General features: G+C 31.9%; 5 protein-coding genes, 2 long non-coding RNA genes and 1 pseudogene across 7 annotated transcripts in view; 3 read left to right on the top strand and 5 right to left on the bottom strand.

The window, feature by feature from the left end:
* LOC107890850 (protein MOTHER of FT and TFL1) overlaps positions 1-871 on the top strand; it is a 2,262-nt gene extending 1,391 nt beyond the window's left edge. The window contains exon 4 of the mRNA XM_016815427.2: positions 415-871. Coding sequence (XP_016670916.1) covers positions 415-635 — 221 coding nt within the window. The 3' untranslated portion in view covers positions 636-871. The remainder of the gene's footprint in view (positions 1-414) is intronic.
* A 5,510-nt stretch (positions 872-6,381) lies between these two features.
* Positions 6,382-7,743, bottom strand: LOC107890849 (transcription factor MYB8). The gene is made up of 3 exons (XM_016815426.2): positions 7,321-7,743; positions 7,095-7,224; positions 6,382-6,914 (listed from the first exon to the last, which is right to left on the bottom strand). The coding sequence occupies exons 1-3, from the start codon at positions 7,628-7,630 to the stop codon at positions 6,620-6,622; spliced, it is 735 nt and encodes a 244-aa protein (XP_016670915.1). The 5' UTR covers positions 7,631-7,743; the 3' UTR covers positions 6,382-6,619.
* A 9,743-nt stretch (positions 7,744-17,486) lies between these two features.
* Positions 17,487-21,897, bottom strand: LOC107892481 (alpha-dioxygenase 2-like; annotated as a pseudogene).
* Positions 21,898-37,238: 15,341 nt separating this feature from the next.
* LOC107890848 (guanine nucleotide-binding protein subunit beta-like protein) lies at positions 37,239-39,560 on the bottom strand. The gene is made up of 2 exons (XM_016815425.2): positions 38,556-39,560; positions 37,239-37,626 (listed from the first exon to the last, which is right to left on the bottom strand). The coding sequence occupies exons 1-2, from the start codon at positions 39,435-39,437 to the stop codon at positions 37,525-37,527; spliced, it is 984 nt and encodes a 327-aa protein (XP_016670914.1). The 5' UTR covers positions 39,438-39,560; the 3' UTR covers positions 37,239-37,524.
* A 1,195-nt stretch (positions 39,561-40,755) lies between these two features.
* On the top strand, positions 40,756-45,008 carry LOC107890846 (E3 ubiquitin-protein ligase ORTHRUS 2). The gene is made up of 9 exons (XM_016815423.2): positions 40,756-41,302; positions 41,415-41,947; positions 42,556-42,681; positions 42,852-42,951; positions 43,034-43,095; positions 43,181-43,283; positions 43,586-43,730; positions 44,040-44,254; positions 44,501-45,008. Exons 1-9 carry the CDS (start codon positions 40,868-40,870, stop codon positions 44,756-44,758), a joined length of 1,977 nt encoding a protein of 658 aa, XP_016670912.1. The 5' UTR covers positions 40,756-40,867; the 3' UTR covers positions 44,759-45,008.
* Positions 45,009-45,012: 4 nt separating this feature from the next.
* Positions 45,013-46,216, bottom strand: LOC107890847 (probable steroid-binding protein 3). Its single transcript, XM_016815424.2, has 2 exons — positions 45,577-46,216; positions 45,013-45,449 (listed from the first exon to the last, which is right to left on the bottom strand). The coding sequence occupies exons 1-2, from the start codon at positions 45,849-45,851 to the stop codon at positions 45,164-45,166; spliced, it is 561 nt and encodes a 186-aa protein (XP_016670913.1). The 5' UTR covers positions 45,852-46,216; the 3' UTR covers positions 45,013-45,163.
* Positions 46,217-48,450: 2,234 nt separating this feature from the next.
* LOC107890845 (uncharacterized) lies at positions 48,451-50,136 on the bottom strand. Its single transcript, XR_005918245.1, has 2 exons — positions 49,956-50,136; positions 48,451-48,980 (listed from the first exon to the last, which is right to left on the bottom strand). It is a non-coding gene; the product is annotated as an uncharacterized lncRNA (long non-coding RNA).
* Positions 50,137-52,502: 2,366 nt separating this feature from the next.
* On the top strand, positions 52,503-53,666 carry LOC107890844 (uncharacterized). Its single transcript, XR_001682068.2, has 2 exons — positions 52,503-52,791; positions 53,446-53,666. It is a non-coding gene; the product is annotated as an uncharacterized lncRNA (long non-coding RNA).
* Positions 53,667-60,948: the final 7,282 nt, after the last annotated feature.

The raw sequence follows: 60,948 nt of genomic DNA on the forward strand, positions 1-60,948 counted from the left end.
TATTTTCCTATTTGTATTTGGGATTGCAATTGCATGCATCACATATCTGACACATGGTTAGTTGTTTCAACAACAAGTAGCAGCCCATCCATGCTTTGGATTCTCTTGTATATATGCCACATGCCATGTAACTACACTGTCCTCGTGGCTTCCATCGGGACACAATATTGACCCACCTTATATAATATACTCTTAGTTGAGATGGGATATATAAGATATTTATAGTCTTAATAACTCTTATCAATAAAATAGGAAGATTTAATACGGACATGCTGTAAATTGAACATATAGTTTGCCCAACTCTAATTTGCATCATGTGTCAGGCTTGTGATGTTTAATCCTAAATTATAATGATATAAGGTAGGGGGTTTAAGCACATTAGTTTAATATGAGTGGGGGATTATTCAATTTCAGGGAAGGAAATCCTGGCATACATGGGTCCACGGCCTCCAGTAGGCATACATCGCTACATACTGGTGCTGTTCCAACAAAAGGGCCCGTTGGGTGCGGTGCAGCAACCGGCGACAAGAGCTAACTTCAGCACTCGATTTTTCGCTGACCACCTCAACTTGGGACTGCCTGTGGCTACTGTCTATTTCAACGCCCAAAAAGAGCCCGTCAGCCGAAGGCGTTGAATCTCCCACACACACTTCTCTCTCTCTCTCTATATATATAAAATATATAAATATAAAACTGGTTCGACTCTTTAGCTTTATAAAGTAGCTTTGGCCAAGTGTAGTCCTAGTACGTAGTACGTTTGAGAAGTGTATGTCTCTTCGTTGGGTTTATATTTGATGCTAAGTTATCGAACTTTTATGCCGATTAACTGAGCTTCCTTATTCTAATTTGAGTTAATCAAGTCCTTAAATTATACTCTCTTTTTTATTTGTCAACGTTTAATCTATAATATATAATATATTTGGTGCATTTGTTTTACAAGATGATGAAGATGATAGGATAATTAACATTCTTTAATCATGTTTCTGTCGCACGTAAAAAGGGATAGATATCTTTTTAGGATTTATATTTAATACTCTCACCATTTATTCATTATACATTTATCAACAGATTCCCGGATTAGATGATGGTACAAAAATTCATGTAATTAGATCACCGACTAAATGATGACACAAAAGTTTTTAAAAATAAGTAATAGTGATTTTATTTTACTTTTAATAACAACAAAATTATATTAATTTATTAATAATAGATTATAGATAAAAAAAGATAAAAGTATCAAGAAAATTTTTGCATTTAGAGACAGATTGTATTTCGGCGGCTCATTTATCTATATATATTTCGAAATGTGTAAATTAATTTTTCCATCCTGTTAAATGATTATATGGAGCATTAATTTAAATGGTTAAATAAAAAATTCCTAAAAATTCAAAATATATATATGTAAAAGAATTTAAAAAATTTACAAAAGTCATTCTTTTACAAACTTTCAAGTCCAAATTAAACCCAAAAATGGTCATTCTTTTACAAGATTCTTTTCCCTAATTTAAAAAATCCAAAAAAATAATTCACATACTTGATTGAAGCCAAAAATAAATAAATAAATAAAAATTTGATTGAAACAAAAAAAAATCACTAAAAATTATGATTCATCGCTTTCAAATTTCTCATGTTTATGTTTTTATTAATGTTTAATTTAACCTTCATTGCGCATACTTCCAATTAAAAGGTAGATGAAAAAATATTTATTAATGTTTACTTTCTTTTACTTTAGTGAATACTCATTTTTGCATATAATTTATTTTCGTATCTTCTAATGGCGTGTAATCAGTATTATAAAATTTCGATTATTTATTTTTGCATCCCCTTAATTAATATAAACTTTCACATTTGAAGATCTTATTGTTAAATACCCTAAAAAGCTTCAATCTTTTTAAGTGTTTGAATGTTACAAAAAAAAAATTAATTTATTATTTCTTATTTGGATCTGTTATGATCTTATTCGAATCTGTTATCAAATCCGTAAAAGATATTACATTACCAAAGAAAAAGGAAAATCGAGCTCATACCTAACAATAAGAAATGACATGGGCTTGGTGATGGCTACATGTGTACAACAAGATTGGAATATGGGTAATTCCTTTACGACAGAAGCACTAGCTTGTAATCGGGCGCTTCATTTGACCACTAACTTGGGGTTTCCAAAGCATAAAATTAAAAGGAGATTTCTTAAGCATGCAATCAAGAAACTCAAAACTAGTACATTTGACAGATTAACAAGCGAGCCTCTGGTGGAAGATGGTAAAGCTCTACTTCGAAGGTTTCACCATTACTGACTCTCTCATGTCTTTAGATAAAGTAATATGGTGGCTCGCAAACTAGCGAAAGAGGGATCGATGCAGGACTATGGCCAACATTGATGGAAAAAGGAACTCAAATAGTTGCATCCATAGTTCTCAGCAAGTAAGTAACCCCGGAACCCAAGGAAAAGAGTGAAGTTGATAATGCATGGATGGATTAAATTTATTAAATTAATACGGGAACAAAATTTTCTAGACGTGATTAAAGTGATAATAATGAGTTTTAGACTTTAGTTAGCTTTTAAATTTTGTTGAGTTCAATTTTAAGACTTAAATTTGATTATATATAAGTCCAATAATGCATTTATTAAGTTTCTATTTTAGAGATTTATTTATTTCAAATTTTTAAATATTTCAGACTAATTTAGCTTTAAGGAAGGTTAGTTCTATACATATGGTATTTGTTCTCTATAGCTACCATATATGTTTTTGCTCGACTTTTTTTTAATAAAATACTCCAAGGGATATTTTCATACAAACTAATTTCTTTTTCTTTTTTTTTCTTGATAGAACTTTTGTTCTAAATTCTTTAAGATTGTAGAGGAGATTCATCATAATTCTAACTTGCGTAATTCAAGTCAATTGGGTGGGTTGATTAAAGACTAATATATAGTTCTTTCTTTGTTTGTGTAAGTTCAATAAAGTAGGCTAGGTTATCTATCCAACTATTTGTCATCAACTAGTGGCGAAGTCAGGGGTTGGTAAAGACCTCGTCCCCCCTAAAATGGAAAATTTTTTATTTAGGCCCTTTTATAATTTATAAAATTTTAAATTAGTAATAGTAAATTGCACTTTGGCCCCTCAAAAATGATAAAAATCGATCCAATCCTTAAAGATATATAGACTATTGAAATGGCAAAAATAAATTTTTACTATCGTAAAAATATACAATTTAATTCTGACTCCCTCATAAAAAAAATTCCTGACTTTGCCCCTGTCATCAACACTATTTATCTTCTTTCTTCTTTTCATCAATCATTCAATCATCTTTTGTTTCTTTTCATTGGTTCTTTAATTATTTATTTTCTATTGATTTATTATCTGATTTTTGTTGGAAATTTTCATATTTGAATCCAATAACTTTGGTTTATAAGCTACTCTTGCAAAAAGCTACTTAGGTTGTAATAAAAAGTTATAAACTTCGAGTTGATTGTTCTGGCTCTTAAAGTTTAATCCCGAGCTTCTGCATCATTTGGTGTTAGAGTCTAGGTTTGGTTGTTCAATCTCATCCTTGACTCGACATCAGCTCTCACTTAAACCAAAAATCATCAAGATTTTCTTTTTATCTTATTTATTTAATTTTTCGAATTTTGTTTTAATTTTTTTCAAATCTTTTAAATTTTATTATAATTATTTAGTAACTGGATTGAGCAAAATAAAAAATAAAAAATAATTTAAGTATGTTACTCACCTCTTCCTAAATTATCATTTCATTGTTCGAATTTGTCAAAAGTGATCGAAAAATTTGCATGAGAAGTCGACAACTCCCTCTCTTTCATTCTCCATGAAAAGATAAAACTCATTGTTTCTTTTGCTTTTGAATCAAAATGGTTGAGAGAATTTTGCTTGCATGGATTTCCATCTTTGTTTTTGTTTGCATGAGAGATTTGGGTGTTAAAAATTGAAAGATTCTTAAAACAATTGTTTTGGGTGTGGGTTTTGATTCGAAAAAAGAAAAAAAGAAAAGGAGAGTAGTTTTGAAAACCATTTTTTGGGTTAGACTCTAGATTTCAAAAGAGAAGAAAAAGATGAAACCTTCAAGAAAAACTAAAAAGATTTGTCTAAAAACTATTTTCCAAATTCCAATTACCAAAATTTCGAAATTTTGAGTTTTTTTTGTGAGAAATTTGAATTTGTCGGACCGGATTTCTAATAAGTGAATAACATGAAATTTTGTACACGTTATATATAATGTTATTGCATTAAAAATTTTGATCTTTGGTTAGAAATTATGTATCCTTTAAAAATATTGATATAGCGTCAGAAATTTTGGTATAAGCTATTGATCCTCACACATATCCTTGATAAATTTTGGTATAAATATGTAATAGAAAATAGAGTTAAAAAATTTTGATATTAACTTATTGTAACCAGTTGATTTTGGCAATTTCTTTTTAACGTAGAGAACCTCCACGTCCAATAAGGTTAGATATAAGCCCAATATGGTGGTTGACACTGATGTTTGTCGGTGGTTCAAATTGTTCAAGTTGTTGGGCTCTAGTTGGTTTGACTATGAAGTCACGTGCAGCAACTACTCCCAATCAACAAATTACTGAATTTAAGTGACAGTATTATTTCATCCATAAATTGCATGAACCGGCTTTTGAACGTTCGTTTGTGACTTCATGCACCCATGCTCAAAACGTAGTAACCTTATCCTCTTTATATATCTGAATATCCACTGGTTAGCACTCTCAATGACAAGACAAAATATATACATTTGGAAGTTTCTAAATTTGTATCCTCTAACTCATGAATGGATATATATCAAGGCTTTTCACATCAACATAAATGGTCTGTTACGAGTCAATTAAATATTAATTTAATTAAAAATAATTAAAATAATATAGTAAGATTTGAACTTAAAATACCATGATTTTTAAACTTTTAATGTTATCATTTCAATCAAAAGTTAAAATTACCGTCCAATTTGTAATGTTATACTTGAAGTTCGATTTTGTACAATTTTATACATAAAATTTTGATTTAATTCAATTCCACAAACCACCAACACTATTGTTGATATACTAGTGTTCTACATTTACATACCGCATACAGAAATAATTATATTTATCCAAAATAAAAATAAATAGATGTATTTATTTAAATGTACACATTTGAACCATGATCAAAGTTTCATATGTATAATTACATATTGGATCAAAATTTGTGTATAATTTTGATATTTATCCATTTTATATAAGCTTTTAATAAATATACTTTTTACATAATTTTTTCACTTACATTGTGAATGTAACGACTATTTTTTTAAGCAATCAACTAAGACTCTAATTTAAAAACAATAACTTTTTTTTACTAAAAGAAATTATAATTTCTAAAAAAATAAATTGATAATATGAATAACAACATAAAAACTATTTCAACATAGTAGTTCAACAAGATATACTCTTATATGGTAAGATTCAAAATTATATATAAATTTTCATCTAATATTATAATAATTTTAGTTTAATTTAATATACATTAAATTTGAATTTTGATTCAATTATATACGTGTGAAACCATAATTTTAATTTAATTATACACATTTAAAAAATTAAATTTGATTGTTTTCATTTTTGCTAAATAATATTTTACCAGTGGTTGTATATTCTTGTTATGGAATAAAAATTTAAGCAAACAGTTGAAAAATAATACTCGACCAAAAAAATTAATACAAAATTGTACCATTTATATAAATCACTTCGTCATTGTATTTTCTAAAACTACTCATAATCACAAATGAGAGGATAATGCACTTGAAAACACTTGAACCTACGTCCTCTTACATTAACAATAACCTCATGCCAATCAGACTAAAACTCAATCAATTAAATATTCAAATTTTTAATTTTTAATTTCAACTTGAACAACTTTATTAAAAAAAAAACTAAAGTGTTAAGCGTACATTTATTTAATTTAAATTATTAATTTGTCAAAATATTAAAACTACATTTATTCTATTAGTTTTTCTGATACAACTCTGTTTTGAGTTTGACCTATAATTAGCTAATTTATAAACTGTGTCTTGCTTTTGGTGAGAAACCAAATATTTTTTCTGGATAAAAAATTAGAAAAATTAAAATCGGAAGGATAGGAATATGAAAATTATATATATTATATTATATTTATATTAAAAAAAATTCATTTCTTATTTTGATAAAGCTAAAAGAATATTTCAATGAAGTTTTAGTGTGTTTGATTAAGGCGGAGGCTTGTTCTGATTTTTAAATACTAATTTAAGTTTGTAATTGTGATGTGTGGATCTTTTTAATTATTTGTACATATGTTTGTTTAAGTTATATTTATAATGGTAAAAATTAAAAAAAAAACCTGAAAAATATCAGGGAAAGAAATGAAAAGTATATTATTTATAGGACACAATTTTAGAGATATAGTCTAAATTCGTGGCTAGACTTGCAGTGTATCCCACTTAAGTAGACTCCAGCAAGGATTTTTGAACTCTAACTCACAAACATATTCTAAACGGCTTATAAGCATAGTAGGTGTTATTGTGATAAAAAAATGAAATTAATTAAACAGTAAAATAGTGATGGAAATATCACATTATAGACTTAAAATTAATTAAGTGCCAAGTTTTGATGGGAAAGGGGAGGGGCGATGGTAAGATCCAGATTGAGGTCGGGTAAACAAGTACTGCTGATAGTCTCCGAAGCAGTTGCTGGATTAAAGGGTTGGCATGCAGAACTGGAGTCGTTGGATGCATTGGATTTGGTTAATGTAGGAGATAGAAGCGAACGACGATTGTTTGGGTCAATTCCCATCATCAAAAGTTTCTTTCTTAAGTGAATATTCCAGTGATTCTTCACTTCGTTGTCGGTCCTACCTGGCAATCTTCCTGCTATTAGTGACCACCTAAACATTTCACGGTGTCCATTATTAGTAAGCCATTTTGCAGTCTAATTAATCAAAATAATGTAGTTTGTTAACTGTGTATGAATTTATCAAATACAAATCCTTACAAAGAATTAACCTAAGGTTTCGAACAAGAAGAGAAAGCAATATACATGTAATATAAAATTAAAAAAAACCTACCTATTTCCAAGGAGAGCATGGAGTTTGATAATAAGGTCCTCTTCATCTTCACCAAAATTGCCTCGTTTAAGGTCAGGCCGCAGGTAGTTTACCCATCTCAGTCGACAACTTTTTCCACAACGAAGCAGCCCTGCTCAGTCCAAAAAAGATAATTTTTTTCATTATCTGCCTTAATAAAAATCCTCAAGACATATATATGAGAGGAAATGGTGTTAGAGAAATAGACCGGCAGCCTGAGGAAGAGAGCGCCAGCAACCTTCACCATGTTTTAGAATGTAATCCGTGAGCTTCTGGTCTTCTAATTTAGACCAAGCTCCTTTGTTTGTGTCTTTCTTTTCACAACAAGGCTTCCTCATTTGCAAACCCAAAGGCAATGAATTGAGGCATGCAAAAGCCACAGACCAGAGTAGATGTAGCGAAGGAGAAATAAACAAAGAGACAAGTAGTATATCTATATAAACAAGGGTTTGTGTTTGTCCCCAGCTGCCATGGCTTGACTTACGGCTACCAGCCGTTGGATTTGTCACGCTTTGCATGCCGTTGGATGCACGATTCCACGTTGATTTCAAGGAAAATAAGTTAAATCCATGATGGTCAAATGCTCAAGTAGCCTCTATTGTTTAACCCCATTCCTAGGGCTAGTTTAGCCCTACTAGCTATTAAAAAGTTTGGTTTACTATTTAGCATTGTTGTGGAAAGATGCTTTCCATAGAAGTTTTGGGTAAGGGTTGGTAAGTTTACATACACGTATAGCAAAAAATTTTAAAAATAGATATTCATATAATAATATTAAAATATTATTTGTGAAATAATATATATATAAAGTATTTGTTGAAGAATCGAACCCACAAGATTAAATGTCACTTAGCAATAATTGATTGAAATTATCTCTAATCTCATTATATATATAGAAGCAGAAAAAATTTTGTTTTTTATGTTATTAAATTTACATTTTAAAATAAAATAGTTGAAGTAAAATAAAAGTTGTAATAGTTATATATTTAAAAATAATTATAATTTAATAGAAGTTGTGATAATTATTACACATTTAAAAATAAACCAAAATGAGAGGACTGTTGTAATCTTATTTTTTAAATGCAAAAAGTCCTTTTGTTAGTTTTGTTTAATTGGTCGTAATCTTATTTTTTTCACCAAAAATAATATCATAACTTAATTGATATTTATTAGCTAAAAAATTGTTGTGTTAATTTTAAAATAGATTTATTACTTGAATAAAACTTTAAGCATAAAATATAGGGAAAAAATTGTGATAATTATAATTTAAATTACAACTATTAGTTAAAAGAATTGATAGTAAAAAAAAAAGTTTGTTAATTTTATTAACATAAAATACAGTTATTACTTGAATAGACTTCTAAGAATTTTAATTATCACTTAATTAAAATTTTAGAATTAATTATGTTAAACAATTATTGTTTTGAATATTATTACTTTACATTAATTATATAAAGAAAACTATATTGTATGTTAATATGTTAAAAATATTTTAATTATAATTTGAAGATTTTCTATTATAATATTTGAATTGATAAGTTAATATATTTTAATTATATTTCACGATATAAATATGGAATTTTTTTACGTTGATTACTGTAATTAAAAATATAATATTTAAAATTTTGATTAAATATCAAACGTGTAAAATTACATTTATTTTAATAGGGTTATTATAATTTAATAGAAGTTGTGATAATTACACATTTAAAAATAGTTAGAATTTAAATTACATTTATTAGTTAAAAAATTTGTGTTAACTTTAAAATAGAGTTATTACTTGAATAGAACTTTAAGCATAAAATATAAAATAAAAAAAGTTGTGATAATAATAATAATATTAATAGAAGTAGTATTAATTAATATGATAATGGTCATATCTTTTAAAAGTTCTACTTAAAAAATAAGATAATATTATATTATTAATTAATAAAATTATAAATCTATAAAAGCATCAAATATAATTGGATAAATTTAAAATAATAAAAATCTAATTTTTTAATTTATTAAGTAAATATAATTTTTATATGTAAGGTTTTATTTTAAATATTATAATATTAATAATGTTAAATTCATTTTTTATAATTAATAAAACAAATGTGTGAGTTTAACATTATATGAATACAAAGATAAAATCAATATATTAGTAATCTAATCAATATTGTATAAATTTATTTATTTATAAATAATATTTTCATTGTCAATCTAATAGTTAATATCATTTAATTAGCCTTTAGATTCATATTGAATCATGCTTATATTATTTTAGATTAATTATCACTTAATTAGTGTTATAATTACTAGTATTTGATTTTAATAATATTTACATACTTTTATCATATATTAGACCAATTCACATTTAATTAGAAAATATTTTTTTTAAATTTTAAAAACATATTATTTAATAAAATTTAAAAATAAACACGTAAAATCACGTGCAACGCGCTTGGCATGAAAACTAGTATATATAAAAGCACGAGTTTAGAAAAATTTTTGAACTAATGAGTATACCTTTTATTTTTCATCATATTACTAAATTCACATTTAATAATAATAATGTTTAATTTAGAATTGTTAGTTAAAGTTGAAATAAAATAGAAGTTGTGATAATTATTCATTTTAAAATAATTGTAAGTTAATAGAAATTATGATAATTACTGCAACACCTCTAACATCTAACCGTCGCCGAAATCGGGTTACAAGGCATTACTAGATAACTCGGATAATATACAATAATTCTTAAATAAATAACAAACATATGTAATCAATAAATTCATATAAATTCTTACTAATTGACTTCATTTTTTTCTTTTTTCTATTTTTTAGAAAAATTTAAACATAACCCCTTTATAACTATTGAACCTTCCCTGCAAATTTCAAATTTCAACCAATGCATTTATATACTCAATTAGACCAAAATACCCTTTTTATCAAAGTGCACCCAAAATGAACATAACACATAATGTTTCCATTCTAAACTAAACATTTCCAACTCAAGCCATATCACATAGCTTGATCAAACCCAAAAATTCATACCAAAAACTAACTATACATGCCATATTTACATTAATTGCATGAGGTCCAAAAGTACCAAAAATCGTTTTGATAGTGTGATAGCCAATCTCCGACCTTGTCCAAAATCGAGCTAGCTTCCGAATCTATAGAACATAAGAAAATGAATGAAGTAAGCACTAAGCTTAGTAAGCTGTATAATATAAAATTAAAATTTTCCAATTTAATATCTAAGCATTAAAACAATTAAAATCAATTCATTTGTCCACAAAGTCTATTCACATCACCATCCAACAGTTAGTCATATAGCCAAATATATCATGTCGTCCCTATAATTCATATATTCATAAAACAACAATCCATGTAAATCATGTATTTCATATAACTTTTAAATCATGTAAATCATATAACATTTATATCAATTTTTTTCCTATTCGTATAACCTGCAATGCATCGGTAATAACAGAAATTTATCCGTAACTTATACATATCAACGGTAATTCATCCATATAATTACGTAGCTTATTCATATAATCAATAACAGTAATTATGCCCGTTGAACCTATTAGAACATCGAGGGATACACGGGGGATACACTATAAGTGTATTTATCAGAAATTCGTCAATTCATTGTCATTTTCGCTCTTTCGAGCCATGATCGGTAAGCTCATTCCGAGCTGAATAAATGGTAAGCTCTATTGAGCTGAAACGGTAAGCTCCGTGAGCTGAAACGGTAAGCTCATACGAGCTGTGGTGAGTCCGCAAAAAAATGCAAGAGCTCGACCAAACGGTAACCCTAGTGACAAGTCACTCGTATCCGACAATTTTCTAAAGTTCAAACGGGCTCAGTATTATCCAATTTCATCAATTAAGCAATGAAAAAAAAATCAATAACTCAATTTCTCAATTCATATGTGTATATATATCTAATATTATTGAGTACATGCATTTAAATACTCAAAATTTCATATTCAATGCCTATTATCATGCTAAATCTATATAACGTATATAGTATTTGTAACATTTCATTTGCATTCATGTAAACAGTAATATAATAGTATACCGGTAATTTAAAATTCAAGTATATCATTCATTCAACTTACATACATTCATTTTTGGACAATTACAAATATTTAATAATTCAATTCTAGCTACACGAACTTACCTCGTATTTGCTCGAATACTTTCGTCTTCCCATCTAACTTTTGTTTCCCCCGATCAAGTTTCGGTATTTGTTTATCTTGATCCTAATTGAGAATCTAAGCTTGGCCGAATGTAAAAGTCATAACTTTGGCTTTCTAACCTCAAAATCGTGCAGAAAGAAAAATGACTGCACTTTCTGTTTTGTTTTTTTTACTTTAATTCACTATTAATAACCATTTTACCAAATTAATCTTAATGAAATAAAAGCATAATTCACATATTTTAAGGTCATTTATGACCAGCACCACTATCATTGGTCCAATAACATAATAAGGACCTCTCATTCAACTTATCAGCAAATAAATACTCTTAACTTATAGCATGCTACTTTTACATTTTATGCCATTAAGTCCTTTTTATCAAATTAAGTATTTAAACGGTAAAATTTCTTAATGAAATTTTTATACTATAATTCCATCATGCTGTAAAACTTATTAAAATAATATAATAATATTTTTACTCGGTTAAGTGGTCCCGAAACCACTGTTCCGATCAGACTCAAAAACGGATTATTACAATTACACATTTTAAAATAATTAGAATTATTTAATTTAAAATATATATATTTTATACATCATCAATTTTAAAAATAATTTATATTAATTACTTAAAATTTATTTAAAATTTATTTAAAATTTATAGTTCATGTATAATTATATTATATTATTAAAATATCATACAACTAAACTATTTTTTTATTTTCTACTATATGTCTAAAAATAACGTTTTAACTTTCAACCACAATTTTTTGCAGCAATAGAGAACAATAAAAATTAACAAATACATTTTTTTTTAATAACACTTTTCAACCATACTTTTCTAAACGCATTTTTAAAAAGTATTTTCTAACCTCAACAACAATAGAGAACTAACCCTTTGTATCCATATTTAATTAAACTTATTATTTTAAATTGATCATCACTTAATTAGTGATATATTTATATACAAATTATACTAACTATAAAAAGATGAATTAGTACTATTTTCATTCAAATTATTATTTATAGAATAATTGGAAATAATATGCTTTTAGTATTATTTAGTAGGTTTTATTTTCGTCACCAATATTATTTATTTATCGCTTTTAAGGATATAAGAGAAAAAGATGAATTTTATATATTTTTTAAATAGAGAAAATCGAAGCATTTTTTTTTATGTATTTTCACGTACTTCACTTTTTAAAAATGCAATTAATTGCATTATAAAGCAAACAAAAATTTATGTTCATCGAAGATGATGATGAAGATAATACCATTGAAGAAGAAGATTAAGATTGCGAACATAAAAATCTTTTTGTAATATTACAAGTATTTATTTTTAATTTGAATTTTATTTTGTTGTTAATGTAATTTCATTTTAATTTTTTTATGAAGTTGGATTTTTTTAATTTATATTTTAAGTATGAAAAAAAATTTATTATTATAATTTAATTACATTCAACAGCTCAAACAAGAAAATTATTTTACATTAATTACAGTAATTAAATTATAACATTCAAAAAATTAAAAATTAAATACATAAAATCACATGCATTACATGTTACATTAAGAATTTTTTTTTTGGTGAATTACAATAATAAGACAAAACTTGACCATCAAACTATCACAACCTTATTACATTAAGCATTAAGAAAAATGAAAAGCAGTAATATATAATCAAGTAAAAATTAGGGACGAAATTATAGACATATGATCAATGCAACCGATGATTAAGGGCCTAAAGAACTACAGCTAAACTAAATGGAAAGTAGATGTGACTAACGAGATGGTCGACATACTAATATGACTTTAAATAACATGCAATAGTGTTATTCTTGTATTCCAGAGTACTTCCTCGATACACTTCAAGTATAACGATTACCTCTAACTTTTAATTAGCTCTCGCAAAACTTGAGTAGCATATACCTCTCATTTTTCAATGCTGATGTGCTAATTCAATTGTTCTAATAAAGTTAGCTTTCGCAAATCTTTTCTAAATAAGTTATTATTTAGGATCCTTAATCTTAATTCAACCAAATCAATTAAAACTTTATTATATCATTAGTTATGGGCTTTTTCTATAAAAATATCTAAAAATTTTGATTATTTACGAAAATGATCTACTCTTAAAATCATGTACGTAAATGACCCGTTTTGAACAATGAATTCCGGTGCTGCCGTTGCCATTGGTGGCACCACCCATCATTATCACCCAATGATTACCATTGGTGGCACCGGTATAAGTATATGTATACCCACCCGTTTAGAATACCCATATTTACTAAAAAAAATTTTTTAGTAGGTGCCGCCAATGTCAACAGCACCACAAAAAACATTATTATTTTTCTAACATCGGTGTTGTTGTTGCCATTAGTGCCACAAAAAACACTATTGCCGCCATTGTCATTGGCAGCACCTATTAAAATTTATTTTTTAGGGTATACGTGACTTATACTGATGCCGCCAATGCCAACGGCAACATCCAAAGGCGGCATCCAAAGAAATCATTTTTTAATTCTGCGGGCCAATCATTGGCTGATTGTGATGGGTGGTGCCGTCAATGGTAAATATAGCATTGTGGTTTACTGTTTAAAACAAGTCATGTACATGATTTTTAATATAGGTCATTTTCATAAATAATTAAAAAATTTGGATATTTTTATAAAAAGTCTTGGTTATGTGACATGCATCCTTTTCATATGTATTAAAAAAAGTTGTCATATTTTTAAAAAAGTATATAATTTTACTAGTATGATTGTGAATGCAGGTAGATAGGTTTCTATTTCCGAGATCATTGATTTCCGAAACAAGTTTCTTGGCCTGATCGAAAACAATGGGCATGGAATATTTTAGGAACGGAAGGAAATTAAGTTGACTGTTAGCTTATGCGCTACGGGGATTCTTGTTTTGACTTATTTCCTTACACATATACATACGTCTATATGTGATGGTTTTAAAGAGAAGTGGCTGTGCCTTTTGTTGATACCTTAAAGTTCCACTGACATATTTGCATATGTTTTCTACATCTTTAATAAAAGTGAGAAGATCGAGATGCATGCTTTACCTGCCAATGGATTCCCCGGTAGCTGTGTTGGTGTATGCAACAATGACCGGTCAGTAGTGGCTCACCATTCTTGCAAGCCGCTCGTACGTACGCATTCTATATATGCTTGCCCACGTACATTAATTAAACTAGTATAAAAGAACTGCCATGATCTTCTTTTTAGGTTAAATGCGAACTAGGAATCAAATCTATCTTCCATGTTTCACCTGTTCTTTAGATTTTCTATAATATATATATGTATTATATTTGTTCTTTAAATATTTTAGCATTAAAACAATGCAATACACGAGCTGAACTATCAAGCAGTTGACCGTACATGACAGCTTGCTTTCCTTTATTTTGTTGCCCGAAACCCATCCATGAAAAGCAAAAAAAAAAAAAAAACTTTAATGCATCTATTAATTCTCTTGATTGAGTTATTAAAAAAAATCAAATCAATACTACAATAACAAAAAATCAGGGATATTTTAAACAAAACCTTTCTAAGATGCATTAATAACTCAATCAAGAGATACATAATGGTATTTTATGTAGGAGTGTTCAATTAGTTGGATTGATCAATTTGGTGTAAAAAAAATTAAAATTCGACTTAATTAAAATTTTTTTTTAAATCCAAATCAAAGAAGAAAAAAAAAAGGAGGAAACCGCGACCAACATTTTTTTTTTGTCTATTTGGTTGGTTATTATTATTTTTATACATAAATCAACTTTATCTTGTTTTTTTCTTGCAAACTGTATAAAGTAATTATACAGCACCTACAAACAACACATCTAATATTTATTTCTTATTTTAGGAATTTATAGGTTTGGCTTTAATTTGATTTTTTTAATTTTTAAATGTTTTAATTGATATTTAATTTTATTAATATTATCTTTATACAATATATAATTTGAGTTGGGTTTATTTTTTATTTAGTTTGGTCTTGAATAAAGTTTAATTTTGGCTTAATTTGGATTTGGTTGATAATAATATATTGGATTTAGATTTAAATATATATTATATTAAATAGGTATTTAAAGTCGGTTAGTTCAATATAAATATTATGAAATAATTTAAAACAAAAATCAAATAAATTATATTAAAGGGGAAACTACAAAAATAGTCACTTTTGTTTGTGTCAGATTACATTTTAGTCACTTATGTTTGAAATGTTACGTTTTAGTCACTTACATTATCATTTTGTTATGAAGTGGTCACTCTACTGTTAAGCTCCGTTATCTCCCTAATAGCGGTCTTAGGTTGCAGTCCAAATACATTTTAAATGTCAACTTGGATGTCTTATGTGGCAGACCAAATTAAATTTATTTAACTAAAAACTTATTTTCATCCCAGAACTGAACATCCAAGTTGATATTTAAAACCCATTTGGACTGCCATGTAGGACTGCCGCTACGGAGGTAACGGAATTTAATGGTAGAGTGACCACTTCGTAAGAAAATGATAACGTAAGTGACTAAAACGTAATATTTCAAATATAAGTGACTAAAATATAATCTGAGGCAAACAAAATTAACTACTTTTGTAGTTTACCCTTTAATGTAATTTATTTTATTTTCAAAATTAACGAAATCGTTCAAACCGAACTAAAAATTTTCAATTGGTTGGATTCGGCGGATTTCCACCGTTTTCTGCACAACCTTGATTTTATGGATGTTCAAAATGGTGGACCAGTTGACTGCTAGACGGATAGTTGGGTGAGTGGATATGGCCTGATTGAGAACAGCCAGCAAGAGGAATAACCCTAATGATAATAGTAAAACTCAATTTGATTTTAAAAAATAAATTAAATTTCGAGTTAATTGAATTGAATTGTTCAAGTTATTCGAGTCAAATCAAATAAGTAATTTGAGTTTAAGACGAATTGAATTCTATAATGCGAATAATAAATTGGTATAAATACTCCTTTAATAACTGTCAATTTCGAAAATGAGTTAATTAGTCTCTCTCAACAAAATTACAAAAAATATTCAAAATAATTTTTAAAATTCCAAATATTTATAAAAAAATTTAAAATTTATATTTTTCAAACAATTTATAAAATTTTAAGAAAAATCTAAAGAATATATAAAGAAATTTAAAATTTTTAAAATTTTCTAAAATAATAATTTTGATATCTAAATAAGTTAATTAATGATTCAAGTATCATACTAAAATATTTTTTTTAATTATTTTTCTTTGAAAAAGTTCTCAAATATACATGGTTTCAAGTTTATCTGCTTTAACATGGCATTAATTATACTGTAACAAAATTTTAATTTAATATGTTTAATTTTTAATTTAATTCAATCAATTTTACTTGATTAGATTCGACTCGACTCAATTTGAAAAAAAATTCAAATCGAGTTATGATGATAAAATAGGATTAAATCAACTCGATTAACTCGAAATGTTTTCATTCGATTTGATATGATTAAATGCTGACCCCTAATCATTCCCCAATAACTTCCACGGTTAGAGTTGAAGGCTCTTAGGATTGAGACAGGTTTAACCATAGGATCCTTTGACTCTATGGCAATTAGAATTGCAGCAACGACGCCTGTCGAGGAATGTTACACAATAACTCTTCCAAATAAGAGTAGAGAATCAATTTGTTGATGCTAAATTATCACAATTCTAATAGTTAAAATAGAGTGATGAGGATTAAAGTTTAAACCAAGCCACTCTTTTAAGACAATGCACCCCCTCTCAATAATAATAACCAGTGAAAAGAAGTTTTATTGTATGTAATTCCCAAGATACTACAATGTCACCCATTATGATTCCCGTCAAAATTTTCATGTTTCCTTTGCCAAATCTTCTCTAATCCACCACGCTTGCCAATTCACTAGCTTTTCGCAACTCTGTGAAACTTCTCCTTTCCTCCCCCTTTCTCTCCCAACCCAACCTCATTCCAAATCATCCAATCAACCATTTTCGTCTTTGAAATCCTTTCTCTACTCAAACTTTTCACATGAAATTAGCTAATGACACCAAAGTCATTAGAGGTTTTAAAGTGTGTTTAAAAAAAAAAACTGGACAAGTAAATTTACCGGTTATGCTTATTCAAATGTGCTGTTGAGAATTGTGCGTGATTCTCAGAGAGAATGACGAACTATTAGGCAACTATAAAATATACCAGCTGGATCAACTATATATAATAGTTGTATAAGTGGTGATGTTACTAGTTGATGTAAGGGAAGTTTACAACAAGGATATGTATTATTTGCTGACATTATTATACGTGGATATATGGGACATTTCTACAAATTATGTCCACACATATATGGATAGATATGTAATCAAGTGGCTGGTCTGAGATATAGGGGGATGTAGTTTGTTTTGTCAGGTGGGGCACTCCAGACCGAGAATGCACTTGAACACCTCATCCATTTTGCTGTCATATCAGGGAAATGTCGATCTATCACATCCTTCAAGGGCTCTGTCTTGTTAACCCGTTCAAGCCCTTTCTCTGTGTAGGTTTTGGGGTTGAAGTTCGTGGTGAAAAATCGATCAGCTTCCAGCCTCCTGAACATCGGTCTAGTTAGCATTCAAACATCCCCAAAATGGAAAAAAGAAAAGAGTGATTTGAGTTGATTTAACCTTGATGCAATGAGTAGGAAGATGAAGAAGGCAGTCTCACTGATGGCGAACCGCTTGATCTTTTTCTCCGCTTGCAGGCCAACAAGCAGGTCCAGCTTCTCCACATCTTCGCCGTAAACCTCAATGAGAGCTTCGATGACTTCACAATCATCTGTTAAATCTTCCCATTTGCTAATCGGAATCATCAGCAAGTTCCTTCGGAACTCATTGTATCGAGCAACTCCCCTTTCCCTGTCTCTGTAAACTAGACAACCAAAAACAACGCGGAATCATAAAACATCATTGCAACTTTGTAAACATGTCATGTCACTAAGAATTAATAAAAGGAATTACTTTCAAGAGCAGCCATATCAACTGGATCTGGAACTTCTTCCCCATTGATGTCATGAGGAATAAGGTTCCTCATCCATGATGGATAGTTCCATAAAGTGACTGCACCACTTGCCTGATGACCCATTGATACCAACATCTGTTCCATGCCAATTTTTGACATTCTTCTTTCGCCTTCTTTTCCAGTCATTTCTGTCTTAGGCACCCTAATATTCATGCAATCATATGAATTAATTAAGTCTGTAGAGTTGTAGAAACATATGGAGCAAAGAAGGGAAAAGGGAAACATTACTCTTGTGATACAGGAGGGCATTCATAGTTTGGATTAGCAGAGTTGGTGATGTCCCTAAGGATTACTTTGTCAGGTAGAAGTGAATGCATTTTGTAAACACTAGAAAACTCTTCTGTGAGTGAGTATGGAACTCCATGATCATTAGGCTTCCTAAGACCAACCAATCCACTTAGTACTGATCCACAAATATGCCCAAACAAATCCTTAAATCTCTTCCCAAGTAAACCATACCTGCATAAAACATATATATATTGTCAAATAATAGCAAATTAGAAATTCAACAGTATCATAGTCTTTGTCTTGAAACAAACAGATTTTTAAATTTTTAGCATTTCTTAGCAACTTAAGGACTTAAAAAGTAAATATTACCAGTTGACCCTCATCCCAGCAAGAAGGGTGTCGGTCTTGGGGAGCTCTACTGTCCAATCGATTGTGTGGATTTTAGCAATAACAGCTGAGGTCACCAGTCTGGCATATCGATAGAGCTTCTCATCATCAAGATCAGGGTAATGTTCCTTAACAAGACAAACCAAACAGATCATTAATTCTCAGCATCTATCTTTTAAGAGGTGATATCTAGTAAGTTTGATGCTTAATTCTCAGCATTTGTATTCCCTTTATTATCTCCAAATTGTCATCATTTTTGTAATCAAAAGAAAATTAGCGTAGGTAGATAAAATCTGTTATGTAAAAAAGTGAAAGCAAATAAAGTATACTAATGTGGTGAAAAAATTATATTAAGAAGATAATAAAAATTAAGGTACAAGTAATAAGGCTTACTTTGAGCATATCACAGACAGCATTGTGCTCTCGGACGAATAAGGCTTGTAGGAGGGAAAAGCCAGCCCAGCAGTTCCTTACATCACCTGAAATAGGAATCCATTTCTCATCATGTTCAAGCAGCCCATCTCCTCCTATTCTTAGCTTTCCTTCTTTGAATGCTCTTACTCTTCTCATCCCTTCCTCATTGTTCCCATATATTAGACTTCCATCCCTATTCATGTTTTAGAAAAGTAAAACAATAGCTATTGCTGTCAAAAGAAGCTACTGCAATCGATCACTTACCACCAAGGAGTCCTTGTATTGAGAAAGCCAAACTTCATATCAGGTTCCCTGTGGAGATCCTCTTGGTCTTAAAGAACTTGAATGACTTCAAAGGACAAGCGCTTGCAATTTCGTGTGGAGCCCTGAGTTCTACCTGCCATTACCGGCACATATTTCAGATCCTTCGGTTGGTTTTATCATATATTGGAGCTTGGCTAGTTGAGTAGAGAGTAAGGTTTAAAGGCAGGATGAATTGATTAACCTGTTGAGTGTCCTCCAAATGATCGATCCAATCATGGATCATGAATTGAATCCAAGAGGTGGCTATCATGTTGAATTGTTCCCATGTATCTATGAATTTTTTCCTTGCCAATAGCTTTGTGGCTACAACTGATGGGTGAGGATCCATCAACTGCATATGTCAACCTTATTAGTTAATTTCCAAAGAGATGCATCATTAAAACCAAAAACACAGTGGAATTTTATGTTATGATCACATTATTCGTTTATTTACTTATTTTAATTATTAATACCACAATGGGTGAAAGTAGAAACTTGTGTAAAAAATATTTATTGAATCAACCATAGGTGAACGGGGAAAAGCTTTGTATACTAATCTTCGTTAGGTTTGGGTACAATCTTTGGTCACTTAATTTACTTTAAGTAGTTGTTTTTAATTTTTATTTTCAAATGTTAATTTTTAGTTGTTTTATTTAAATATTTTACATGAAAATATTAAAAAAAACAAAAAATCATTATAATCATATTTATTATAGAATAATATTTGATGCGTTGTTGGTACATGTGCATAAGTCTCATGCACTGTTAGTGCATAATAATATGACACATCATTATAAAATTAAACAAAAAATTATAGAAGACTTATAAATAAAAACTAATAATTTTATTTAAACATAATTAAAAATAATCATAATTATTATAAATAAATATTAATAACTCTCGAATTTAAGATCTTGAGTTTAGAGTTTAAAATCTCGAGTCTAGGGTCTTGACCTTAGGGCCTAGGGTTTCAAGTTTAAATTTCAAGGTTTTAACATTTATAATTAATTATGTCAAAATAAAGTTATTTATATTATTTATGAGCCCTTCATTATCATTTTTTTATTTAGTGATGACGTGTCGTTATTATTAATAGTTTAAATATTTTTCATTTATTATTTTTTAAAAAAATTATTTTAAAATATTTTTTAAATTGAATTAATGTGAAATTAATATACGAATCAGTGACACTAACTTAATTATAAAAAAATATATTATTAAGTGCAATAAATAAGCAAGTGTCTCAATTCGAATATAAAAATCATAAGCAATTAAAAAATTAATGTTGATGAAATAATATCAACATAACCGGTTCTAAGGCACGTGTGGGTGTGCAAATATGACTTTTGAAACATATAAAAATTTTAAAAGTTATTTTCAAGAAAAAAAAATAAAAGTTGAATATATTATACCTTGTTCTCTCAAAAGAAATTATGCATAATAATTTATTCACCTTTTCAATTTTATAAAAGAAAAAAATTATTTTAACATTTCATTTCATTTTTAATTTTTTAGTTCTTAAATTTGTGTTGTTTATCAAAGCACCTAACGTCTATTAACTAATTAATTTGCTAATATAATATATGCGGATGTCACGTAAGCAATTAATGAAAAATATTAAACATGAGAAAACATTTCAATTGTTTATAATTTTTTTATCTTAATCATAGGTATTCTCATCCGTTTTACAAACTGAGATTAATCATATTCGAGCTGAAGGCAATATTAAGATAAAGTCAACCTAACAATGACAACTCTAATACTCAAACTTAGTTCAAAACTTCAAATGCGTAGAAATCAAGTCTACTTCCACTCTTTCTATTTGTTGGTATTTTTTGAAAGCTATTTTTAATGTAACAAATACAATCAAAATTTACATGACAACACTTCTCCTTAAAGTATATATTAAAAATAAATAATACATGCGTCACTTTATAGAGTTTATAAAGTTTTTAGAATGAGAGTAATAAATAATTATTTGTACATTAGATAACATAAAAGTACGTACCCCATAGTTTGAAGAAGAGGGAGGCATGTTGCGGCCGAAAAAGGTTCCCCGGCTGCCAATTACATGGTTACTAGGATGGTTGCACTTTCCATCGGCAGTCCTATAACAGAATACTTTCGTATCATATGTCCGACCAGTGGCACTACCGCTCTTGCTTCCTGATCCCACCTCCATTAGGTGTGGTGCCAGTGCCTTCAATTCCCATGTAACACAGCCCTATTAACACTGGTAGCCTATGCCACGCACCAAACTTGTCCACAAAGTGTATCACCTAAGGTTTCACAGTCTTCACCAAATTAGTAATTCATTAGAAAAAAAAATGATTATAGTAAATTATTAGACAAAGAAAAGGGGAGGGGGTTTAATTTGCTCCACTAACATAGAACAAAAAAGTATCAAATAGAGTCATCTTGGCAACAAGATGTTGAAGCTGAGGATGAACATAGGATGAAGTGATTGTTGTTCCAATAGGGTCTGAAGCGTGTAAATTATTGTACTAAAAAATCACACAAAGTTCAATTCCCAGGGAAGAGAGGTGGATCACATGGATCTCTTAAATACCAAGTCTTTCCTTAGTCAGAATATCCCTTCTATAGTAATTTAATAGCACAATTAAATACTACTATTATACCCTCAAATATTGAAAGAAAAATAGGACAAAAAGAATATAAGAGTTTTAACGAGGTTCGGTAAATTATACCTACGTCCTCGGGCACTAACACCAGATGATAACTTTACTATCTCCAAAATATTACAAACAAATAGAATTCCTTAAGAATTCTCAAATGGGAGAAGAGAGAAAACTAAGAGAGAAAGATTGGTTGGGATGAATTGAAATGAGAAATGAGAAGGCCTATTTATAGTTGAGGTTCAAGGACCAAACAATAAATAGCCCATTATCTCAAGAACAAAAAAAAAATTATCCCTTGCCACTTTTCCAAAGTTGGTGGTTGTCATTATTGATTGTCTCCCATTAATGTTAATGGCAACCATTATTAATTGTCTTCCATTAATGTTAACAATCTCCACCTTGAAGATTTGATTAGGATAATCACATCTTCACACACTTCTTTCAACTCCCCAAATTCGATAAAGCTATCTTTTGTAGTGCCTACAAATGCGCTCTCGAGCGCCATACACCTGAAGGTGCTCAAATTCTCAGGATGTTAATCAAGTTCAAACAATGATTAAACTTGATTGTTGTTACCACATTGGTCATCATATCTGCGGGATTATCTGCTGTCGGAATCTTCTGAAGTAGAATTTTTCCTTTTTCAAAGACTTCCCGCACAAAGTGATATCTTACGTCGATATGCTTGGTTCTTGAATGATAGACTTGATTTTCGCTAAATGAATAGCGCTCTGACTGTCACAATATAAACTTATGTGACTTTGAACAACTCCTAAGTCTTTCAACAATCCATTAAGCCAAATAGCCTCCTTAACAGCTTCTGTAACTGCCATATATTCTGCCTCTATAGTAGACACAGCTACTGTAGACTGTAAGGTAGACTTCCAACTCACTGGGGCTTTCGCAAGAGTAAACAAATACCCCGTAGTTGAACGACGTTTATCTAAATCACCAGCAAAGTCGGAATCAACATATCCAACTACAAACTGACCAAGTGCTTCATCCTGTTCAAAAATTAAACCAACATCTACGGTTTTTCGAAGATACCGTAGAATCTATTTCACAGCTTGCCAATGTCCTTTTCCAGGATCATGCATATACCTGCTCACAACTCCAACAGCTTGTGAAATGTCAGGCCTCGTACACACCATCGCATACATCAAACTCCCAACTGCATTAGCATATGGGACTTTCGCCATATATTCTCTTTCATCTTCAGTCTTCGGAGATAATTGAGCACTAAGTTTCAAATGAGAAGCAAGTGGGGTACTTACATGTTTTGTGTTTTCATTTACACCAAAACATTGTAATACATTTTTCAGATATTGCTTCTGATTTAAACAGAGCTTGCCTCTCGGTCTATCTCTACTTATCTCCATGCCGAGAATCTTCTTGGCCTCACCTAGATCTTTCATCTCGAACTCTTGATTCAACTGAGCCTTCAGCTTATCTATCTCATTTTGGCTCTTCGAAGCGATTAACATATCATCAACATACAAGAGTAGATAAATGAAAGATCCGTCATGCAGCTTCTGCAAATATACACAATTGTCATATTTGCTTCTTGTGTACTTCTGCCTTCTCATAAAGCTATCAAATCGCTTGTACCACTGCCTCGGGGATTGCATCAATCCATATAGCGATTTGTTCAGCTTACAAACCCAATTTCTACCACCAGCATCTGTGTATCCTTCGGGCTGAGTCATATAGATCTCCTCTTTTAACTCACCATGCAAGAAAGCCGTCTTAACATCAAGTTGAGCTAGCTCCAAATTCAACTGTGCTACCAAGGCCAACAAAATTCTAATAGAGGAATGCTTCACAACAGGGGAAAATACATCATTGTAGTCAATTTCCTCCTTCTGAGCGTAGCCTTTAGCTACCAATCTTGCCTTGTAGCGAATATCCTTCTTGCTAGGAGATCCATCTTTCTTTGCGAATACCCACTTGCATCCGATTGCCCTTTTACCTTTCGGTAATTGCGCCAACTCCCAAGTATTGTTCTTCCGGAGAGACTGCATTTCTTCATCCATGGCGCTTTTCCATTTATCACTTTCTAAGCTTTGCATTGCTTCTTGATAAGTGATAGGAATATCATCAACAACGGGAAGGGCGTAGGCCACCATATCAGTAAATCGAGCAGGTTTACGAATTTCTCTCCGTGGCCTTGCAACTGCAACTGGTTCTGGTGTACTTAGTGGTTCTTGGGTCAGAACCTCTTCAACTTCTAATTCCTCCATTGTGGCTGGAGAATTAGACTTATTAACTGGGCAAATCCCCATCTGCTCAAACTCCACCTGTTTTGGAGTACACTCCACCTGCTGTGGAGTATTGCTCGTCTGAATATCTTTATCTGCTACATTTTTCAATGTGGCAGATTCATCAAAGGTAACATCTCTGCTACAGATCATTTTCTTTGTGCTTAAGCACCAAAGACGAAATCCCTTCACTCCAGAAGTGATTCCCATAAAGAGAGCTTTCTTTGCCCTCAGATCTAACTTTGACTCCTTCACATGGTAATATGCAGTGGATCCAAACACATGTAAGGAATCATAATCTGTATCCGGTTTTCCAAACCATACCTCCATAGGAGTTTTTCTTTCTAATGCAGATGATGGCAAACGATTAACAAGATGGCCAGCGTATGTCACAGCCTCAGCCCAAAATTGCTTGCCCAACCCAGCATTGGACAACATACATCGAACTTTCTCCAGCAATGTTCGATTCATACGCTCTGCCAATCCATTCTGCTGTGGTGTATCCCTAACTGTGAAGTGTCGAACAATACCATACTCTTGGCACACATCGAAGAACGGATCACTTTTATATTCCCCTCCATTGTCCGTCCTAAGCCGCTTGATTTTCTTGCCAGTCTGGTTTTCGATCATAGTTTTCCATTTAAGAAAAACTCTAAGCACTTCATCCTTATTTCTCATGGTATACACCCAAACTCTTCTGGAAAAGTCATCAACAAAAGTAACAAAGTAGTGTTTTCCTCCCAATGAAGGTGTCTTGGAAGGCCTCCACACATCTGAGTGAACATATTCCAAAATACCTTTTGTATTATGGATAGCAGTACCGAATTTCACTCTCTTTTGCTTTCCCAGAACACAATGCTCGCAAAATTTTAATTTGCAAGCCTTTGCACCTTTCAATAATCCTTGCTTTGCCAGAATTTGCAAGGATTTTTCGCTGGCATGTCCCAACTTCATATGCCACAACTGTATTGAGTCCAATTCTTTGTTGCCGGAAGCTGCAGCGACTGCTCCAATAACTGTACTACCTTGGTAGTAATACAAGTTATTTTTCCTGATGCCCTTCAATATCACAAGTGACCCAGATGTCACTTTCAAAACCCCATCTCTCATAGTAACAACTGAACCATTGGATTCCAGGGCTCCCAATGAGATGAGATTTTTCTTCAAACTGGGCACGTACCGAACATCAGTCAGAACTCTGGTTGATCCATCTTTATTCTTTAATTGGATTGAACCTATCCCAACAGTTTTACAGGCATTGTCATTGCCCATATAAACAACTCCGCCATTTAGTTCTACTAAATCAGAGAACCACTCCCGGTTAGGGGACATATGATAGGTACAACCCGAATCCAATATCCACTCATCTGAATGGAATGACGATGATGATGCAACCAGTGATAGTTCAGAGTCACTGGTATCATGCTTTGCAACACAAGCATCTACAGCAGCTTTTCCCTTATTCTTCAGCTTTGGACAATTTTTCTTCCAGTGGCCTTTCTCATGACAAAAAGCACATTCATCTTTCCCGAGTCTGGACTTTGACTTTGATCTCCCCTTTTGAGTTTTCTTCCGAGTGTATGAACGACCTCGGACTACTAAAGCTTCTGTATCTCTGATTGAGTTTTTCTGTTTGTCCTTCTTTCTCTGTTCATAACTGTATAAGGCCGCACAGACTTCGCTCAGAGATATATCACTCCTGCCATGAAGTAGAGTAGTTTCTAGGAACTCAAACTCCTCAGGAAGTGACCCCAACAGCATCAAAGCCAAATCTTCATCTTTGAATGTCTCATCCATATTCAGCAAATCAGTGACTAACTGATTAAATTTGGTGATGTGATCATTCATTGTGGTACTTGGGACGTATGTGAAGCGAAACAGTCTTTTCTTCAAGTGGAGCTTATTTTGACTGTTTTTCTTCAAAAATTTTTCTTCAAGTGCCACCCACAACTTATTTGCAGAAGTCTCCTTTGAAAAAGCATACCTCTGCTCTCGAGAAAGGCATGATCGAATTGTGCCACATGCCAACCGATTGATCGCCTTCCAATCTTTCTCCTGTACATCATCTGGTTGCTCTTCATCAATGGCAATGTCTAGACCCTGCTGAAAAAGGGCATCTAGAACCTCACTTTGCCACATACCAAAATAGCCCGTGCCATCAAAGATCTCCACGGCCAGTCTTGCATTTGCAATTGTCGGTCTTGTCCACATGGACGATGTTGAAGCTCCTACACCGACCGTTTTCTCCATAATCTTTCAATATACCTAAGGAAATCTTTTCTGATGTGGAAGATCAGTTCAAACTGCAACCACAGAGCATACTACGATTAACCTTCGGCTCTGATACCACTTGTTGTTCCAATAAGGTCGGAAGCGTGTAAATTATTGTACTAAAAAATCACACAAAGTTCAATTCCCAGGGAAGAGAGGTGGATCACATGGATCTCTTAAATACCAAGTCTTTCCTTAGTCAGAATATCCCTTCTATAGTAATTTAATAGCACAATTAAATACTACTATTATACCCTCAAATATTGAAAGAAAAATAGGACAAAAAGAACATAAGAGTTTTAACGAGGTTCGGTAAACTATACCTACGTCCTCGGGCACTAACACCAGATGATAACTTTACTATCTCCAAAATATTACAAACAAATAGAATTCCTTAAGAATTCTCAAATGGGAGAAGAGAGAAAACTAAGAGAGAAAGATTGGTTGGGATGAGTTGAAATGAGAAATGAGAAGGCCTATTTATAGTTGAGGTTCAAGGACCAAACAATAAATAGCCCATTATCTCAAGGACCAAAAAAAATTATCCCTTGCCACTTTTTCAAAGTTGGTGGTTGTCATTATTGATTGTCTCCTATTAATGTTAATGGCAACCATTATTAATTGTCTTCCATTAATGTTAACAGTGATCCCCATGAATTTTTACTTCTTTTTGGTGTATTTTCAAATGAAAGACGATACCGTTTTATAGATAATGATGATGAAAGACGTAGAAAAGTGCAATAACAAATATGGATGGTTTGTAGCTGTAGTAACTAGCCAATGGATAAACCTCCATAATCAAAAACGAGGACACATATTAAATTTAATTGATTTTATTTAATGAATTTTAATTTTGATTTTTATCTTTTTTTTTACAAGTTATAGTGTTAAGAGTCTATCATATTGATAATGCGAAAATATTGAACACTTTTAAGTGTCGTTATGCAAAAAAATAGTTAGCAAAGAGAAGTACATCTTTAAAGTTTTACACTCTTAATGTATGGTTAAACTGATCAAATTACTAGTACGTCAGCCCAATTAAAAAAATCTAATGCAATCGATTTTTAATTTAATTAGTTCAAAGTCACTCTCTAAATTGATAATTTAACTAATTTTTAATCCAATTCAACAGTGGTCACAAAACAATAAATGCAAGGCACCAAAATTGCCTCGAACTCAATACCTCTATGATGTTGAATGAGTCAGAAGTATGACTTTAAGTTGGCTCTTTCAAAAACATTACGTGTTGAAAAGTTGAAAGTTAGGAGAAGAAAATGCATAAAATCCTTAGGTCCCATTGCTAATAGGTATTGCAGATTGAAGACGACTCTTTCCGGTAATAGCTGATTTATTTACATTTGTCGTTTTGAAAGCCATTTGGGGTCTACATATTAATTTGTCTGATATCCACGGTAAAAGCTCCCTTTAGTTTCTATCTAGCTGTCCTACCCTGCCTAAATATTATACTAGTATATTTTCCCCAGCTTCTTCTGGGGAAATCCTTTTATATTTTTTCCTTAAAATTTTATAAATAATAATGATATTACCAAAAATAATTAATATCAATAAGAAAATATTAATAAAATTCATTCACAACATTTTTTTTATTTTTAGTAATTTGCTATCCTCAATTCATTTCCATTAAACATGCAATCATTTAATATGATTAAATTAAATTAACAACAGCTTTTTTAAATAAAAAATCGAACTTTTTTATTACATCATATGACTAATAATTATGTTATACATAAATTGTTTTAGATTAAATAGTGGTTATGGTCTCCGTTTAAATTTAAAATTTAGTATCTATTCTTTATTTTGGAATAATTCGGTTCGTCTACGTTATGTCGTTAGTTAATTTAAATAGTTAGTACCCTTAATTATTCTAGTCAAAATATGTTTAATTCGATTTTTTTTCTTAAAATTATTCATTCCAACTTCATGCAAAAAATATATATATCGTGTTACAAAGGTGTTTTTAAGAGAGATTCGCATAATCATTTTAATCGAGATAGTTAAGGGTTCTAATTTTTTGGACTAACTAATGTCATTATAAAAACAGATGATCAAATTCTGTCAAATTAAAATATAATGACTAAATCTCAAATGTGAGCATAGTAGAGAGATCGAAATTACAATTTTACCATCATATTATAATGACTAGAAAAAGATTTGTGTAGTTAGTAATCCAAATATTTAGCACCCTTGATATTTTTAGTAGCCGACATAATTTTTATTAATAACACTTATTCTAATTCATTAGATAAAATTTTTTTTATTAGAATAGTATTTCTAAAAAAATCAACATAAAATATTATAATCAAAATAGTTAAGGATGTTAACCATTTTGACTAACTAATGTCACTCTAAAATTTGATAACCAAATTATGTCAAATTAAAATATAAAAACTAAATCTCAAATGTTATTATAGTAGAGGGACCAAAACTGAAACTTTACCATTATAATTATATGGAAAAAAAATAAACTGATTGGACGCGTGTCACGAGGAAGGCCCTCCTTTTATATATAGAATAGCATTTGATATAATTAATTGTCATTGAAATTATAAACCTATAAAGAGTAAGGTAAATTACAGGGTCGAGTTTCTGTTATTTTTTTACTTATCTAATTATAAAAATTAGAAAATAATCATCTAATTAATTGCATTTGGGTTTTTTTTTTACAATTTTGTTAATTATAGTTAACTTTCTGAAAAAGAATATATAATAATAAATTTAGTTCTCAACATTTTATTAAGTTCTCAACATTATATCTTTTATTAATTTGACTTTTTTTTTGAGTTAATCTTGACCATTAATCTTTCAAAAAGGGTTAAATTGTTTTTGTCGAATGGAAATGTTGACAAAAAACATTATTTTTTTAAAAACGCTATTGTGGTAACCGCATAGCAATTCGCATATATTTTATACTGATATGCACTCTTTATCTTATATGTTTCGTCAAAAAATAATTTAAAAATTCTAAAAATATTTAAAAATTAAAAAAATAATGATGAAGTATATACTAATTGTCACACTGACTACTATATTTAAAAAATTGAACAATAATCAGTATTTATGTTAAAAATAGCAATTCAAATATGTACAAAAAATCTCATTAAAAATAGCAATTCAAACACGGTTGATTGTTAGTCAAAACAAAATTAGTATGAAATACATATGGATTATCGCGTTGATTATTATATTTAAAAATTTTAACGTTTTAATCAACATTTACAACATATTTGTGGGGGAACAGTAAAGGTCTTGTACACATGGATACAAATTGATTACTAATGATTACCGAGATCCAACATTTGATGCAGACTCTAAGATACATGTGACATAGGTTTAGCTCAAACGAGTAACTTGATTCTTTTTAAAGGTTTAGCCCAAACGGGTGACCTTACACATATATTTTCAGCTTGACCAAGCAATTTGATGTGTTGTTATAAAAGTTTAGCCTAGACGAGTAACTTGATACAAATATATATATTCAGCTTAAACGAGCAACAGATGTGATTAGTACATGTGTATCCGAGTTCGTTTATTAAGTTTCGTCGGGCTATATAGATGGAAGGAATTTGATATTCAAATGATGGATTAATGAATGTGTGAACATGAAGTCTATATGTGTGTGTGTGTGTGTGTGATTATATTGTTTCGGATTAGAATAAGATTTAAACTTATTACCTATATTGACATGAATGGCATGTTAAATATACATTTTATGCATGGATTGATGTTGGTTTATTACTCACCTTTTTTATTTTTGTGACATGTTATGTTTAGCCAAATTGTACCAACATTATGGTAGCTTATCTTATTTAATTGTTTATTAAGATAAGTTTTTTATTTATTACCTATGAACTTACTAAGCATTTGAAATGCTTACCTTGTTATTTTCTCTTTTCCTAAAGATTGCCAACTTGCGGTACACGTCGAATGGATCTACAAGAAGCTTACGCTATCCCGTTACGGATTCGGTAGTCTTTCAAATGTTCTAAAGTCCGGTTATGTGGCATGTACATAAGTGCTATATATGTTAACTTGGGAATGATAGTTTTGGTTTGAACCTAAGCTAATGTTTGATTTTGGGAAGGCTAATGTTCAACTAGATATGTGTATGCTTTGGTAATATGATAGGCTATATATATATATGACACTTGAATAATAAATTTGAGAAAGAAATAGTATGGTAAAATGATGGTATTGAATGGCTAAATGTATGGTTGAATAGGTTGAATTTGTATAAGTTGAACCGATATGATTTGGAGTCAAATTGTGGTATATTGGATTCGAAAATGATTAAATGTAATGTTTGTAAAGTATTTTGGCATGTTTTTTTTGTGTAGGTAAGGTTGTGCAAATATGCACCAATTTGTAAATTTCAAAGATGGCTAAGAGATAGGGTACCAAATGGCCTAAAATATACCAAAAATAGAGTCCAGGTCGTGACGTGAGGGAGTTCCTCATTGCGACGAGCTCTGAACTTTAGGTCACGGTGTGACGAGGAACCCCGTCGTCACAACAAGGCCAAGTCAATACATGACAGCATGACGAGGAACTCTCTCACATCGCAACGTCAACTGTAAGATTTGAAACTTTTACAAATTGGTCTTTGTTTGATCCCAGGCTAACTTTAGAGCATTCATAAGCTCATATAAGTCCAGAGAAAGGCTGCATATCTATTGCATGTATAGATAATGTTTGCATGTATAATGTTTCGAATTAAATGTTAAATGACTATATTTGCTCCAGCATCGATCGTAGCATCTGGTAACTCGGACCCGACAATCAGGTCAGGTGAGGGTTGTTATAGTTTGCTAGCATAAAACCTAGCCCTATGACACTAGTATAGTCACAAGTCAGAAGCTCTCATGTTTTTTATTTTATTTTATTACTTTTTAGAGTTTTTTTAAGAATTATAATTTTTTAAATTTATAATTTATAATTTTTTATAATTTTTTTAATTAATATATATTTTTTAAGTTTTATGTTATCATATAATATACATCAACTTAACATATGTCCATATAATTTCACAGTTATATATATTGGGTTACATAAGCTTTTTTAGCAAAAATAACTAATATAATATTTGATTATCTTTATTTATTCACTTTAAAATAATACAAAAACGAAACTATCTTATTTACTCTCTTTTTTGTTGAAAAAAAACACACAAAAAAAAACTAAATTAATCCATCGTATGCGAGAAAGCCATTTGCTCTATCGGCACAAAGACCTGTTCCAAGCTCCTCAGGTGCGCCAACAAACACATGCACATCTTCTATCCTATCAAAAGTTGTCTTAACAATACAATCAACCACTTGATTTCTTTCTCTTGGAACATGCTTGATACTCCATTTTTCCATAGTTTGTAATATCAGATAAATCCTTCTCATCAAAGCTGAGGTCGATTTGGCCAAGTGTCTATTCTAAAATGCATTGACCACCTCTAAACTGTTAGTATGGATCAAAACCTTGTTGTACCCTCGTCTTTCAAGAAAAATTAGACCATCCAAAACAATCCAAAGCTAGACATAAAAAATTGAACAGTTCCCTAAATAATAATGAAACCAATGATCCAATCCCAATTCTGTTTGCATACCACACCTCCAATAGCAGCAAAACCTACACATAACTTAACAATCTCGTCAGTATGTAAGTTAATCCAATTACCTGAAAGGGGTAGGCTAGGAGCAATATCAAATTATCTTGGTGAGGTTTTCTTATGAGCTAAATCAAATTGCTTAACCCAACTAATGGATGACTTAATAGTCTCAGAAGAACTCCAAGTTAGTCATTGAAACACAAAGAGGTTTCTATTTTTCCATATGCGCCTAGAAATTAAACCAAAGAGGCTAGTCCAATTGATCCCAAGACTCAACATCCCCAAAAGATTGCATAAATTGGACTTCATCCATTCAAACAAGTTACTGGAGAAAAAACCAAGTTGATGATTGGTTGGCACAACACATAACCAGACTTCTTTGTCAGTAACACAATCCCTAAGCACATGAAGAATGTCTTCAGAGTTGTGATTACACAACGAACAAAAGCCATCATGGCCTATGCCCCTCATTATCCTTACCACATTGGTAAGAAGAAGTTGTTTAAACATGAGTTGTAACACCCCTAACCCCTATCCATTACCGGAACAGGGTTACAGAGCATTACCAAACTTTTAACTCAAATAATCATTCATTTCATATTCATTTCTCAATCAAAAAAAAGTCAATCAAATTCATTCATGTAGTCCCTAATACGAGCCCTCGAGGCCCAAAATAGACATTCAAAGCGGTTCGGAACTAAACTGAGTACTCAGGAAATTTTTCCCAAAATTCCAAAATTTTTCTGAGAATCAGGGGACACATGCCCGTGTCTCTGCCCATGTGGACGAAAATAGGCCATTTTAAGGCAACTTTTCTCACCCATTTTGACATAACATCACAAATATTTATTTTACTTATACCTACCTATTTAACTCATTTCATTGACTTATCAAATTCTACTACTAATTACATGCATACGAACATTTAATATTCACAATCACAATTCAAATTATTGCATCGCCAAATCAACCCTATACATGCCATATAAACCAAAATTTACATTGCAAAAACTACCGAAAATAACGATGTGTAGTTTGATGTGATGATCCGATCCTCCAACCTCACGCTAATATACAAGAAATATTAAACAACACGAGTAAGCTTAATAAAGCTTAGTAAGTTCATAAGCCTTAAATATAAATCTTACCGAACATACTAAATAATTAATTTAGATTAAGCATTTCACAACATTTCCTGCCAATCACAACTTCGATTGATGAATTCACATAATTGAGCTCAATATCAATAACTATTTAATTTCTTTCACATTAATCCTTGTAACACTTACAAACCCTTGCCAAATTAGAGAACGTCTTATAGATTTGAGTACATCGTTTTCTTGATGCCATAGTCTAACTATGGTCTCACACAATTTCCATGGCCCTGCCATGGTCTTACACTCGTAATGCCATGACCCAGTTATGGTCTTATCATCAGGATGCCATAGCCCAGCTATGGCCTTACACATATACATTTACTGCCATGGTCCAACCATGGTCTTACATTCAAAGTGCCATAACCCAGTTATGATCTTTTCATTAAAATGTCATAACTCAGCTATGGTCTTACATATAAACATTTTCATGGTCCAACCATGGTCTTATTCATCAATTCATCTTGTATCGTGGAAATATTGTACTCAATCCTGCGTTCCACTTAATTTAAACTTTTCAATTCAATTTTCATATATTTACAAATATTTCAAAAAAAATAAAAACTTGAAATAATACATTATATCATTCTTAAATTAAAAATCAATCATGAAAGTTCAACCATATGAACTTACCTGGACCAATTTGTAGAATTCGTTGTAATTCAGGGACTATTCAGCTAATTTCCCTTTTTCACGATTTTCTTCGGGTTCTTGATCTATAATATAAAATTATTCATTAATTAGCATCTAATTCAATTATAATTCACTTCACAACTTATACCCTTCAATTTTTTGAAATTACACATTTACCTCCACTTTTACAGTTTTTACAATTTAGTCTCATATCAATTAACTCATCAAATGAGCTAATTTTTCTCAATTAATAATTTATCTAAATATTATAAGCTATTACACAGCCTTAATAAATATAATTTAATACCAAACCCTAAGATTTAATCTTTTTCACAATTTGGTCCTAAAATCAATTTCTATTGAAATTACTTGATAAAATCTTCATATAACAAAATTAAAACTTAAAATCCTGTTAATTCATCATAAACATCCAGAACTCACCAATTTTAACTTTAAAAATTACCCATAGAATCAAAAACTAATGAATTAGATAGTTGGACCTAATTGTAAAAGTCTTAAAAACACAAAAATTACAAGAAAATAGAAAGAATTGAACTCACATGATGCAAAAATATGAAAAACCATCTTAGAGGACCTTCAATGGCATTTTTTGACTGAAATTTAAAAAAAGAATAGCCTAGAAAAGTTTAGAATTCAATTTATTTAAGTTAATTTCACAAAAATTATAATTTTGCCCTTTAATCACATGATTTTTGTTTTCTTTTCTGCTTATGCCGCCTCATGCCTTTATTTTAGGCATAATTTCTACTTAAGTCCACCTTTCTTTACCATTTATGCTATTTAATCACTTTCTCAAGTTTTGCACCTTTTTCAATTTAGTCCTTTTTAATTAATTAACTATCGAAATGATAAAATTTTCTAACGAAAATTTAATAATACCTTAATGATACTCCGTAAATATTTATAAAAATATTTACGTCTCCGTTTATAAAATTGAGGTCTCGATACCCTATTTTTAAAACCAATTAACCTAATAATTCCTTCTAAACTCAAATCCCTATTTCACAAATCTTTCTAAAATCATATTTAACTCGTAAATATTAAATAATAAAATTTACGAGCTTACTCATCTAAAGTGGTGACTTCAAATCATCGTTTTTGTTACCATTGAAAATTCAAGCTGTTACATGAGCCATAAGAAAGTTCAAACACGTTGAGGTCCTTAAAATTTCCAAATGACTTTCCACCACCTGTCCTTCGAATTTCATGTGATTTCTCTAAGAGACCAGTATGCACTTTTAATCGAAAAAGACCCAGTTGAGGTGCGAAGCCAATTAATTCTATTTGTTCCTATTGAAGGATGAAAAAAAGGAATGCTCACTATTTTTTTTTTTGACAATATCTTCTAACAGCCAGTCCCTGAATAGATCAAGATTCCACATACCCTCATGTGTTACCATATAACTGAGAGTACAATTGAAAACAAAATTATTGTAAAGAGGCATGTGATTTAACAACGGCCTTAAGTTTGGAATCCAGGGATCTTTCTAGCACCAAACAAAGTTCCCATTCCACACCGATCAAATTAAGTTTTCGCACAATAAAAGTCATACCTTAGCAAAGGCTCTCCAAATGAAAGAACAGTTTCCTCATGCTATGCTAATAGGTAGCCGCTCATTCATCCTATACTTCGATCGAAGAACACGAACCCAAAAAACGTCTTCCTTCAAGGCTAGGTTAAACCCAACTTTAATAAGAAAAAAATATTTTGGTCCCGTCAATGCCTTAAACTTAAACATCCACAATTAGAAGATTGACGAATAGAATCCCAACCAACAAAAAAATAGAGAAGAAAGTGGTCACATTTACTATTGAAAAAGTGGATAACTACTAAAATAAAGTTGAATTAGGTGGTTGACTTAGGGACTTAATTAATTAGTCCAATGAGAGTGGAAAAGCAAAGTGAGAAGCATCAAATTGTGTTTGATAAAGGTTGAAAAGTTAGAAGATAGACACCCATTGTCGTACTCACTAAAAACCACGTCCATTTTTGATTCGGTAATAAACTATGACCCCTCCTGAATTAACCTTTTCTTTTCTTCTTTTGAAATTTAGCACATGTAAGTTTAGTTTCGCCCCATCCTAGGACAGGAAGAATGTGTACTAACTATCACATAAACAAAATAAATGTGCATAACGCTAAAAATATATTATTTAATTAAATTTGAGTATATTCAATTCCATCCAACTTAAAATTAATATTTTTGATTAAAATATAAAAAAGAAACTAAATATTTTGTTTATTTTTAGTTAGTAAAACAAATTATTGGAATACTTTATGGAATACAATATACCAAATTACATATATAATACTAACAGAAAAGCCATTGAAAAATGAAAATATCTTACCTACAAAAGAAAAATTGTCTTACGTGGATGGCCTAAAGTTTAAAATATGTACAGGTTAAATTTTTATCAAAATAAATAAATATTATATGTAAATTATATCAACCATATGAATTAAGATATTTTATATACATGTACATCAACTGAAACAATCCTATGAATAAATATGTGCTATATTGAAAATATGTCTTAAAATAAAATAAGACCTCTGCAAATACGTGAATATATATATTATTTTTTGCTTGCCAATGATATTGCCTTACAACACGTATTATATATATTTGCATAGCATGTATTTTTGCACGTGAATATATATTGCCTTATAATATAACAACTAATCTTCAACCCAGTCGTTCATCTTTCAGTCTTAAAACTTTGTTGTTTTGGTGTTTCTGTTCCCCTGTTCTATACAGTTTATGCTTGATTTTTGCATTAACAAAAGTTCGTTCTTGCTCTTCTCAGTCATATTAGATACATATATTTTGTAAGTAAAACCGTACCATAAAAGTAACAAAGTAAATATCAGGTGAATATTGCCCAAAAACCAAAAGTTTATGTACAATTGCATCAAATAACTTAATATCCCACCACCCCTAATTAAGGATTATTTTATTTGACAAATTAATATGAACGAAAATAGGATGAAAACATATTCTTCAAATGGTTTTGTAGAATTCAACTCAAAAGCTTTGAAACGGGTAATTAAATATATCTAAACTTAATACTAGGAAACCAAAATAGCGCTTAGGCCCCAACGCCTACCAATATCCCCATCCGAATACATTAAGATAAAGAAACGACTCAAAGATCCTTCCAAACATTTTTAAACAAAATCTTAAAAAAAGACTAAGAACCAGAAGGCAACTGATCTTTGCCGAATAGTTGCTATTATGATTGCAACACCATCATCATCTTAATAACGACCAATTCCCCAAACTCTGATAACACCATCTGTATACCCACTGAACAACGTGCTTCCATCTGCACTCCAGTTCAAGCTTGTGCAATATATCACCTGCACATTCCATTTCCATATATTACATTAATTCCATATAACTCCTACACCTTTAGAACAACAAAATAAACCCATCCAGAATATAAACTTTATTTAAAAGTAAAACTCATCAACTTGAAAACTACAAATTCTACTATGAGGTATAATCTATGTTATTTCTACTTCTTGTTTTCTCCTAGTAACACATAAATCTTATTAATTGTACTTTTTATTCTCTAATGATCTTTTTGTTACAAATAAGGAAGTACAAATAACATATGATATGATCATATCATTGCCATACAAATGCCCATATCCGACATACACCTTGAGTCAGAGTAACATAAGGAACAATGACAAATTCCAAGCTTTGAACATTACAATAGTACGCTTAGAAAAGAATAAACTACTTAAGAAGCATGATCATGGTTTAAAAAAGTAGCAGCATAATGGAACATGGGCGATGAGCATATATGATAAAAACTAATCTATATCAGCTCAAAGAAACAGTAACAAAAATTCTAGAAAGAAATACATAAGTTGTATAAAGTGAAAACGAATCATTCAGAACGAGAGGATAATTAAAAGGGTAGTCTAAATAAATTCATGGTAAATGGTATTCACCAAGCAGCCCCGTTGACACCTATATGCGTTGGAAGGAACACAATAATAGGTAATCTTCATAATCATATGTCAAAAGATTCTTAGGATGCCAGAAAGCTATAAAATTGTTCCAACAATTAAAAAAAAGCAAAGCTACATTGCATCTAAAATTTCATCCCAATTTGTGAAAATGCCAATAGTTAAACAAATTATATCAAAACATCCAACCAAAAATAAGACATTCAAAATAGACGAAGATGGATAGAAAGCAAAAACAAATAAGAAAACATCAAAAAGGCTTCGCTAAACTAGAATTGAAGGACAGTAATGAATAAAAGCAATTTCACCTTCTTTTTGTTTGCGTTGTCAGTGGCTGCAGATGTCTCAGCCTCGGCCTTGAGGTCAACCTTCAAGTCTTCGACTATGCTCTTGCTTTCCAAATCCCAGATCTTGATGCTCTGCTCCGTTGCAGCACAAAGCCAGTACCTATTAGGACTAAAGCAAAGCGAGTGAATTACGGCACCAGCTTCAAGGCTGTAAAGCTTCTTTCCTTCAGCTAAATCCCACAACAGAATCACCCCATCTTTGCCTCCACTAGCACATAAAGAACCATCAGGCGAAACCGCCACCGTGTTCACATAACCAGTGTGTCCGGCCAATGTGTTACGAATCTTGCAGTTGGTCAAGTTCCAAACTTTCACGGTCTTATCCCAGGAAGCCGAAACGATGGTGGGTTGAAGAGTATTTGGGCTGAAACGAACACAGCTTACCCAATCTGTATGAGCATCGCCCTCTTGGATAGTGTATTTGCATTCTCCAAGGGTATTCCAAAGCTTGATAGTTCGATCACGAGAAGCTGAGACGATCTGACGGTTGTCGATTGAAAAGGCAACGGAAAGCACATCTTTGGTGTGGCCAACGAAACGACGAGCGGAGGTTCCTGCGCTTAAGTCCCATAGACGAAGTTCACCATCCCAGGAACCGGAGAGAGCAAACTGGGAATCTGAGGAGAGGACAACATCTTGGACGAAATGAGAGTGGCCGGTGAGACGACGACGCGCGACGCCGTAGGTTTTTTCGTCTTTGGTTAAGTGCCAAAGGATAATGGATTTGTCACGTGAGGAAGTGACGATCATGTCGGAGTTATCAATGGGAGTGGCGATGGCGGTGACCATATCGGTGTGGGCTCGCATGGTGCCGCGGAGAACCAATCCCTCGGAGACTGCCATTTTCGTCGGCGCTTGCGGCGGGAGCGGCCTTTAGGGTTTTGAATGATAAAATGATAGGTCAGCGGAGAATGAAAAGCAAGAATGTAAGGCATAAGAAAGTATATATAGTACCGTTGGTATATTGGGAATTAGGGTTTTGCAATTACAACAAAATTATGCCCAACCGGTTCTTAGGTCAAATTCTACTATTAGGCCCTGTACGTTACATAAGTTGTAGGTTTAGTACATGTCCTTTAATTTGTTCATTTTCAATCTCTACTTTTAGAATTTAAAAATTTTAATCCTAACCAAATAATAACTATTAAATTTATTAAGTTAAGTTCTATTATTTTTTAAAATTCGATGTGTGAAACACACTATCACACATGTGATACTGTGTTTGTTTGTTATTTTTCGCATATTACTCACAAAAAAATCAGTCAATAGATTTAACGATGGTCGCTTACATTAAGACTAAAATTTTGAATTTCAAAAAAAATAACCACGGTGAATGATCCAATTAGTAAACGTAGACTAGATCTATAACTTTACACATAATACAAGACTAATAACCAAACAAATTTAACTGTTACCATTGGGTCAAGATTAAAATTTCAAATTTTGAAAAGCACAAATCTAAAATTGATCAACTTAACATACAAATATTAAATCCATAATTTACACAAAGCATAAGGTCTAATAGCAGAATTTGACCATTTTCTATCATATATTATTTATTAAATGCGTTTGATTAAAAGTTATTTTTTCGAACCCCATATAATGGTCTGATGGTTAAGGGTGTTCACCCTCTAAGTGTAGTCTGAACTCGAGTCGCGCTAATTATGTTTATTGTTCAGGCTTTACCTTATAATTCACTAAAAAAATTATTAAAAAATTATACACAAACAAGAAAAAACTTTTTAAAATTTATTAAGAAAAAACTTAATTAGAAAAAAAAAATCCTCCAAACATTATTTTCTTCACTTATAAAACCAAAAACAAAAACTTAGTTTTTTTCCATTAAAATTTAGATCTTATAAAACTAAAATTCCACCTACCCCTTTCGAATTTCGATATAATAGTTCATATTGATTGATTTTTTATTAAGACATTGACGGAGCAGGGCTAGAAGTCAAATCTTCAAATCTTCTACTAACTTTTACCCCCCAAGTATATATTAAACTCCGCATCAGAATCGTCTCTGTAGCCAAAAAGTAAACGAGTAACAAAATGGCATAAATGTAAAAAAATGAATTAAAAAGAATAATATCGTCAATTCATATTTATCCTCTTCAGGAATTCAAAAAGTCTCTCAAATTCCATACCGAAGCCCCCCCGCCTCTCTCTCTCTATATATCTTTTCTCCTCTCGCCCACTCTTCCCTCCAGTCTCCGTCCCATCAAAATTCAACGTCTGCTATCTTGCGCCTCAAGCTCATTGTTTGTTTGCCAATGGCGCACGATAGCATCCAGCTTCCTTGTGGAGGCGATGGCGCTTGCATGCGCTGCAAAGTCACCCCTCCGACGGAGGAAACCCTCACTTGCAGCATCTGCGCTGCTCCTTGGCACGTGGGTTGCTTGGCTTCTAAGCCCGAAACTCTGGCTTCTACTTTGCAATGGCACTGTCCTGACTGCTCAGGCGACCCTCTTCTCCCGCCATCGGTCGCCACTGATGGGAGCTCTAGCGAGCTCTTTGTGGCGATAAAGGCAATAGAGGCGGATGAGTCCTTGACGGAGAAGGAGAAAGCGAGGAAGAGGCAGGAACTAGTGAGTGGGAGAGTTGAAGAAGATGGAGGGAATGGAAAAGGGGAGAGCTCTGTTTTGGATGTTCTTGACGAAAGCTTAAACTGTTCGTTTTGCATGCAGTTACCTGACAGGCCTGTTACGGTACGATTTCTCATTTTCTTTTTCTTTTTCTTTTTCGATGTTTTGCTGAGAAATATTTAGCATGTTGATTGCTGATGTATGTATTTATATGTCTTTATTCATGTTGTTTCAGACGCCATGTGGCCACAACTTCTGCCTTAAATGCTTCCAGAAGTGGATAGGTCAAGGGAAGCGTACTTGTGCAAAATGCCGCTCAACAGTTCCCCCCAAAATGGCTAGTCAGCCTCGTATTAATTCTACTCTTGTATCTGTCATCAGAATGGCCAAGCTATCGAAATCAAATGCTGCTGCTGGTCCTCTGAAAGTTTTCCATTTTATACACAATCAAGATCGACCTGATAAGGCTTTCACTACAGAGCGAGCACAAAAAGCTGGGAAAGCAAATGCTGCTAGTGGGAAGATATTTGTAACTGTACCACCTGATCATTTTGGCCCGATTACAGCTGAAAATGACCCAGATAGAAATCAAGGTGTGCTTGTTGGTGAATGTTGGGAAGACAGATTAGAATGCAGGCAGTGGGGTGCTCACCTTCCCCATGTTGCAGGCATTGCTGGTCAGTCAAACTATGGTGCTCAATCGGTGGCACTCTCAGGGGGGTATGAGGATGACGAGGATCATGGAGAATGGTTTCTCTACACAGGAAGGTTTGTTTTCAGAGGGCTATGCATATTAGTAGTATAGCACCCTGCACCTCATCATTGCACATGCTTATAAAATGAAAGTGGATTGATGACGGTTTAGTCCAATTGGTATTGTTGACTTGTTACCATTTACTGCTTTATTCAATAATAATCAGTTAGTTTGTCAACATAATTCTTATATTTTTGTCTCAACTTTAAAAGGCAACTCAATTCTCTGAGTAGAAGGTGAATTACTGAGTTTCAAATTTTAACTCTTGTCAGGCTGTTTCTTGGAGGCATAACTGTAAATTTCCTATGCCCTTCCAAACATTCCGATGCTTAATGTCATTTTTAATGCACTTTATAATGTAAAAGGAGTACACGATAGAAAGTACAGTAGATGATGCATGGTTCATGTGGCTTCAGTGAATGTGCTTGTAGTTGCTGTTTTGTTGGGCCTTAGATGAATTTACAGATCCACTTACTGCATAGATACCATGATGACATTATCCAAGAATGCTGTCAATAACTATCATATTTTTTCCATTTAAATTGAGGAATTTTATTGGTTAACATTGATTCATTCATGTGTGTATTTGAAATTTGTTTGTTTTTATGGGTGCTGATGGCAGTGGAGGTAGAGATCTCAGTGGAAATAAGCGAACAAACAAGGAACAGTCATTTGATCAAAAATTTGAGAAGATGAATGAAGCTTTGCGAGTAAGTTGCAAAAAGGGTTATCCTGTTCGAGTTGTAAGGCAAGTCTCATCTCTTGAAGCTTAGCTCTCTTTGTTTCTATTACTTATTGATTGTCTATGCACGTGCAAAGGGCAACTGAAGCTTCACTAATAGGTTGGCGCCTTGTTAGAAGCCTACTTCGATGATGCTATTTTATTTGTTAAAAGCTTTTGTTTCTCTTGATGTGCAGGTCGCACAAAGAAAAACGATCTTCATATGCCCCAGAGAAAGGGGTGAGATATGATGGAGTGTATAGAATTGAAAAATGCTGGCGAAAGGTTGGAATACAGGTATCATATCTCTATCAGAACAATATTGCTAGCTATGCTGAGCTCTTGTAAATTAATTTCCTGATGGTACTTTCCTCAATAGGGATTTACAGTTTGCCGATATTTGTTTGTGAGATGTGACAATGAGCCAGCCCCATGGACAAGGTTTTTGCCTTTCATATGCTTAAACGGTCTTCTTTCCTCTATTCATTAGCTCCACCATGAATTATTGTATTGAACTTTAATGCAGCGATGAGCATGGTGATCAACCTAGGCCCTTACCTGCTATTTCTGAGCTGAAAAAGGCAACTGACATATTCGAGAGAAAGGAGAGTCCATCGTGGGACTTTGATGTAAGAGATGTAGTTTCTTCTCTGATATCTTTAGTTTTAATGTTCTGCCTTTAATAATGTTTTGTCTGTTAGATAGTAACCTGATGATAAACATTATGAAGAATGCATCTTGTGTTGAACTCATTATGTCATCTGAAACTAGAAAAAATAAATTCATAAAACAATGTTTTACTGGTGAAGTTAAATAGTGAAATATCTTTTCTGTTTTGGAGTTTGATCTTTGATATGACCCACAATTTGGTTCCTCTTCCCATAGGCTTCATCTTTTTCTGCTATGCTTATGTAGTTCGTAATGCAATCAGGAAGAAGGTAGTCGATGGAAGTGGAAAAAAGCTCCTCCTCCAAGCAAAAAGCCAGCAAATGCAGCTGATCTTAAAGAAGGGAAAAGGACAAGGAAAGCTATAAGGCACTCACGTAAACTAAGTACAAGAGAAAGACTCCTCAAAGGTTGATCTTGTTTTCCCTGTCAAGAACTATTTTCATTTTGTACTTGGGCCTTAGTCTGCACGCCTTGAGTTTGCTTGTGCTCAAAAAGATCTGTCCATGTGCATTTATGCCTAGGTTAAATTGGTAGGGTAACTGAAGATAATTGAGTTCCACTTAATTTAGTAGTCATGATTTTAGATTTTGATGCATATTTATACATTTGATGATCTTCTATAATCTGTACTCATCTTTGAACATGGCATTAGTGGGAAACAAAAAGCAATGAGAGGAGCAGAGAGAGCATTTGACTTGATATGCTTTACGTTGCAGAGTTTGGTTGTCTAATCTGTCAGCAAGTTATGAGTCTCCCGGTTACAACTCCTTGTGCCCACAACTTCTGCAAGTCTTGTTTTGAAGCTGCATTTACTGGTAAGACTGCTATAAGAGAGAGGAATAAAGGAGGCCGGACTCTTAGATCACAAAAGAACATCCTCAACTGTCCTTCGTGCCCCACTGATATCTCTGATTTTCTTCAAGATCTTCAGGTGCGGCATTAATGTATATTTTTATTTTGCCTAATTTTCAGAACGCATTTTAAGGGGAACAAGGAAGTTCAACTCTAGAAAGGCTTGAAAAATAGATTATGAGATACAGGACCTTTTTTTCCCTTCAGTTAGTGATCTGGTAACACACGGTTTAACTGATACAGGAAGTTAGTGATCACACGGTTTAAGTTTATTTCAGCACGATTTTTCTGATAACACGAATATTTTATGAAAACGATATATCAGGTCAACCGGGAATTGATGGATGTGATTGAGTCACTGAAACAAAAGAGCGAGGAGAATGAGGAGCCTGCTGAAGAGGAACCCATGAATGGCTTGGAGGAAAGTACAGACCTAGGTTCCAGTGACGAAAAAACTGGCAAGAAAACTGAAAATGTTGATCCGAAAGATGACTTAGAGAATGCTCTACCTAATTGTGAAGAAGAAAGAACTAGCAAGCGGAGGAAAGTGGATACTGCTCAAGTAGGTGATGATGATCTTTAATGACATTTTCTTTTTTATCTGGTTAACTCTGTTTTGGTTGAAACTTTTTGTCAGAGAATTAGAGGGATTTTGGCAGTTGTGGTAGCTCAATTCCACAGTTGTTATCTTTACAAGAATAGGACTGTATTTGGTTAGCAATGGCATCCATCTTTTTGTGTAGTCAGGCATCCAGGCTGTGCATAAATAGTTGTTTCTTTCAAGGCATTCCACGGATTATGGGAAGTTTCTTTTTTGGTATTTTCCAAGAATAGTAATGCCTGGTCGACTCATTTATGATTATTATGTAAAAGAAAAAAAGAACATTAATTACATAAATATTTCCTCGTCTATCCATTCCCAAAACTAGTGGAACCTAAAAGCATAATTCCACAAATTGGTACAGCAGGACATTTTTGAAGCTTGGAATCAATCATCCTTGGTTTGTTCTTGTTGATGTCCGTTTGTATCATTGTGGTGAATGTGAAGTCCATCTCCATTTTGAGAGGTATTTGATGGTTGAACAACCCGTCCAACAATGGGATACTTGTCCAGGAACTTACATTCCCAATCCTCCAGCACACTAAGCTCCTCAGCACTCAAGCCTTCGAGGTTCCCCGTCAGGTCCTCAGGTTTAAACGACAACATCGCCAATGCCCTGCTCGCATCCCTCCCTGTAAACATCGAATAAGCCCCTCCACACCCATAAAACACCCTCACAAACCAAACAAAAAGTGAGATCAATTGTCAAATCATACGCAAACAGCAAAAACAATAAAAACCTATTTGTAAAAGCTTGATCATTTACGTGAATTCAATCGATATGGAATGTTGTATATTACTTGGAGGAAGAGACGTCGTAGATCTGGCCTTTGATGGCAATTAGGAGAGGCTTTTTGGGGTCCGAACCATCGTAAGCTCTTAACTCTGATTCCGTAATATCTCCGACCTGAATTGGCTCTTTTTGAGGCTTTTGACGAAAATCTTCGGGACCCAAAAACATGCCGCACACTATCTTGTACACAACCACCATCATTGCCAGGATTGTGAAGAACGCCGTCGGGGATAACCCTGTCGCCTCCGTCACCGCCTCCATCACGGTCGAGTAAATACCCATGTTAAGAGAATATTATTTTTCTTCTTTTTTCTAAATTCTCCCAAAAAATAAAAAACAAAAATGGAAACTGGGTTTCGTTGGTTTCCTTCTTCTGAGTTACTTGCAGGAATTAGTTAAGATGGAGGATCAAAGTTCACCTACCAAAAGATTGACCAATGAGCAATGACCCAACCTACCTCCATTTCCGTGATACCAAACTTTTATTGTAGGTTGGGCTTTATGAGCCTTAAACGGGCCTTAATCAGTTAGTCATCCACAGGAATGAATAACACAAAATGTATCAAGAATGCAAAGCAATGAGCATAAAAATATTTCAACTTCATCTAAGTTATTTTTTAATATTATAATCGTGTTTTATATTTATAATTCTTTCTGCATTTTGCAAATTCCTCAAGAAATTCCACAGCGAATCAAATTTTGGTTGGGCCACGAAGAGTAGTAGGGACAGGAGAATATTCTGCACAGCTTTAGGAATATTCATTACACTTTTGTTTAATTGATTTTGCAACTAAATTTTTATTTTTTAAAAGGAAAATTAACATATACATGGCCCATACAATAGGAAGAATATTTACGGTAAAGTGTTGCTAATGGCAAGTGGAGGTTCATCGACAGTAAGCACCAACGTCTATCCATCGTAGCCCACAAAGATAATAAAGATGTTACAAGATATATCTTACTAAATATACCCACAAAACAAATTTACAAATTGAAGATAGATAAGACAAATAGAATAAAAGAGAGGAAAGAGCATGGAGATCAAAGATGATTGAAAGTGAGTGGTGCCAGCTAAATCTATTCAGGGCCAAGCATCCCACTAGATTCGATCTAAATAATAAAAATATTTTTTAAATTTTAAATTTGATTATAAAATATTCTTATAAGATAAAATTTTAAAACATTATTCATTTTTCAACAGTGAAATTTAACTTTTTAAAAGGGTTTAGCTAAATTGACAATTTTACTACAGATCACAACGAAGTAAGTAGGAATGAAGATTGCCTTATCTATTATTGCTCTATGATTGTATGGATGCTAAAAATACCACATTAATAGGAGTAAATTATATCCATAACTGCTACACGTTGTTCCACATTATGTATTTTACTAATAAATTTTTTTAATTTATTATTATAAATATCTATATATATAGAACTTATTTGTTATTTATGCATATATTTATTAATACAACATCTTTCAAACTGATCATTGTTTTGTTTCAAAGCAATTGAAAGGTAAAAAGCTTTCGACCTCCACTTTTCAACTAGGGAAGCGACCAATTCATGAATGATATTAAACTTTTCCATTTTAGAGACCCCGTACAAATCAACATCCTTCAAGCATTGCTTTATGCAATCATCATGATAGGAAAACTTTAAGTTTTATCAAACAGGTGAGTTCAATTTACCAATTGTTTCAAAATCACAAACTATTTATTTTACAACTTCAAAAATCTGAAAAAAAAAAGATAACTACAGTAAAAACGTAAACTCGAAATTTTATCATATTCAGGACATAATAACTATGAGAGTATTTGAAGAATGTGGATAAGAAAAAAAATGAATAAAAGAGATATTTATAGAATGAAAATTGACATTTATTAGAATCGACTTCTATCATATTAATCACAATTATTTGAACCATATATGCATCATAAATTTGTCAAAATTTATAACCCTAAACTTAACAATTTTACGTTATTAAGTTATGATGCATGATATCATGTACTTCCTTACTAACATGCCAAACTTCTGTGTACCGATAAATTTATTGATTTGGCAACCCATAAAACTCGACGATCGTTACTGTTGACTTAATGCTAAGAAAGCATATTTTGAAAATTTTCCCTTTTACTCGTTCCAATAAATAATAAGTGCTTTCATTTCTTTCCAATTTCAGAAACAAAATAAATTTTGTTTATAAACACAAAATATACAAAATTTGTATTTAATGTATCATCAACTATATAATTTTACATCATATACCAACGATAAATAATATTATGCATTGTTGCTAATAAAATAAATTACGAGTAAAAATTATTTTATGGACTTTTTAATCATATTATCTATTCTCTTTTTTTAAATATTTAATGACATTTCAATAAATTTTTTATCCAAAACCCGAACATCAACCTTTAAACCCGAACTCTAAACTTTGAACTCCAAACTCATCCTAAATCTCAAACCAAAAACTCAAAACTTAAACCTCAAATAATTCAAAATTCAAGGTTCAAAGTTTAAAATTCAAAATTGGGGGTTTTAGATTTGAAATTCAAGTTTTAAAATAAACAAAATTACCATAATTATATCAATAACATAAAATGATTAAAAAATATGATAAAAAATCTATAAAACAATAAATATTATAAAATCACCAAAAACTTATTTCCTTTATAAAACAATAAATATTATTTAAAATCAAAATAGCATAATATTTATTGTCTCCAACATTAGCATTATATAAATCATTTCCTTTTTTTACATCATATCATAAATAATATTTTAATTTTTACTAAAATATCATTTAAATATAAAAATAAAAACAGCCAAATAAATAATTTTTTTTTGGTAAATATAAATTGATGTTATAAAAATAATATAACAATTAACTTTTTGTATGAATCAGAACAAAACCCAAACACAGACGTAACAATAACTTCTAAAAATACATAATATTGTAAAATAAACGTGAAAACGACATCCATAACTTTTGCCCTAACCGGCCAACCCTATATCTCAAAAGCTTCAGTTCCACAACTTAAACCTAATTTCCTCTTATCTTTTTCTTGTTTAGGTGCCCAGCCTCGACCAAGATCAATAATGTCTTAAGATAATTAAAATTATCCCTGTCATGCAAATTAACACAACTTTACAAATCCACCACCTGGACAAGATAAACCTATGCATAACAAAAAAGAAGACAGGATACCTTCAAGATTTAAAAGAAAATGGAAAGGTTCAATAATTCATGTCTTTTATTTTATTATTACATTAAAAATGAATTTTGAAAGCAGCGCAGCAGCAGCAGCAGAATCTAAGAAAATGACCACAAGATTTACTTTCTGACATCTCGTTTTGGCTTTCACTTGCTTTATCCTGTGTAAACATCTGCAGTCTCAGCAACGCTCTGCCAAAATTAATAATGGAAACCAAAAGAGGTAACAAGAAATTCAAGATCCATCCAACCATTCACAACAGTATGCAACTATTAATTCACAATAAACCCCACAAGGCAAAATAATTTACAATCAAACCCTAAACTTCACAGATCCATGAAAGAGAAAAAGAGTCAACAGCAACAAAAGAAGATAAAAGTGTAGCATTATAAGATCACATCAATCTTTGGCTAGACGATGAAGTGAGAAAGGAGAAAGATGTAGAGCTCCCTTCAATCCAAACAAGGATCTAACTTTAAAGGTAATGAAGCTCCTGAGATATGGAAGCCGCAAGCCTATCCCTCCCAACATGGGATAGGACTGTGGGATCCATAGCCAAGCAGCTCAATATACCCAGCAAGAAACTCTATTGGACTTCAAGGAGCTCCATTCCTAACCCCCCACCTTCTTACTTTGGATTACATCTAAATACTTGGGCTGATTTTCTTCTTTTTCTTCTTCCTAATAGCCATATTTATTCACTAAAACCTGACCACTTTAAACAAACACTTACCCTAACCCTAGACAACTTACCATAAACGGGAAGAAAATACAGAAGCAAGATTAAAAGCAAAAGCAAAACACATCTTTTCTTTTCCCCTATAAACTGGAAAACCGAAAGTACACAACTATTTGAGTAAACGATCAATCTTTAGTTAAGATGAGAAGATGTGATCTCTCAACCCCACTAGAGAAAAAAGCCAAACATTTTTTTCCATCACAAAAGCAAATCCATGAAACTAGACTAAAATACAAAAAACTCGGAACAGATCCAAGACCCTTTAAAGCAAAAGCCAGACCATACTTTAACCCGACTTCACCTACAAGATGGTCCGAGTGCTAAGTAGATCTTAAAACCCAAAACTTGAAGCCTCGGAGACGCTCCTGGTGTGAACCAAGGAGACCCCCAAGAGTAAACAACCCTACCTACCGAGGCCTTTGGTTACCTTCAATAATAAAAAGAAGATGGTGGTAGCCAAGGGTTAAATACTAATAGCGGCCTAGGGTTTTGATCAAATAAATAAATGATGATGGTTTGGTGGTGGGTCGGGAAGTGAGCTGTATTTGCTGTTTTCCTTGCCCTTTCCATAAAAAAATTTTAAAGCAAAATAAATAAAGAGGCTACTCCCTTGCCTTTGCCTTTATCATGAAAGAGTCTCGGGAACCGGCCACATTAGATTCCCTGTTTTGATAATCACACTTTCACATGCCTTCGAAAACTGGTGAACAACCGAGCCCCACGATATTTACTAGTCCCCGGCCCCTATCTTATCTTATCGTCATTACCTGCCTCACCCTTCACCAAATTTTGAAACATACAGTTCTCATTTGGATTCTCCTCAACCTGCTTTTCGACACGTTCAACATGTTTTTTTTTGTACGATCGCATTGTAGGAAGCTCTTTAGATATTTGCGGTGGAACAGTAGTAACCACAGCAAGTTTGAATCTATGTCCGAATTTCATTTAAAACTTTGATTTGAGTATTATTTTCAAATTTATAAATAATTAAATTTAATATTTTATGTTAAATTTGTAAATATCGGAATTTGTATTTGCAAAATACTATAAATTAAACAAAAAATTAATTTCAAATAAAATTTATTTATAATTAATAATAAATAAATGTGAATTAATAAAAGTAGTCAATTAACTACTCAAACAAATTAAACCTAACAATTTAACTATAAGAATTCTAAACAAAATGTATGTATTGCATGTTTAGAGTTTAACACTACCTACCGTTAATATAAAAAATATACATTTTAATTTCATAATTGTATATATTATGAATAATCATAAAATCAACTACCCATTTAATATTTAGGCTCCATATCATTTATAAAAGAATGCACATTATAATTTCAGTATTGTATAGTAAGTATTATACATCTATAAATTACTTATTTATGGATATAACAATGGATTGTTTTCACCAATAATCTTTATGGCCTTTTGAAATGTAATGACTAGAAAAGCTACTGATAATAATGATCCACATAAAAGAGCTGCATAGCCTAATACCATCATACTTACGTGCATCAGTAACCACTAGAATTGGAGAGCAGGTGCTAATATTACGAATTGATGCATTTTGGTTAAAAGACTCGAAGTGGCAATGCCTTGGGTAAAAATAGCACTTGGTGTGGTTATTGCACTTAAATTATTTTTGCGCTTTTTAAATTTTAAATAGGAAGCCATATGAATAAGGGAGAAACCCCATGAAAGAAAGATTAATGATTCATATAAATCACTTAATGGGAAATGTCTTGAATAAATTCAACGAGTGACAAATAATCCTGTTATACAGAAAAAGGTGACTATCATGCCCTTTTCTGATTAATCATATAGTCCTACGACTTCATCTACTAATAAGAATAAGGTTAAAAAATGAATTGTAATTACAATTGAAACTACTGAAAAAGATATATGAGTTAAGATATGATCTAAAGTTGAAAAAATCATAAAAATTATGAAAAAATCCACCACTGCTCCAGAGTTGACACATTATGCTCTACCACCTGCCTTATTTCACTATGGATGTGTAATCTTGAAAATAGTTATCACCTTCGTAGATGTCAAATGCATCCATCATTGCCCTACCTTGCTTTATTTTAATTTAATTTTTATTACTTATCTTTAATATTTACAATATTTTTAAAATTAATAATTATTTATACATAATTATTTAGAAAAATATTTTAACACAAAATATATTAAATTTTTTATACTACATTATTACCTTTTTAGCCACTTTAATAGTTATATATACAAAAAATAAAATGGTCATTTTTATGTAGTGGACAAGGCTGGACAAGCAATTACCATGACCACTCCTTCCTTACCTATCATCCAAAAGAAAAAATCTATCTTGCCCTCCCTTACATACTTGTATGCAATAAATTTTTTTTTTGACTTATATACAACAATTGATAATATGATATGTAAAAAAATATAATTATATCACATTATAAAATAAATTTATATTATAATATTATTTTAACTATATAAATATTAGTTAAATTTTAGTTTAAAGTAATTTAAGTGCATCGATCTAATAAAAAAAAGGGATAAATGCAATTTTAAAGATTTTAATGATTTATCCCATTGTTGAATTAAGTTTGCTGTAGAAGAGAATATGATTTAAAATCAGCTAAATAAAATTTAAGAGAATAAAATATAAAAAATAAGAGTGAAATTGATCAAACCGATAATTTAATTATAATAATCGATTACGGCTTTGAATTTGAAAATATTTTAACTGACAAAACCGACTTTAATTTATAATATATATATATATATACCAAACTCAAATCTATTATATTACCCAACCAAGTCCAAACCCAAAAATAAACATTATCATATATCCAAATCTAAATAGAAAACACAACCCAAGCCCATTTAATACAATTTACCAAATATTATACAATTTAAAAAATAAAAATAAATAAATCTAATCCCTAAAACACGCATGCACGCGCGCGCGCGCACATACTCAAAACCCCTCTTACTAACCTGCCTCCATCGATTTCTTTCTCATTTCTCCCTTTTCTGAACTCTAAAAAAATCGTCTGTTGGCCGTTGCGCCTCCAGCTTACTCAATCTGCCCATCTTTCAGAGTGTATCAAGTCACTCTAACTCAGACCCTCTCGTCTCTCGTCAGCCTCCTCCCATCTAACCAAAGCAGCCCTTGCAAGGCTGAGTGTTGTGCATAGGAGTCTGAAAGTTGCCAAGTCTGGTGTCAAGAAGAGGAACAGACAAGCCTTGAAGATCTATGTCAATAAGTAAGCTAGACAATTTAAGTTATCTGTGCTGCGATTTTCGTTGTTCTAGACCCCTTTTGTTTTATCCATTTTGTGTCTAGATTTTTGAAGCAAAGATTCATGGTCCTTGCCAGTTTGATTTCCAAATTATAATATGGTAATTTTGAGGAGGAAAAAAAGAGTCTCACTCTCTTTCAACTTATTTTTAAAGTTCTGATGCAACATTACTCATTTAGAACTTGGGTTTTCTTCTCTCTTCTAAAACAAATATTATTTTTCTTGGAAAATTTCGTTGTTCCGATTTTTATTTTTTTTACTTTGATTATGTACAGTGCCAATTATGAAATTGGGTTAATATTTGTATGGTTAGAACCTAACCAAAGCACAAATGCTCTATATTAAGTTTGTATATTGTCTTGTGATGATAATTTATTTCTAAGAGTGCCTAAACTTGTGAATGGTTTGTATTTTAACCATTATTGTATTTGATAGAATGGTTTCTAAATTTCTTTTCAACGTCGATTGTATTTTTTTCAAAAACCTTTTTTGACAGTTATTACCAAACTTTTCAAAAACAATTTTCCATAAACTAGCTCTTAGAGACTACAGTGGCCAACTGCTTTGTTTCCTTCATCGGAAGTGAATGATGTTGTGAATGTATCATCATTTGAACAGGGTGCCTTGGATTCTTTATGTCTTCAATCACCAGCTCGTACTTCCAATGCCATTGTTGTTTTCTTCCTTAAAGTAGTTGCATAACTTGCTTATCCTATTCGAGCAGCTTTACTTTAGTGTCGAGCTTACTTGCTGTCAGTAATGTCTCCTTAAGATGGAGAGTTCTCCATTGACTTTGTCTTTATGTTCAGATGTGCAACAGTATTTTGAAAGTTGATTTCCATTTTTGCTTCTTAATTGCGAATATAACACCCTTATCCCGAATCGGCGACGACCTCTATCTGGTGGTGCTACAATCGATGACTAGAGGCATCCTTGGTAATACTATTGACTTTACGATATTCTAACGATAATAAGAGCTATACTGGTTGAAAAGAAATGAACAAACTAAACACTTTGGAACTAAATTCTGAAACTATCCAATTTATGCTAGAATCATCGGTACCCTTAGGTACGGTATTGATGCTTAACATTGGAAGGTATCAAGGTATCCATACCAATTTCCCTTGTTTTTCCTATTTAGGTTCTATGTTTAGAAGTATCTATACCCTCAAGCTAGATTCTAATATTAAAAAGTACAAGATCCATACTTGGGGTTAAGGTATCTAGACTTGACTCTCCTATTTCACTAATTTGGCTTCCACGTTTGAAGGTACCAATACCTTTGCAATGGGTTCTAATACCTTGAGTGTAGTACTGCATCAATCAGGTTTCCCTTGGTTGCCTATCTTTTAAGAAAACCCTTTGAATCTTAGGAACAATCAACTACCTAAGGAGGTCTCTTTAAAAGGTAACTCATTTACTCAATCCACAATCAAACAAAAGGCCTATTCAGTTCCAGGAACAATCTATCACATATCAAGTTTATCATTTACTATTTAGCATACTAACTTCACTTTACAAATAATCATATGTAAACATAATAGAATGTCGGTAATGACAATATATCGCAAAGAAAAAAAGAAATAAAAATAAAGAAAACACAGATTTTTACGTGGAAACCCTTTCGGAAAAAAATCACAGGCAGAGGAGAAGAAAATTTACTATGTCAAATTTGAATGATTACAAGAGGAGTAGACTATGTCTATTTATAGGCTTGTAAAACCATATTCTAATAGGAGTGTAGTCAGGTTGAAACACCTTATTCTAATAAATATCAAATAGATGGACTTTAATAAGTTTTAAAAAATCTTATTCTAAAATAAAATAAAAGAAATGTAGTTCTATATAGATTTTACTTCTGTTTTATTTTACCACTGTATTTTATTTAAATAAGGATTCGGGTCACTTAATTCTAACAATATCCACATTGACACGAATTATCAATGAACAAGTTCTTCTTCGCAAACTCTTAACGAATAAGTTCTCCACCTCTTTCATAAAACCCTTTAAGGGTTTAACTTCAACAATTAACACCAACCAAGTCTAAGCAACACTCAAACTTAGTTATAGGAAGTGACTTAGTCATCATATCTGCAGGATTTTCATAAGTACTAATTTTGCTCACAACAATATCACCACGAGCAATAATATCACAAATAAAATTATACCGAACATCAATGTGTTTTGTTCTCTCATGAAAAATTTGATCTTTTGTAAGGAAGATGGCACTTTGACTGTCACAAAATACTGTACTAATTTGAAGGTCTTCATTGAGTTCCTAAAGAGTCCCTTCAACCAAATAGCTTCTTTACAAGCCTCAGTAATCGTCATGTACTCAGCTTCAGTGGTAGACAAAGCAACTGTAGTTTGCAAAGTGGCTTTCTAACTGATTGCACAACCTCCAATTGTAAAGACATAACCTGTGAGAGATCTTATTCTATCAAGGTCTCCAGGAAAATCAGCATCAACATACCCAATGACTCAATCTCTAGTTCTTCCAAACTGTAAGCAAACATCAGTAGTACCTCGTAAGTATCTTAAAATTCACTGAACTATTTTCCAATGTTCTTTACTGGGATTCGCCATATATTTGCTAACTACACTGACTGCATATGATAAATCTGGACGTGAACAAACCACAGCATACATGAGAGATCTCACTACATTAGAGTATGGAACATGTGACATGTACTCAATCTCATCATCTGATTGTAGAGATAAAGCCGATGAAAGTCTAAAATTGGCTGTTAAATGAGTACTAACAGGCTTAGCACTCTGCATATTGAACCTGCAAAGAACTTTCTCAATGTACCCCTTCTGACTTAGGTATAATTTACTTGCTTTTCAATCTCTGAAAATCTCCATACCAAGTATCTTTTTTGTTGGTCCCAAATCTTTCATCTCAAATTCTTCATTTAGTTGGGCTTTAACCTTTTTTATCTCTCATTTATCTTTCGCTGCTATCAACATGTCATCAACATAAATGAGTAGATACGCAAAAGAACCATCACTATTTTTCTTAAAGTAAACACAACTGTTAAGGATACTTCTTTTGAAATCATGAGAAGTCATAAAGGAATCAAACCTCTTGTACCATTATCTTGATGACTGTTTCAAACCGTAAAAGGACTTTGTCAGCAAGCAAACATAGTCCTCTTTTTTTAAGACTGTAAAACCCTCTAGTTGTTACATGTAAATATCCTCCTCAAGTTCTCTATACAAAAATGCAGTTTTTGCATCTAACTACTTAAGCTCCAAATCATGCATGGCAACAATACCAAACAAAGCTCAAATCGAATCATGCTTCACAACTGGTAAGAACACATTTGTGAAGTCCACTCTTGGAATTTGACTGTAAGCCTTTGCAACAAGCCTTGCTTTATATCTGGGTTCTTCAACTCCTTCAGTCCCTTCTTTCTTTTTAAACACCCATTTACAACGAAAAATATTTTTACCTTTAGGAAGTTTCACAAGATCATATGTTCTGTTTTTGTGGAGTGATTTCATCTCCTTTTGAATAGCAAACATCGACTTTTTTGAGTATTCACAGCTAACCGCCTCAGAATAATTAGATGGCTATTGATTTGCATCTATCTTCAACCACATTTAAAGTATAAGCAACTATATTAGTCTCGACATACTTCTTTGCAGGTTTAATTTCTCTTCTAGTTTTGTTTTTGGCGATGGAGTACTGTGGTGAATAAGCAACTCTATTCTGAATTTTTGAACTGACTTGAGGAGTTGACTCTGTTTTAGATTCTAGATTAATCTGATGCACCACTTGCTTTTGATTTTCTTTATTGGAAAAGTCTTTAAGAAATAAGTTAGGTAGCATAGCAGTTTCACCAAAAACAACATATCTGATAGTCATATCTTTTCTATTTTCAGTACACCATAACTTATACCCTTTTACATAAGCTTTACAAGCAAGAAAAACAGATTTGATGTATCTCGGTTCCAATTTTCCATTATCAACATGAGCATACGCAAGACTTCTAAAGATCTTTAAATCAGAATAGTCAGCAAGATTACCAGACCATACCTTTTGTGGAGTCTTTTTCTCAATGGCAACGAATGAAGATCGATTGATAAAAAAAATGCAGTAGAGGTTGCTTCGGCCCAAAACGACTTTAGAAAGTTGGCATTTGAAAACAGACATCGAACCTTCTCTATGATCGTTCTGTTCATTTATTTTGCAACGCTGTTTCGCTGTGGAGTATGATGAGCTGTAAAATGTCTCACGATCTTTTTTAACTTGCACAGTTTATTAAACTCCTCAAAACAAAACTCTAAGCCATTGTTTGTGTGGAGGTATTTTATTTGTTTTCCCATCTATTTTTCAATCATAGTTTTTCAAGACTTAAATGCAGAAAACACATCGCTTTTCAGCTTCAAGAATTATGCCGAAACTTTTCTGAAAAAATCATCAATAAAAGTTAGCATATAATTAGCTCCGCATCTCGAAGGCACTCTAGATGGGCCCCACAGATTAAAATGAATATACTCTAATGTTCCCTACGTGTTATGGATCCCTCTGGTGAATCGAACTCTCTTTTGCTTCCCAAAAACACAGTACTTACAAAACTTTAGTTTGCAAATTCCTTGCCAATCAATAAGTCATCTTTTGCTCAATTCTTTCATTTCATTCTCACTCATATTGTAACACCCCTTACCCGTGTTCCTTACCGAAACAGAGTATGAGGTATTACTAGAACTCAAACACTTATAATTTTTTTATAAAAATTTCGGCAGCATTTCTACTTATTTTTACATAAAAACCCCTACAGATTTTCAAAGACAATTTCAACCAACTTCAATATTTCCAACCAATTATAGTTATATATTCAGACATAATTTATTCATTAATAATCATCTACTTATTAAACCGAACAATACTATGTATACGTTTTTATACAACATTACATAAAGTCATCTATACATGCCATGTTTCAAAAGTGTTGATTGCCAAAATACCCAAAAAGTTGATGACAGTGTGGATGATATCCTGACTTCGTCCAAGTTCCGAACTGGCTGATGTCACTATAATCAGGGGAAAATAAAAACGAGTAAGCATATAGCTTAGTAAGTAAACATATGACAAATAAATAAATTTCTCACAAGATTACAAAGTAACATAATTTTTATCACACATAAATTTCAATGGTTGTTCAATTTCCAGCAAAATATTTTTCTGCGTCACTGTCACCAATTTATTTTTATCTAGAACTACAGGGCTCCAAATGAAGTTCTGTAAATTTTTCCCAAAACTAGACTCATATACCTTTCCACCATAAAATTATTAGAATTTTTGGTTTAGCCAATTAGTACAGTTTATTCTGTAAAGATTCCCCTGTTTCACTGCTCGATAGTTCTAACATATCCTAACTAAAATTTACTTAACTCTCTGTACAAAATTTGAAAAATGTTCTCGTTTATTTATCTTAAAAATAGACTCATTAAGAAATTCAAGCATGTAAATTTCAAGCCATAATTATTTTTGTACAGTTTTTGGTGATTTTCCAAATTTGGAACAGGGGATTTCGGAATCAATTCAGCCCTGTCTCAATAAAATTCAAATATCCCCAAATATACAACTCTTTTGCTTGCCCTTTTTTTTTCATATGAAAATAGACTCATTCAGCTTAAATTTCATATATTACTCAACATCTGATTCATTTTCCACCATTTATGGTGATTTTTCAAATTTTCCCAATTGTTGTTGTTCAAAACAGTTTTACATTTAAATTTGCTCTTTTGTAATTTTGATATTTCCTTCCATTTCACACATGGGTTGATTAAGTATCAAACCCAATATTGCTCATATAATCTTATCCACCATCTATATATATATATATTCACCTTTCTAATTTTCCTGTTGAACACTCGGAATATTATCCGTTATCGATGGATTCAGCACTTAGCAACCCCTTCACATTTAAGATACGGTAGGATCAGCACTTAGCAACCACCAGTAATTCGGGGAATCAGCACTTAGCAGCCCATTTCACATTTAAGATACGGTGGGATCAGCACTTAGCAACCACCAATGAGTCGGGGAATCGGTACTTAGCAACCCCTTGGGGGAATCAGCACTTAGCAACCCCTTGGGGGAATCAGCACTTAGCAACCTCCTTCGTATTCAATGTACTCCGGCTTATTTCGAGTGTTCAACCGGAAACCGTGTTTTCAACACTTTACCACCTTTCCCAACTTAACCACATTTTTAGGATATTGACAAATATTTATTCTATGCTCTATTAAATCTCAACATATATTGAATAATATCAAAATAATGCATTAAATCACATGTTTACTTACCTCGGTGCAAAATATCGTAATTTTGCAATTTACTCCACTATTTTCTCTTTTCCCCGTTTGAGGTAGTCTTCTCGTTTTTCTTGATCTATAATAGCAAATTTAACTCATTTAATGTTAAAATTTATTAAAATAGTCCTCCGCCCAAATTTTTGAAAAATTACAATTTGCCCCTTAACTTTTGCATATTTACACTTTTGTTCCCAAGCTCGAAAATTAAACTTCATCTCTTATTCTTATGTTTTATGACATGCTGAACATTTTTCCCTTCTATGGAAACATCAAATTCCCACTCTAACACACACTTTTGAACATTAGGTATTTTTACCGATTATGTCAATTTACCCGTTTTCGTTTAAAATCGCTTAGCAAAAGTTGTTTAACATAATTTCTAGCTTTATATTCTACCATAAAACAACAAAATAAACACTTTTCACCTATGTGTATTTTTCCAAATATAAACCCTAGGTTAAATTATTGCTAGAATAAGCTAAATTAAGTTACAAGGACTCCGAAAACGTAAAGAACATTAAAAACGGGGCTTGGAATCACTTACTATTGAGCTTGGAAGCTTAAAAACCCTAACTATGGCTTCCCCCTTGCTGATTCCGTTCACCGTGAAGAAGATGAGCACATTTTACCATCTTTTTCCCTTTTTAATTCTTTTTATTACTACATGACTAAAATGCCCCCATTTAAAAAAATCTATTTCACCCATTTCTTATGTCTATTTTTGTCCATCAATTAACTAATGGTATAATTGTCATATAAGGACCCCCAATTTATAATTTCATAACAATTAGACACTTCTAACATGTAGAACTCAACTTTTGCACTTTTTACAATTTAGTCCTTTTGACTAAATTGAGTGCCCAAACGTCGAAATTTTCGAACGAAATTTTTACAAATTTTTTCCGTAAAATTTTAGACCATAAAAATATAATGACAATAATATTTTCCCTCTTCAAATTTGTGGTCCCGAAACCATTGTTCCGACTAGGCCCAAAATCGGGCTGTTACACATATGCCCTAGGTGCATATGCTAAAGTTTAGTAATATCATCATCTGAAAAGGAAGAGGAAGCAACAGTTGTATCACCAGTAACAATAGAACCCTGCAAAACATATAACTTGACAGTCTTTCTCTGCCCTTTCATCACAACAAGGGAACCTTTGGAAGTTTTCAAAACCCCGCTTTTCGCTGTGTATCTGTACCCTTTTGAATCAATAGTACTTAACAAAATTAAATTTCTCTTCAATTCTGAAACATGTCACACGCCACTAAATGTTCTGATAACTCCGTCAAGAATTTTAACTTTAATCGTTCCAACACCTGTAATTTTACACGAAACATTATTTCCCATCAAAATAACACCTTTAGACACTGTTTCATAAGTTGTAAACTAATACCGATTGAGACTCATGTGGAAGGTGCAGCCTGAATTAAGGATCTACTTTTTGCTCACTTTAGATCTGTTGATAGAAGCAACTAGAAGTTCATCATCGTTGTAGTCTTATACAACATCAACTTTATCAGATTTTTCTGGTTGTTTTCCCTTTTGATTCGCAACCTTACTTTTGATCTTGTTCTGCAACTTCTAGCACTCAGATTTAATGTGTTCTTTTTTATTGCAAAAGTTACAAGTTTTACCTCTGTTTGAAGATTTCGATCTACCCATAAATTTACCGTGAGGATTCCGTTCCTATGTCCTTTCACGATCATCATCAGCATTCTGATCTTGTTTCCCATGAACAATGAGACCCTCTCTTTAAGAGTCGGGTTTAACCATAAGATGCTTCATCTTAT

The sequence above is a fragment of the Gossypium hirsutum genome, chromosome D09, assembly GCF_007990345.1.
Source record: "Gossypium hirsutum isolate 1008001.06 chromosome D09, Gossypium_hirsutum_v2.1, whole genome shotgun sequence".
Classification (NCBI taxonomy): Eukaryota; Viridiplantae; Streptophyta; class Magnoliopsida; order Malvales; family Malvaceae; genus Gossypium; species Gossypium hirsutum.

Bases quoted from the DNA above. Each gene is read 5' to 3' on its own strand.
- LOC107890847 (XM_016815424.2), bottom strand. From the start codon at position 45,851: ATGGGTATTTACTCGACCGTGATGGAGGCGGTGACGGAGGCGACAGGG. The intron at 45,450-45,576 runs GTAATATACAAC...TTGGTTTGTGAG, and splicing joins TACGACGTCTCTTCCTCCAA to GGTGTTTTATGGGTGTGGAG.
- LOC107890846 (XM_016815423.2), top strand. From the start codon at position 40,868: ATGGCGCACGATAGCATCCAGCTTCCTTGTGGAGGCGATGGCGCTTGC. The intron at 41,948-42,555 runs GTTTGTTTTCAG...TGCTGATGGCAG, and splicing joins TGGTTTCTCTACACAGGAAG to TGGAGGTAGAGATCTCAGTG. The intron at 42,682-42,851 runs GCAAGTCTCATC...CTTGATGTGCAG, and splicing joins TATCCTGTTCGAGTTGTAAG to GTCGCACAAAGAAAAACGAT.
- LOC107890848 (XM_016815425.2), bottom strand. From the start codon at position 39,437: ATGGCAGTCTCCGAGGGATTGGTTCTCCGCGGCACCATGCGAGCCCAC. The intron at 37,627-38,555 runs GTGAAATTGCTT...TGGAATGTGCAG, and splicing joins ACAACGCAAACAAAAAGAAG to GTGATATATTGCACAAGCTT.
- LOC107890849 (XM_016815426.2), bottom strand. From the start codon at position 7,630: ATGCAAAGCGTGACAAATCCAACGGCTGGTAGCCGTAAGTCAAGCCAT. The intron at 7,225-7,320 runs GTCTATTTCTCT...TGGACTGAGCAG, and splicing joins CTCTCTTCCTCAGGCTGCCG to GGCTGCTTCGTTGTGGAAAA. The intron at 6,915-7,094 runs GTAGGTTTTTTT...TGAAATGTTTAG, and splicing joins CATGCTCTCCTTGGAAATAG to GTGGTCACTAATAGCAGGAA.